The sequence below is a fragment of the Lathyrus oleraceus genome, chromosome 5, assembly GCF_024323335.1.
Source record: "Lathyrus oleraceus cultivar Zhongwan6 chromosome 5, CAAS_Psat_ZW6_1.0, whole genome shotgun sequence".
NCBI lineage: Eukaryota > Viridiplantae > Streptophyta > Magnoliopsida > Fabales > Fabaceae > Lathyrus > Lathyrus oleraceus.
The window spans coordinates 35,283,580-35,355,668 of record NC_066583.1 but is presented as its reverse complement, the minus strand read 5'-3'; the positions used below and the strand labels follow the sequence as shown (position 1 = coordinate 35,355,668).

At 38.0% G+C, this 72,089-nt stretch overlaps 2 protein-coding genes across 2 annotated transcripts; one reads left to right on the top strand and one right to left on the bottom strand.

Moving 5' to 3' along the window:
- Positions 1-29,011: 29,011 nt before the first annotated feature.
- LOC127088119 (uncharacterized) lies at positions 29,012-35,067 on the top strand. Its single transcript, XM_051029031.1, has 2 exons — positions 29,012-30,135; positions 33,252-35,067. The coding sequence occupies exon 2, from the start codon at positions 33,307-33,309 to the stop codon at positions 34,831-34,833; it is 1,527 nt and encodes a 508-aa protein (XP_050884988.1). The 5' UTR covers positions 29,012-30,135; positions 33,252-33,306; the 3' UTR covers positions 34,834-35,067.
- A 27,291-nt stretch (positions 35,068-62,358) lies between these two features.
- LOC127088116 (protein SMALL AUXIN UP-REGULATED RNA 51) lies at positions 62,359-63,080 on the bottom strand. The gene has a single exon (XM_051029030.1). It carries the CDS (start codon positions 63,013-63,015, stop codon positions 62,698-62,700), a length of 318 nt encoding a protein of 105 aa, XP_050884987.1. The 5' UTR covers positions 63,016-63,080; the 3' UTR covers positions 62,359-62,697.
- Positions 63,081-72,089: the final 9,009 nt, after the last annotated feature.

The following is a 72,089-nucleotide window of genomic DNA, read 5'->3' as shown; positions in this document are numbered from 1 at the left end:
ACCTAGTTGTTGGTCTTCCAAAGATTAAGTTCATCAAGGATAAGTTATGTGACACATGTCAAAAGGGAAAGCAAACCAAGGCAACTTTCAAATCCAAGAATGTTGTATCTTCGTCGAGGCCACTTCAACTCTTGCACATGGATCTCTTCGGTCCATCAAGAACGAAAAGCTTTGGAGGTAATGTTTACGCTTTAGTGATTGTTGACGATTTCTCTAGATATACGTGGACATTGTTTCTTGTGCAGAAAAGCGATGCTTTCAAGGCTTTCAAAAAGTATGCGAAACAAATTCAAAATGAGAAGTCCCTCACAATAACCTCCATAAGAAGTGACCACGGTGGAGAATTTCAAAACACATTCTTTGAAGAATTTTGCGAAGAGCACGGAATTTCCCACAACTTCTCCGCACCACGAACACCACAACAAAACGGTGTCGTAGAAAGAAAGAATAGATCTTTGGTGGAACTCGCAAGAATAATGCTCAGTGACTCCAACCTTCCTAAATATTTTTGGGCAGACGCAGTTAGCACAACATGCTTTGTTAGCAACCGTGTCAACATTCGGCCGATTCTCAAAAAGACTTCGTATGAGCTTTTCAAAGGAAGGACGCCTAATATATCTTTCTTTCACATCTTTGGGTGCAAATGTTTTGTCCTGAACAATGGAAAGGACAACCTTGGTAAGTTCGATGAGAAATCCGACGAAGGTATCTTCCTTGGCTACTCCCTATCTAGTAAGGCATTTAGAATTTTCAATAAAAGAACTCTTACTATTGAAGAATCAATGCATGTATCTTTTGATGAAACTAATCCCTCGAAAGAGGATAACATTATTGTTGATGATGATGATGATATAATAGATATGTCACAAAAAGAACTTTCAAATGTTCAATCAATACCACAAGGAGATGGCTCACCAATCATTGAAGAACATCATGATCTACCGAAAGAATGGAAAACTCATAGAGATCACCCGATCGATAAAGTTATTGGTGATATTAGCCAAGGCGTTGCAACACGACTAAATCTCAAGGACGCTTGTCTCAACATGGCTTTTGTATCTCAAATAGAACCTATCAAAGTCGATGAAGCCTTAGGCGACGATCAATGGATAGTAGCAATGAAAGAAGAACTCAACCAATTCGAAAGAAATCAAGTTTGGAGTCTTGTACCAAGACCGGACAACAAGCACATCATAGGAGCAAGATGGGTCTTCAAGAACAAACTTGATGAGAATGGGATCATAGTTCGTAACAAACCAAGATTGGTCGCACAAGGATACAACCAACAGGAAGGAATTGATTTTGATGAGACGTTCGCTCCGGTAGCAAGGTTAGAAGCAATTCGATTATTACTTGCTTATGCTTGTTCTATGAATTTTCAATTGTTTCAAATGGATGTCAAAAGCGCTTTCCTAAATGCTTATATCAATGAAGAAGTCTACGTCAAACAACCTCCGGATTTTGAAGACTTCAAGAATCCCTCACATGTTTACAAGTTGAAGAAAGCACTATACGGCTTAAAGTAAGCACCAAGAGCGTGGTATGACCGCCTCAGCAACTTTCTATGTGAAAAGGGATTTGTAAAAGGAAAGGTTGACAAGACCTTGTTCATAAAGAAGATCAAGGGTAACACCTTATTGGCTCAAGTCTATGTCGACGACATCATCTTCGGTTCAACAAACAAAGATCTTTGCGAAGAGTTTTCAATCATGATGCAAGGAGAATTCGAGATGTCCATGATGGGAAAATTGAACTATTTTCTTGGACTACAAATCAAGCAAACAAAGGATGGCATCTTCATCAGCCAATCCAAGTATTGCAAGGAATTGTTGAAAAGATTCGATATGGATAGTTGCAAAGTGATGTCCACTCCTATGGGATCCGGAACGTACGTTGATCAAGATGAATCCGGAGTTTCAATAGATATCACAAAATATCAAGGTATGATTGGTTCATTACTATATTTGGTGGCAAGCCGTCCTGACATTATGTTTAGTGTATGTTTGTGTGCACGCTTTCAAGCAAACCCGAAGGAATCGCATCTCACCGCCGTGAAGAGGATTATGAAATATCTCAAAGGAACAACGAACGTCGGACTATGGTATCCAAAAGGTAGTATATGCTCCTTGATTGGTTATTCTGACGCTGACTATGCAGGATGTAAGACCGATAGGAAAAGCACAAGTGGTACTTGTCATATTCTCGGGAATGCACTAGTGTCGTGGGCATGCAAGAAGTAAGCATGTGTCGCACTTAGCACAGCCAAAGCGGAGTACATTGCAGTAGGCAGTTGTTGTGCACAGATTTTATGGCTTAAGCAACAACTTCTTGATTTTGGTGTAGATCTCGGCTGCATTCCTCTTCGATGCGATAACACAAGTGCCATCAACATCACAAAGAACCCGGTCATGCATTCAAGGACGAAGCACATAGATATCTGGCATCATTTCCTTCGAGATCACGTGCTTAACGAAGATGTAGATGTTACGTTCGTGGATACACATAACCAACTTGCCGACATATTCACAAAACCATTGGCTAAAGAGCAATTTTTCAAGATTCGGTGAGAACTTGGTATTCTCAATGAAGGTGACATCTAACCTTTTCTTAAAATTGCTTGTTATGTGGTATAGTTGCTTAAAATATGCTTATTTTCATTTTTTATGTTATGCAATGCTAGCACTTCTTTTTCGCCGTTTTTAGTTTTTCTTACTTTCGCATGTCCGAAAACTATCGGTTTTAAAATATTTTTTGATCGAAAGTTGCGTATTAATAAGTGCTAATACTTTGTGAAAAAATTTTGTGAAAATCTTCTCCCAATTTTTCAAAACAGAGCTGCTGTTTTTTATTATTTTTTTGAAAATTTCAGTTCGTTAACCGGTTAACGGAATAGGTTAACCGGTTAACGCCTCCAAGACACCAATTCTGCATTAGTTTTAAAAAAACAGAATTTTTAATTCCTTTTAATTTTAATTTTAAATTTTGGTATGTGTGTTTATGTTTGGTGCATGTGCTTTACTCTTCACCTACACCTCATAACTCTCTCTTCCCACATTTACTCACCATAAACCCTTGATCTCACTTCTTCAACTTTCAATCTTCTTGAGTGTCATTAAAGCCCCATTAAACCCCACTCAACCATACCCTCTTATTAACACTCAAAATCCTATTCCGAAAATCCTCTCAACACCCTAGAATCTCCATCTTCTTCCATGGCTCCTCCAAGAATGGGAAAGGCTCCTATGTCAGCATCTAGCAGTGAAGAGGAAGAGATGAAAATGGAAACAACAAAGAAGAGAAGAATGGATTTCAAAGTCAGGGTGAGACATCTTCTCAAGGGTAAGTATGTGAACCTCAAATCCTTCACACCTATTACTTTTACCTTCCCTGAACTGTTGAAATATCAAGGGTTGCATGAGTTTATCATTGATAATGGCAAAATTTATAGTGATTTGGTAAAATCTTTTCTGAACCATTTCACCTTGAATCTGAATGATGATGATCAACATATACTGTTTGCCACTGTGAGAGATTGTGAAATTGAGACAGACCTAAGTTCGCTGGCTGCCTCTCTTAGGATTCCATATTCTGGATTTTTTCTTCGGAAAGGTGTTAACCATGTTGATGGAAAATGGGCTCAATATGATAAAATGGAATATTATTACTCTATCTGTAGATTTCCAAGGGCTGCTGTTATGTCGGGACAGCGTACTTCTCGCATACTTTGTTATGCAAAGAACTTGTTTGTTGATGATCGAATGCTACATTATGTTATCTTCCATGTGTTGCTGCCAAAGGATTCAAATCTTGCACAAATCAATGACTTGGAGATGCAGGTTCTATTTGTTGTAAAGAACAAGATCAGAATTAATTGGCTTCCTACTATGATGTATCATCTCAAACAACAACTTTCCCTCAAGACTAGGCTGCCATATGGTCGTCTTATTTCAAGGATTTTGGAATTAACAGACATGGAAATCGGAAGAGAACCGTTTATTGCTATGACCACAACCGCCAATGAGATCAATGGCGTTACTATTATGAAGAATACCGGCATTATTCAATGCAATGACGGATCTTACAAATATGATGACGGGTCTTCTTCTTCAAACTTTCCTTTCCGGAGGGTGGCATTACAAATGAGTTCCTATATACCACCATGATGAGCCAACACCGTGAAACCACCCGCGCTATCAAAAGCCTTTGAAACCTTGTGTTGAGTTCTCGCAACCTTCCCGTGGAAGATGATGAAGGTGAAGCCGGTAGTGAAGCGGAAGGCGAGGAGAATGAGGACAGTTCTGAAGAAGATTAAAGCACTATGTTTTATCTGTGTTATTGTTATGTGTTGTTCTGTTTTTTAGTTCTAGATTATGATTATGCTGATTATGTTTACCGTACACTTTTCAATTAATCCAATTATATTTCTGTCATCATATGTGCTTGCATGTTTCTTTAATGATCACATCATGCGTGTATGCTTGTATGCTTTTCTTTTTTATAAGTTTCTTCCTTTTTGCTAATGCCAAAGGGGGAGAAGACTTGTTTCTCTAATGGTTTCTCTATGCAGAATTTTTTTTGGTTATGCCTCTCATTTAGGGGGAGCTTTTGAACTTAGGGGGAGAATCAATTTAGAGAAACTCCATTCTCAAGCATCTATCTCAAGGTTGGTTGTCATCATCAAAAAGGGGGATATTGTAGAAGCAAGCTTTAATCCAAAAAGAATTTTGATGAAGACAACATGTATCAATGCAAAAAGAGAAGAGCTTCAAAGAGAATTCAAGCATCAAATGATCAAGCTACATATGCATAATCAACTTTTGGCTCAAGCTTCTTTTTCAAGCCAACCTTTTGCAAGTTTGTTGATTCACTTCTAAGGTATATCTAATTCACTCTTAGATTAGTATACAAGTGTTCAACAATCATGTGTTACATTTCCATATTTAACTTAACTAATTTTTAACATGTTGAAATGAAAGTTACATTTTTCTTAAAGTATTTTTCTGCATTTCAACAGTGTTAACCGGTTAACCGGTTAACGGCCCTATTTTTGAACTTCCTTTGTTAACGTTATACGCGTTAACCGGTTAACCCATTTGGTTAACCGGTTAACACTGTTCGTTTTAGTGAAAAATGATTTTCAAAAACTTATACCTTTTCATCAATTTTTATGAAGAAAAAAATTATACCTCTTTGAAAAGGTGTTTTGTCAATATAAATTCTTGAATTTTTAAAATGAAAATTGACCTCCAAGAACTTTCATAAAAACTTAAGATAATCACTCTTTCATATTTTCAATATTTCATAAAAGTGTTCATAATCAAATTTTCATCTCATTCCATTTTTGTTGAACACTTATATATTATTCATTGAGTGAATTATTTATCTAAGGAGAAGATCAATCAAGAGAAGATTGATAGTGCTACACTTTATTCAAATCATCAAAAAGATTTATTTCTGTTTGACTTGTGATCCAGGATTGTTGGACACAAGGGTTAGTGTTGAAGAGGATTGTTCTTCATACACTTGTTTACCTATAGGTTAGATAGTAAGCATCACCATTGGTGTGAGTAGGCTGTACCATAATTCTAACTATAGTGAAATCTCTTTCGAGTCGAAAGGGGAGTGGATGTACCTTCGGATTGTGAAGGGAACCACTATAATTTCCGGTGTCTTTTTACTTTCCGCAATTTATTTTTCCGCACTTAAACCAAAAACCGGAAACAAGATCGAAGAATTTTAACCACCTAATTCACCCCCCCCCCCCCTCTTAGGCGCATTTACAACTTACAAATAGGTTTTATATAATACTTGAGTTTAGTACAAGAGAAATGCAAACAAAGACACAACTTTTCTATTGAAGTGTATCTAGTTTCTGCATCATTTGAAACCCTACTAAGATAATAAATGACTCTTTCGATGCCATCTTCATTCTCTTGTGCCAACATGCTACCTATGGTAGTGTCGGAAGCTGATATATACAGTCTCATAGGCTTCTTTCCACATGGTGGTGCCAAGATAGGAGGATTCGTCAGATAATGTTTGATCTTGTCGAATGCCTTTTGATGTTTGTCATTCCATTCGAACTTCCATTGTTTCAGGCGTAGAAGGGGAGAGAAGGCTTGAGTTCGACCACTTAAATTTGAAATGAATCTTCTTAGGAAGTTTATCTTTCCTAATAATGATTGCAATTCTTTCTTGGTTGATGGTGCTTTGGTCTCTATAATAGCCTTCGTCTTATTTTGATTGATTTCTATCCCCTTTTTATGGACCACAAAGCCCAGAAAATCTCCAGCCTGCACAAAGAATGCACACTTAAGAGGATTCATTTTTAAGCCATGCTTTCTCATTCTTTCGAATGATTGGCTGAGATGGGTTAGATGATCTTCATCTGACGTAGATTTTATCACAATGTCATCTATGTACACTTGCATAAATGTCTCTATATAATCATGGAATATAGAATTCATTGCTCGCTGGTATGTTGCCCCAGCGTTTTTTAGGCCAAAGGGCATAATTATCCACTCATAAGTGCCTATTGCCCTGGACATCGAAATGTTGTTTTAGAAACATCCTCTTCTGTAATGAAAATCTGGTTATAGCTAGAATATCCATCAAGCATGCTGAGATATTCATAGTCTGCGGCTGAATCAACCAGCATCTCTACCACAGGCATTGGATACTCATCTTTAGGAGTTGCTGCATTTAGATCACGAAAATCTATGCACACTCACAAAGAGCCATTTTTCTTGATAACAGGAACTATATTTGCAATCCAATCGACATACCTTGTGGTCCTAATGAAATTGCAATGAAGAAGTCTTTCAACTTCTTTTTTAATCTTTGAGAGGATCTCTGGGGCGAATCTCCTTGGAGTCTGCTTGATGGGCTTCTTGCCATCCTTGATAGGCAGCTTTAATTCGACCAAGTCCCTCTTCAAACCAGGCATCTCGTCGTAATCCCAAGCGAAGCAATCTTTGTTTTCTCTTAGAAATTCAATGACTCTTACTTTCAACTTGGGGTCCAGTTTAACGCTGATGTAGGTAATTCTTTTTGTACTCCCATTTTCGAGATCAATTTCTTCAAGAGGGTCTTACGCTAACATCTTTGCACTCGACGTTACTGGATCTTTTTCGAATCCCAGAGGCTCTTCGTCGTATATGGCATCTAACCTCTGTTCTGTTTGTTCCGCAGGTACTCGTTCGCCAGGAGGCTTTGGTTTAGAGTACTCCCCAGGTCCTGTATTATAGATTTCACCATATGTGGCTTTGTTAGCCATGTTTGTTATCTCGGCTTCAAGAGCCGCTTGTCTTTTGTTCTCAGCCATGTAGGCCGAAATCTTTTCGAGAAAAGAAGACTCAATCATAGTACAGGTCTTCATCCCAGCCTGTTGGCCGTATTTCAGATGATTTCCCTTCTTCTGGGTCTCCCATAATCTCTCTATCCCACTGAAAGCCATTTGGATGAAGAGTCAAGAAGTACAAGGAATTTTCATTTGGGGCGTAGCCTTCTTCCGCTGGGTAGCATGGTCCTATGTGAGCCAAGTTCCTGTCGAAGTTTCTCTTGTCTACATGGTTTACTTCTGCCATGAAGTAACTTTGGTCAGCTTCAACGTTCTCTACCACGCCATCTTCTCTCCAGATTGATATCCTCTGGTGCATGGTCGAAGGGACTGCCCCTATTCCATGTATCCATTCTCTCCCTAGTAGTAAGTTGTAATTTGCTTTTGCAGGTATTACCATAAACATTGTTGGTCTTGTGATTGATCCAACACTTAGATCCACTTGTATGACGCCTAACGTCTGTCCTATCTTACCCTCATAATTTGACAATACCATGTTGTGAGGTTTGACATCAGTGTCGAACATACCTATATTCTTCAACATGAATTGGGGCATCAAATTGACTGCTGCTCCTTCGTCCACCAAGACTTTATTCACTACCACCTGTCCAACTTTGGCCGTAATGTATAGGGGCTTGAGGTGACTCTGCATCCCTTGGTGAGGCCTTTCGAAAATAGCGTTCTGCTCTTCGACAGTGCCACTGTTCAGAACATAGTAACACACTGGTTGATGCTTCGCCATCTCTACAACATCCACTTCCTTATTATCTTCAACCTCTGTCTCCTGGTTATATTCGTACGGCAGGACTGAGACTACATTGCAATTCATATTGACAAAAGACACTTCGTCGGACTCGAAATCGTCAGTGAGCATTTCCTCCTCTCTTACTTGTTCCTTCTGAACTTTCTGACTTATGTTTTCATCTGGAAACAATTTCCTTCCTACAGGTGGTTTGGTCGAATTCGTGACATTTGGGGGAACCTTGACGCTGCTGGATTCTCCAGTCTCTTTTAGATTCATCTCTCTTTCAGCCTTCCTCATCCTCTGATGTCTTCTCCATTGGGATCTTGACATAGGATTTTTTTTCCTTTGTAGTTTTCTAGCCTGATAGCCTCCCTCTTGGATGCCTGGAATTGTTTCCTATACGCCCAAAAGGTTCTTCCTCCATCTTCAAAACTTCTCCACTTTCCTTTCTTCGGTCCCGCCTGAGTCCATTTGTCCTCAGGGACTTTTGTTGGTAGTTTAAACATGACTCTTTTCGCCCTTGGGTGAGGGATGTCTGTCCTTATAGGTGCTCCCCTCTTGTCAAAGCTATACATGTTTGGGTTACCTCCATGTCTGTCCCAACCTTGGTCATATGGGATTCTTTCGAATGCTTCAGCTAATTCTCCGTTGTACACTGCCCCACACCCGAGACACATTAAGCATTTTGTTCCATATTTGTAGCAACGCACAATGAAACCAAGAAGGCTTTCTCCTGGCGTGGGATACACCTTCTGTAATTGGCTTTCCTTCCTCCAGTTTCTCTCAGTCTTTGTTCGTTGCCATCTCTCGTAATCCTCAGCCACTCTTCGACATATCCTGATGTTGCATCTTGGGCACAACAACATGTCAGCATTCTTTTTGTGACATCTCCAGAGATATTCACGTAGGCTTTCGTTGGCTTTGGGATAGCCAAACTTCATCCCCTCTTGCTCCATCTTCAGACATTTCTCCACTTCCTCCATTTCTGGGGGGGTGGTTTCAGATCCACCATGTTGACACCTAGACTGGCGCCATCAGTGATTGAAATTTCCTCGAATTTCTTTCTTAGGCCCTCAGTAGCCTCAGTTGCTTTCCCCATGAGGCCTTCAGTGGCACTTGGTTCGACGTTAGCAACCCGTTTACCTTCGACAGAGATTCCAAAGGAAACATTGTTATTTAGGCCATCAGTAGCCTGCTTTCCATCCGGCGCATAGCCTTCAGTTTATGTTGCCTTTACAGCCTCCACTTCCCCTATGTCAATCATGTTGATTTCGACAGGTTCAACATAGTTTGTCTCAGCAATGTTGAGGGGATTAGCATCAACCTTCATCTGGTTCTTTCCTTTGTCAGCGAACTTGAGGCGGTCATCCCTGATTGCATTCTGAATAAGATCCCTAAAAAGAAAGCATTGTGAGGTTTTATGGCCTAAAAAATTGTGATATTTACAAAAGCCTATTTTCTTTCGTTGTTCTAACGGAGGAATTTTGGTATTAGGAGACACTATCATTTGGCCATCTTTTAGTAATAAATCGAAGATCTCGTCACATTTGGTAACATCATATGTGTAAGTCTTTTTTGGAAATCTATCACTCTTTTCAGTTTCGACAGGGTTCCTGCCATTCGGAGGTGTAAGTAATTTGCAGGCATAAGGTGGTGCTTCTTTTAATTTAGCCAAATCCACTTCGAATTCCTCAAGACCATAAAGGTCATCAGAGATTTCAGACTCTTCGTCTTCGAATTCGACATAAGCAACCCTCTCTTTCTTATAATTCTTATTTGCTCTGGCCTTTTCAGATTTTAAGCGTTCGACCTGTCGAACCCTGTCTGCTAATTGGGCCATGTCTCTTAGATGCTGGGTATCTAACTTTTTCCTGATGGAATAATCTAAACCTCCAGCGGCCATTTCGACCAACTCGTGGTCAGGCACTATTGTGAAACATCTAGATTTCAACAAACGGAACCTATTCAGATAATCATCTATAGGTTCGGTGAATTTTCTTTTGATGCTGGCTAATTCCTTAAGACTTATCTTAGTTTGACCCATGTAGAATTGTTCATGAAACAATCTTTCCAACTGGGGCCAAGCATCTATGGAATTTGGTGGAAAAGTTGTAAACCACGTGAAGGCGTTCTTTGTTAAAGAACTGGGGAAATATTTCATCTTTAGGTTCTCACTGTTCGCCAAATCCCCTGCCTCTATCATGTATTTGGCTATGTGTTCTATAGTGGATTCACTAGTGTCCCTTGAGAATTTGGTGAACTTAGGGACTTTACAACCCCTTGGTAATTCTGTTTGCAGGACATATTCTGATAAAGGAGAGGAATAATTTGGCCGTCGAAGTCCTGTATTCAGACCATTCTGGGCCATGATTCTCTCTATCATACTAGTTAAATCATTTTCCATCATGTTTTCCCGCCTGACCCTATGAATTACTTCGTCTGCATCCTGGTCTCTATTAACCATTATCACTCTCCTAGGTTGTTCTTCAGGGACTTCCCGTCGAATTGGCTGTTGTTCCAATCTTGCCCCCACGACTCTTTCGTCAGGGGCTTGCCTTGGTGGTCGAACCTGATCTATAGTTGGTTCTTCTCCCTGGATTATAACCTGGTTTGGCCTGCGTCGAACGGAAGACTGTGGGGCGCCTAGGAAATCTGCTATGCGTTCCATCTGCGCTGACAGTTGTTGGTATGTTTGGGCATTGTCAGTGTTAGTCCTATTCACATTCTGTATTAGGGGAGAAAAAATGGCATTCATTTCTCTGGCCAGAACTCCTACCATATCATGGTTACTGGCATCCATTTGTTGTCTAAAGGTTGCTTGGTTATTCGTTGTAAGGGTAGGTAATAGGGTGGGGACTCCTTGTGACTGGGTATTTTGACCTACATGGTTCATGCCAGATCCAGAATTTTGAATTGGCGAAATAACCGTATTATGTGGTTGAGTATATATGGAAGAATTGTTTTGCAGTCCTGCCATGGCAATAGATGGCATTCCATATGGGTATTCTCTCACAGGCCTAAAGTTCTCGAATCCTGGTGGCCTAGGGGTTGAAATTGCAGGAGTGTCTACCGCGCCTGATATAATAGGCATTGTTGTCGAATTATGCAAGGCCATGGATCCAGATGTTGGTATGGCCTGTGCACTAGGGATCTCAGTGGCTACATCAATCGAATTTGCTCTGATTGTGCCTGTTCCCTGGGGAGGGAATTGTTCCCCTTGACTGGTGGTATTAACCATCTTTTTCGCGTTTTTTCTGTTGGTTGTAGGTTGCGAGTTGTTGGCTATCCTACCACTTCTAAGGATCATACAACACTAATTTTTTAAACCAAAAGAATAACAACAATTTTGTATTGTAAAGTAAAACAAACTATTGTAATTAACAATTCTTTTGACATTGTCCCACTGGGCGTGCCAATTTGTTTACCAGTGATTTCTGATAAACAACCGCTAGTCTTCCAAATTTATATATTTTTGGTAACTTACAGGATCGACTAGATTGATCCTAGGACATGTGTCTCAAGAATTATTATTACGGTGATTTGACTCATGGTTAAGTTTGTTCCTGGTTTATGGACAACGAAAAGTGTTTTGACAATAATTCTAAATGAAACTTATGACTTTATGAACAAAGTAAATAACGGTAACTTTGTAGTAAAAGGGTTTTTTAAAGATAACGAAAATACTTGGAAAGAGTAAAGATAAGTGACTCTAAGTAAATGCTTTAAGTTTTGAGAAAGTACTGGAAATGAAGACTTGGCGAAATGTAAATGCAAAAGTAAAGATGATGATAAAAAACTGAAAATAAGGGCGATTCGACAGAATAAAAGGCAGTGAATAACTTTAATTTAAATGACTTGCATGAAATAGATAACATGAACGAAATTTATGGTGTTCTTCATACATACATTTTCAGCGTAAAACTCTTTTCTCTCGCTCTAGTACTTCGAGTATATTTTGTGAATTTCTGTATATCTGTTTGAACACCCTAGAAATCTAAAACTAAAACCCCTATTTATAGCAATTTGACCCTAACGGCCTCTACACATATGACTTCCACGTTCGCCATTCTCAAGCGTTACGTGTCTCAAATGTCTCCACGTGTTGGCCTGACGAAACAACTTTGTTTAAATTTCAAATCCTTCCCGCTTGAAACTTCGACTCTGTGAACGCCTACGTCGAAGAGAGCTTTGTGGGGATCCAAAAATCTTCTAAGTCTCAGACTTCGACAATAAGGATTTGTTCATCGAAGAAAAGACTTCAGCAAATAGCTTCGACACAACTATTTTTATTTATTCTCCAAAACGTAACACTTCCAAAGAACTTCAACTATCTGTCGAAATCTCCAACTAACAGGGACATATAATACATCTTTGATCAAGGCTTTCGTTTCATTACTCCTTTGAATAACTATGTTGTCAGTACTTTCATCTTACAACGAGCTATTATCAACAAGTTTGATCTTTCTCTTCTTCGACTCATCGAAATCTACTAACCATACTTTTCGGCCAGTCATGTGATCAGAGCAGTCTGAGTCGAGAAACTAAATCTTGAATTTGACATGGTCATCTGCAACTGCAGCCATAACCACCATATCATCTGAATCTTAACATGCAAAGTTCGCTCCTTCGTCCTTACCTTTTTTCGATCCCTTGTCTTTCCTGTACCAACAATGTTTGGCCAAATGATCCCATTTTTCACAATTATAACACTGCACGCCTTTTTTTTTCTCTTCTTTGTCTTTCTGATAGGAATTTCCATCTCCTCTTTTCGAGGATTCAGAAGCTCTATCATTGACTTTATTCTTGTGAGGACTCGACCAAGACTTCTTTCCCTGAGTCTTGTCGATTTTGCCTACAAACTTGTTGGAACCGCCATTCTTCTTCCATGACTGAATCTGTAGTGCTTGTATCGAGTCTTAAACTCCTTTCCTTTCGACAATCCTAATCTCATGCGCCTCCAATGAACCAACCAAATATTTTAGTTTTAGGATTTCAAGATTTTGTTGAATTCTTGAATAGTAACGATAACGTGATCAAAGTAAGAGGTCAACGAACGTATTACCTTCTCAACTATCATCTTAATAAATATAAGTCTATAATTCTGGTGATGGTTTCTAACCTAAAAATATCAAACAGTTGAGTTAGAATTTATAGACCTTTATTAATTATATCTAGTGATGTAGTTAGGTAGAATAAATAAATATATATTAATCTTGGACTCTACATTCTTAAAAAAAAAAATCAAACCCTCATTAGCCATCGTTGAAGTCATATGAAAAAGTTTTTCTAAATTAAATTGGTTTTCATGCCTAACTTTATGGAGCTTTCCATCTTATTAGAGAAAATAGAAAACGTAAGGGAGCATTACACAAATTTTAATATTTACGATAAGTCATTCTTCACCATTTTCTCAAAGTAGGATTTAGTTGTCTTTAAGGTTGAACGATTATCTTGAAACCGTTCTCCAACTTGATCTTATGCTTGCAAAAATTTGGATTAATCTTTGAAATCACAGGTGTTTTCGACTAGTTGCATTTTTGTCATCTCTTAAGACTATTTAAAGGTTTTTCATTTCTTAAGGTGGTTAAGGAATTGTTAATCTTTTCTAGATTCATTGAATCTTCACCAAGTAAAATATACTTAAAACATGGAAGAAGTTGATTTATGATATACCTTTCTCTTGCACTTCTTCCAAACTCAATTTTGCCTTCTTATTTAGATTAGTTTTAACTTGAGAAGCATCAAACTCTAATAAATAATCTTCGGCCTCTTTTCGAATTTCATTATTAACTTTGAAAATTAAGTTAACAATCACCTTTCAAATGGGAGAACCGGTGACTCATGTCAAGCTACTTCTTAAACCATGTCTTGGGTTACACCAACTTATAATTTTGTGATATGTCAAAAATTAAAAAGCGGAGCTTCCAAAATATTGAAAAGGGGCCGAATGTTTTGTTCAAAAAGGATGTTCTTCCTGAATTAAAGAATATAGATTTGGAGAAGTTTTCTCATTACATGGCTGGTAAACAAACTAGAGTATCTTTCAAGAGACATCCTCCCTCAAGGAAGTCAACGTTGCTTCAATTGATACACTCTGATGTTTGTGGTCCATTAAAATAAAATCATTTAATGGTGCACTTTATTTTATTACCTTTATTAATGATTTCTCCTGGAAACTATGGGTTTATTCCTTGAAGACAAAGTCCAATGTCATACCCAAATTTTGTCCGGGTATTTTAGAATTTTCCTAAATTTGGTTTTAATTTCAGTTTGCATCATATGTACAGCATAACATGCATTTCATCATTAATAACACCTAAAATATCATTCGGAATAAATTTTTGAATATACAGACAATTTGGTTAAATCATTCTTCAAGTACGTGCAAAATCAGCGGGTAAAAAGTCTCAAAATCTAGCTTGCGGACGTCAGTATTATTAATCTATGGTTCACGTAGTTTAACCTGGTGTACTCATTATATTTGTCGACAACTTTTTCAGTCGCATTTTGATCCGTCTGAGCCTTGTAACCGATGAAAATTTATTTCGAAATATTTAAAGAAACGCTGTATTTTTTTAATAAGTATATTTCGCGCTGATCTTTTTAATGCACTCAATTTAATTTTTTGAGTAAATTTATATTCGACTTCTATTTATAATCGGTCATTTTATTTCTTTGTTCAAATATTCAAATTAAGTAATTAGAGATTTTTTATTTATTTAATTTGAAATATTGAGTAGAAATTTTTGATGAGCATATTTTCTTTAATAATAAATAATAACAATTATTTTCAAGACAAAATATATTTGAGCATTGGATTCCTTTTGTAAACTGACAGTTCACACGTTACAGCTCGCACTCAAAATTCTCTCTCATGAGCTGTCTAAACACACCAATAACTCCCTTAATCATCTCTCACCACTCATTCTCTCTCTGAAGAAAACAGAAATAAAAAAAAGTTGGCTCTTTTTTCCTAGACCACATGTGACTCCTTGATCACTCTTTCTGCTGAAAAACAGAAAAGGAAAAGATAATAAAAAGACCACGCCACGATACACTCTAGAGAGAAGATCTCTTTTCTCTCAATATACTCAAAAACTCTCTCTCCTAACTAAAGAATGGAAAAGAAAACGAAAAATAGAGGGAGAGAGTATTGTTTATCTCCTTCTTTCCTTATCCACGACAACACACAACAACCCTCCTTCTAAGCGCCAACCACCTTGTACCCCTCTCCGATCTGCAATCACAACCGCTACCATTCTCCACGAAAACCACATGCTTTTGTTGTTACTCCATTTCTCTCTCTCTCTCTCTCTCTCTCTCTCTCTCTCTCTCTCTCGGATCTTCAACTCCGGTTGTCGTGAATCGCCACCCAATCGCACCAATATCTCTCATCAACAACCATTCGCCGATTTACCCACTTCGAACCTCAACAAAAATTCCCGTCGACAACTACACAAATTATAAAATGTGTTTTTTTTGGAACATTGATATTAAGTTGCAGCTTTTATTGATTCTTTGACAGGAGTTGTAGAAGGATCTTCATGTTCATGTAGCGTCGATCATTAATCCCTGCAAGCTTACAAAGCTTAGTGAACATGGTCATACAAGTGAAGTCTGTTTCGACAATGATACAATGAGTGTTGCGATGTTGTTGGTTCCATTTCATAGCAATGATTTGACACGGCAATACATATTGAATTTCTACTAAACCTCTTTCCACAACGATGGCGACGAAGTCTGCAGGAGGTACAATCTATTCGTTTTGTCACTTTTTATTCCTCATCTTTTCGTTATCATTTGTTAGCTATTTCAGAGGGTCTTACCATTGTTTTGGTTACTACTGAAACAAATATTTTATAGTCTGATTGGTTTTAATTATTTGGTTTTAAATCCAAACCATTTTAGTTTGTTTCTATGTGGATGTAGATTGAATGTCAATAAATCCAAAACCGTGAACATCTGCTTGTTGTTATTAAGTTGATTTCTTGTGTGAATTTTGAAAAAAAGGTTAATCAAGTATTCTTTTTGGTTGATTTATGTATTGATAAGATTTCAAGTGGAACAAATTGGTCCTGGTGTAAGGTCTTTCTGGTGTGGTTGCATTCTCTGGTTGTTTCTACAGTATATCACATTGCTAGAAATATTTGCAATTTTGTACTATCACAAGTTTCGTATACCTTTGATCTTTAATGCCTATTCTTTTTGTTTTTGCTGATATTTCAAAAAAAAACTCTCAAAGAGAACTAGATACTATAGGGGCGATTTCCCCTATAAGCTTTCTTTTTTTATTCTTTTAATTCCATTTCTTAATTTATTTATTTCATGTTGGTTTTTATATATACAAAAATAATAAGGTTAAGAAGTTTTGCATGAATGAGAACCAATGGCCTAAATATTTTTCTTCACTATCACCACTCCCATTTGCTTTCCCTTAAAAGAAACTCATTATCAAAGTATGCAATTCATCCTTTGTTTTTAGTTTAATTAGTTCTTTTTATTCTAATTGATTAAATTTGATAATTGAGTTTGATTGTTAATGGTTGAATTAACCAAATAATTGTGATATTTTTTTTATTATCCTAATTAGTTAATTTAATTAAATTGTACTTAATCAATTTCATTTTTATTTAATTGCTTAATCATGGTTTAATTATGCATTTGAGATCAATTTCACAATTAAGTAATAAAGATGGGTTTAAGCTTTTAACTCTTCTCCTCGATTGTTTGAATACGAGTTTTCTTACTCGGTCAGTTAGATAATCGTCGTTTCTTTACAAACCTTAAACCAAGATTAAATCAAATTATTTTCATAATAACGAAATGAAAAGGGAGATGACTTTGAGCCTTCAACTTCTCTCCTCTATTGTTTGAATATGAGTTATCTTACTCGGTTAGTCAAATAATTGTCATTTCTAATCTGCTTAAGCATAATTAAATCAAAACATTCTTACAATAAACTAAATGAAAAGAGGGATGGTTTTAAGCCTTTAACTCCTCTCCTCGATTGTTTGAATATGGATTTTCTTACTCGGTCAGTTAGACAATCGTCGTTTCTCTACAAACTTCTAAACCCGATTAAATCAAAACACTCTTATAATAAGCTAAATGAAAAGGGAGATGACTTTGAGCCTTCAACTTCTCTCCTCAGTTGTTCGAATACGAGTTCTCTTACTCGGTTAGTCGAACAACTGACATTTTTCCACAAATATATAACTTAATGAAATCATTTTCACAATGAACTATACGAAAAGGGGGCTGGTCTTGAGTCTTCAATTCCTCTCCTCAAATACTTCGATATGAGTTGTTTTACTCAGTCATTCGAGTACTTGTCGTTTATCTAAACACATCGACCATACACAAACCTATTTTCATAATCACTCAAATGAAAAAGAAGGTGGTCTAGAGTCTTCTTTTCCCTTTCCCAACTATTAGGATACGAGTTGTCTTACTCGACTATCCGAGTATTCGTCATCCTCTTAAAACACCTTAACTACTATCAAATTCTTTCATAATTAAGGATGAAAAGGGAGATGATCTAGAGCCTTTGATTCCTCTCCTCGACTATTAGGATACGAGTTATCTTACTCGACTATCCGAGTAATCGCCATCCAACAAAAATACCTTAACACATCAAATCTATCTTTTTCTCGCCCCCGTGCAATTGAAACCAATCAAACAAAACACCCAACATATTAACTCAACTTGTCACCCCCGTGTGACCAAAACTCTTTTCAGAAAGAACACTATTTAATCCTTTCTAAATGCACACAACAAACTAGTGCTTAAGCCTCCGCCGAGAGTAGACAAGCCAAATGTTTAGCCTTTAGAACGTGATCTAAATAGTTGTTCAGTAAAAGACACCAACCAGTCGTAGTTCCCCGAACTACAAATGCTCTGATTTCCTTATTGCATCATAAGGACACGTAGGCATGAGATTGCGAGATCTTGGCGAGCACACTAATAAAAAACCTCCATTTTCCCCTTCTGAGGGAAAACAAACAACATTAGCTAACATTCAAATCACAAATTAAACTAAAAGGTTCCCGTTGAGTACAACGGGCGTAAGGGGTGCTAATATCTTACCCTTGCGTAATCGACTCCCGAACCCGAATATGGTTGTGACGACCATTATTTTATTTTTGTAAAGGTTTTATCGATATTTTCCTATTCCTTCATTGGGATAAATAAAGTTCAGTGGCGACTCTGTTCGAACTAATTTTTTTCCGCGACCATTGCAAGGAATCGTATTTTTCGAGATGCGACAGATTGAGACTCTGCTAGGGATAATATGCTCCAAGCAAGAGAGAGTCAAGCCTAATTTATTTTGATTTGTGATGAATGTTAGCTTTGTTTAAACTTACCTTATTCTATTTTCTTTATCTCATTGTATAATTGTTATTTGTAATCTGCTGTTTGTTTTCATTATTGCTATTGGGGCTCTCTGATTATTGGTACTTTGTGAAATAGGATATCTACCAGAGTTTGAGAAAAACCATAAGATTAAGTTGGTGGTTGTATAGTGGAGGCCCACAAGGAGTCTTCCTTGTTAGGACGATACGAAGACCCCACCTAGAGTAGATTCTCTTGAGGTATTATTGTCCGACGAGTCTTCGTCACGACGATAGTATTTTCAAGTTGGATCAATGACTCTAGGGACCTTTTAACCCACTCTATCCGGCGGTTATGTAGTATTAACCTACGAAGTTTCGGACATGTTGGGTTAATACGAAAGCCCCAATCAGATGAGATCCCTTGGACGTATTACTATCTTACAGTAATATTTCCAACCTCGACCTATGACTCTGGGAACCTTGTTAGAACCCTGGACTCGAGAATTGTGTAGTAGAATCCCCATGGAGCCTTCCGTGTTGGGATAATACGAAGACCTCGTCTAGACGACATCTTCTTAAGGATATTATTGTCCGACGACTCTTCGTCGCGGAAATGACGTTCTCAAGAAATATCTATGACTCTAGGAACCTACCAACTGTAGAGCCTACCCATGGGGTTCCATTAACCAGAGATACCTGTTATTCTGATCCATCTAAGAACACTTTGAACCTGTGATCCTGAACATGTCACTACATTCATACACATATCATTACGTCTGTATTCATCATCATACATTTCATATCATTTTTCACACAAAATATATACAAAAAAAAACTCATCCATCCTTCGTCCATAACTTGTAGTTGATTTCCCGACGCTCATATCAGACTTGAAGTAGCTCTTAGAAGACGATGGATCCATTGGAGAAAAGTTATATCGCATTGAGAGGAGATATGGACTCGATGAAAAACCAGATAGACCAACTTGTTGAGGCTATGATAGCTTTATCAAAGAGGGAGAATAATATGCAGTAGACTGCGGTTATTGAGAATGTCATTCCGCCTCCAGTAAATGATCTTACCCAACCTCAGCTTGTGCGAACTCCAGTTGATAACTCTGTTGTACAAGAACGTCATATTGTTTGAGATACCTCTTATCATGATGCTGTTGAGTATCACAGCTTTGCATTCTCCGTGCCAGATTCCCATGGAACAAGCCTAGTGGTTAATACTGAACAACCACAAGATGATGAGATTGCTAAAAGATGTTGCGTGCTAGAGAAAAGACTCAAGGCCATAGAAGGACGAGATACGGTTGAATTGAATGCCTTAGACATGTGTTTGGTACCTGGCCTGGTTATACCCGCAAAATTCGAAGTACCAGAATTTGAGAAGTACAAAGGGTATGGTTGTCCAAACACCATTTGGTGATGTTTTGTCGAAAAATGACCTCTCATGCCCACAATGATAAGTTAATGATTCACTGTTTTCATGACAGTTTGACTGGGGCCTCATTGAGCTGGTACATGGAGTTAGAAAGGAATCACGTTCCATCGTGGTTGGACCTAGATAACGCTTTCTTGAAGCAATACAAATATAATTTGGACATAGCTCCCGATCGCATTCAGTTAAGAACCTTATCTAAAGAAAACAACGAATCCTTCAGAGGGTATGCCCAAAGATGGAGAGAGTTAGCAGCTTGCATTGAACCATCACTCTTAGACAAAGAATCGATGGAATTATTCAGGGATACCTTGCAAAGTCCTTACTTCTAAAGGATGATTAGCAATGCAGCATCAGACTTCGCTCACTTGGTATCAATTGGAGAACGCATCGAGTGTGGCCTCAAAAGTGGAAGAATCCAATGCGCCTCAAATAGCCAGGGCTTTAAGAACGAATCTATTATTAGTTCCCAAAAGGAAGAAGAGGATAAAGTTAATGCAGTCTGGGAAATCCCACAAGCTCCATATCAGAGATCATCCTCCCCTTATGGTCAGTATCCTGTAAATCAAGGATCTCCTTAGTATCAACGACAGATTCCATCTCAGCAATCATACAAACGGAATAACACTCCACATCGGCAGCATTACCATGCCCGACAAAGGCCAAGAAAGCCAGAGAGACACGTCGATCCGCTTCCAATGCCATACAGTCAAGTACTTCCATATTTGATTGAGAAATGACTGATAGCGCCAAAGGAGCTAAAACCAGTAAGTCCTCCATATCCACCAGGCTTTGACGCCAATGCTCCATGTGACTTCCATGTTGGGGCACATGGGCATTCAACTGAAGATTGTAAGGTGCTGAAGAGCAAGGTACAGACTCTGCTTGATTCCAAGATGTTCTCATTTGCGCCCCGAAGCTTGCAAATTAGTAATACTCCTTCACCTACTTGTGTTGGTCCATCAGTCCATGTTATGGAAGAAATTTCCGAGAGTAGGTCTGAAGATGATTACCATACTAGTCTCGATGAGCAGAACTACCACTACTTTGAAGAAGGCTAGCCCAGCAGTGAACCAGACACCGGAGAGCTTCCTCTGTACTAGCAACCATTTGGACATTTCTAGCATTTCATGTGTATCTTTCTTTGCATGTTAAAATAGTTATCTGCTTCCAAATATTGTTGATTTCCTTTAATGGTAATATTAATGAAATGATTATGCATGTTTTGAAAGAATCCTTTCGTATTCACTCATCTTTTCCATTTATATAACAAAAACAAAAATATTTATCTCATTCACTTATCAAATTGTTTTTTAGCAAAGATTGAGGGGAGGATGACGAAAACAAAATACCCATAATTGTTGATTGTATGCTTTCTAATAAAATCATGTTGATGATGTACAGGCATTATTTCAAATCCCCAAACACTGGAGAGATAAGGAGTTAGTCCCTAGCCAACCACTTCGAGCCTAGAAGTAGGAGTTTCTTTTGGATTTACAAACCCTTATGTTTAACCTAGGGTGGGGTAGTGTTCAATTAATCTGACTATGCATTCAAATTGCAAGAGAATACATCCCATATGGAAATCAACCACATGTTATTCCTCGCACATGTCCTGAAGTGTCGAAAAACCAGACAAAATACAAAATCTATGACGGTTGTCCTTAAATGACCAATGACTTGGCAGTCACAATTTTTTCAAAAAAAGAAAAGCCCGCTAAGTCAAACACCCAAAGTGGCGACTTAGGCAAAAATTAGGGCAATCCTGGTGGACTAAAAGCTTCAAAAAATGGTCCAGGGAAAATTTAGGGATCAAAGTATAAAATCAAAAGAGGTCTCAAAAATCCTCAAGCAAAACAAAACAAGGTTTGGTGACCACCATACCAAAGTCAAAGGGTCATCTACATCCATGAAGAGCGAAATAAGATGACTGCCATTTCAAGAGATCTTACACTGCCAAAATTTTCTTAAAAGACGAATGTGTATGTTGAATCAACTAAGCTTAGGACTGGAAAGCATCACAAAGAAAGGGTGGGCTAAAATAAACTTTGAGCTTTATATCCTTTTGTTCAAAAATCCTGAACCAAGCCACATTACAACCCTTAAAAGACCTAATTGAAGTAGGGTTTATTCTGAAAGCATACTACATCAAGGTTGCGTAATCTGACTCCTAAACATTTGCTAATCACCTGTATTGGCATCATATTCTTGCTATATCTTTCACACACTAGTTAAATCAACATTGCGTTTGGACTAATGGCTCATTCGTCACACACTATCACATCACCTCAATAAACGATTTTTCAAACTTGCATGAATGTTGCATTAAAATTACCATTGATTAAATAAACAATTTTAGCTGCAAGTAAGTACTTAACATCAAGGAACTTCAAAGAAGCAATTAGAGAAGAACTTGATCATTCGTCAATGCCGACCCAAATCAAGACTACTTCCTAACCCTTTGGATTAGGGGCATGGTATCCAATGACTATGAATTGGTCAGTCAAAAGACAAATCTCCAAGCATCGGTCGATCAAGGAGGCAAATCTTTTCAAAATATCCAGTTTATCTGGGGAAAGCCTTTCAAAATCTCAATCAGGGGAAAACTACTGAAAGACTCATACACTGGGGTAAAATTTGGTTCAAGCCATGGTATAATCGTTCCCAGGATTTCCTTTCAAAGGTTAATTCCTTCAAAGACCCTACAGGCTGGGGAAAACAAGTTGCAAAGAGCCTCAAGGCCAGAGCAAAAGCACGGTCATCATGCATTGATTACGTCGCTACACTCATTAAACCATTTGCAAGCCACCAAGGCACATCAGGCGAAGAAGTTGAGGTTCTCTCAAGAACAAACACATAATCTATCAGCAAAGGATCAAACTTGGGGCACCAAGAGCGTCCATTTTTATAACCCAATCATCACATCATCAAATACAGAGTGTAGGGAAGTCGAAACCTTTCACCAACCAAAAGTCCAATCCGTATTGGCAATTACCAAAAAAACCAAAGTCCAATCCATATTGGCAACCACTAAAAGTCCATTTTGCTGGCATCTTCGTCAACTCAAATCCAACCAACATAGTACCCAAAAAGTCTCACATTCAAAAAGGGAGATCAATCTAGAAACAACCAATAATCCTCTTGCATTACCACATGCACTGCATACAATAAACGCATAATTTCCCTGCCAAATCAGGAAGTTGTATAGCAAAAAGCTCTCTCACAAAAACGAGAAATTTCCATTAACATGCATCATATGCATACATAACATCATAAATCCTTCCCATCAACCCTTTGATGAGGACATAACCTGATCTCACTTTTCCATCATCCCTCTGATGATGACATTTTACAACAAATTCTCTTCCATCAACCCTTTGATGATGCCACTCTATAGTGAAGTTTCCTTTCCACCAACCCTTTGACGATGACAATTTCTTTTCCATCAGCCCTTTGATAATGACAATCTCTTCCATCAACCCTTTGATGATGCCACTCTATAGTGAAGTTTCTTTCCGTCAACCATTTGACGATGATACTACATACATAATTCCTTTTCCACCAACCATTTGGTGATGTCTTTCTTTACCTTTTCCATCAGCCCCCTGATGATGGCAATTCCCTTCCGTCAACCCTTTGACGATGACACTACATATTCAATTATATTTCGTCAACCCTTTGACGATGACAATTACCTTTCCGTCAACCCTTTGACGATGATAGTCTCTTTTCCATCAACCCTTTGATGATGCCACTCCCTAGTGAAGTTTCTTTCCGTCAACCCTTTGATGACGACCAATTTTCTGTTCCACCAACCCTTTGGTGATGCCATTCCATAATGAAGTTTCTTTCCGTCAACCCTTTGACGATGACAAATTTTCTTTTCCACCAACCCTTTGGGGATGATATCTCTTCATTCTTTTCGTCAACCCTTTGACGATGACAATTTCTTTTCCATCAGCCCTCTGATGATGACAATCTTTTCCGTCAACCCTTTGACGATGACATTTACATGTCCATCAACCCTTTGATATCGACACTCACTACCTTTCCATCAACTCTTTGATGATGATATTCCCCAATAATCTCATTGAAAAATAAAACCCTACCCAAAAAAATCCAAGTACTCATTTGCATTCCCACATGCATCATTTCATGCATAATTTTCCTGTCAAACAGAAAGATTTATCAAACATAATCCCATCAATCATCAACATACTTATGCATAACCTTATACAAAATCAAAAATCAGTTGTATTCCCATGTACATCCTAAATATTCCCAACAATTGCATCCCTTCATACACATCAAGGCATCATCCTATGCATAGTATTTCCACCCAAAGTGGAACATCATACAGAAATCACACCAAAATATCAGGATCCAAGGTCATTCATGTATATCTTGGACATTCCTCATTTCCAAATAAAGTTATTACCCTGCATGTGCTCGTGGAATCATTTTCCAGCAAGCCATTTTTTCAAATTTATGGTTAAATAATGATATTCCCAGTATTTTCTTTACTATCATTACTCCCCAAGCAGAGGTTACCCTAAAAAGTCTCTTATGAGCTTTCCCCCTGCAGAGCTTAGCTAGTAAATCTCCTCCAAAAGGAGTCTTTTCTAAAATATTCCCCCCAACAGACGAGCAATTGAGATACTGCTTCATTTATCTAGAGAGTCTCATTTATCTGTTTGAGATACTGCTTCATTTATCTGAAGCATCTCATTTATCTGTTTGAGATACTGCTTCATTTATCTGAGAATCTCATTTGTCTGTTTGAGATACTTCTTCATTCATTTTAAGAATCTCATTTGTTTTCAAGATGTTGCTTCGTTGATCCTCGGAGAATCTCGCGTGTTCAATTCAAGACATTGCTCTGCTAATGCTCAGAAAAGTCTTAGATACATTTGAGGTATCATTCTATTGTTGGAATATCTCAATCATGGCATCCAGGATACTGTTCTGATGATTCCCAGAGAGTCTTGATCATTTCATTTACCTTATGATAGATTTCCTTATTGCATTTTCTTTCTGTATTTCTTCCTTGCGTTTCCAAAAGACAAAACTTGGGTCTTTTCGTATTTAATCATCTTCCACCATGAATGTATGAAGATTGTTGTCATTCTTACCTTCTGGTTCAAGGTAATTAAACAGGGGCAGCTGTCATACCCCAAATTTGTCCGGGTATTTTAGAATTTTCCTAAATTTGGTTTTAATTTCAGTTTGCATCATATGTACAGCATAACATGCATTTCATCATGAATAACACCTAAAATATCATTCAGAATAAATTTTTGAATATAAAGACAATTTGGTTAAATCATTCTTCAAGTACGTGCAAAATCAGCGGGTAAAAAGTCTTGAAATCTAGCTTGTGGACGTCAATATTATTAATCTACGGTTCATGTAGTTTAACCCGGTGTACTCGTTATATTTTTCGACGACTTTTTTAGTCGCATTTTGATCCGTCTGAGCCTTGTAACCGATGAAAATTTATTTCGAAATTTAAAGAAACGCTGTATTTTTTCAATAAGTATATTTCACGCTGATCATTTTAATGCACTCAATTTAATTTTTTGAGTAAACTTATTGTAGCACCTCAAATTTGCACCTATCATTGTGCATACCATCTCATATTAAGTCATAGCATATCATGATCCATCGCATAGCATTTGCATTGTCCCCAGTTGCCTCAAGAGCAAGCAAGCAAGAATTAGGTCAAACTGATCAGGAGATCAGTCCATCAATCAAGCAAAGGTATTTCTCAAGGAATCAGAGCCCTAGGGTTTGTCCAACAAGTTCACATGCCTTGGGGGTCTTTTTGAAGTGTTCAAGTCAAGGGTGGAAGGCTCAGAGGTCAGCAGTCAATGCATAGCCAGGCAAAAACCCTAGAAAGTCAACAATCAGTCAAAGCAGTGGATGGTGGCCATTCTTGTGGAATTTGGGCACCATGATCAATAATCAAGAGTTCATACATCTTATGACATCATTTGAAGTCAAGTCCTCAAGGAATTAGGGTTTGGAATTCATCAGAAGTGCTCCAATCATCCAAAACCCTAGAAAAGTCAAACTTGGTCAACAGTTGATTTAATCAATGATTTGATGGATAGAATTGATTTGAAGGAGCTCATTCATGCTTGTATAAGCCTCATCTATCATGTCAAACCTCATCATGGAAGAAAATCAAGTCAAATCAGAAATTTTCCAGAAATAGCAAGTGGACCTGTAATTTCAACTGCCAAAAATGGAAACTTCTTGATCTTAAACTTACATCATGATACAAGCTCCAAATGAATTTTTTCCCAACATGAAAGTTGAAGATCTTGTTCTCCCATTTTCAAAAAGTCCAAGAACTCTCAAATCCCATGTGTGGTTGTCAAGATATGATCAAATCATTTTCACCAATTGTTGAACTTCAACAAGCCATATCTCTCAAACCATAAGGCCAAATTTGGTGGGGTTTTTTCCTACAAACCACATTTTTCATCCTCTTTCCAAAAATATAAATTTCATGACCTAAAACCCTACCAATCAAAATGGCATTTTTGGACTTTTTGCATTTAAAATCAAAGTTTGACCAAACTTTGACTTTTTGAATTAAGACTTTTTTCACCAATTGGCCAATTGGGAGATGTTTCATATGTCATTTGTGATTTGTTCCAAGCTTAAAAGCATGTTCATAACACCATTACACTACCATTTTGGACAAAAATTCAAAGTTGGCAAATTGTACAATTGGTCATTAAGTAAAAGCAAGGTACAGCATTTTCTGTGCAGACCACAAGCAGCAATTGGAATGTCCTTCTGCAGCCTTTCCAGCCCAAAATCGTGCAGTCAAACACACCCTCCATTTCACTTGTGCACAATTAGCAAAAGTTGCAAATTGAATCATTTAGCATAAACCAACTTACCATTTGATTAAAGGATGTTAAACAGACCATTATAAGCATTTTTCTGTCACAAATGAACCCTAGACTCAGCAGCCACCAACCAGAAAAGCTCACTCTCTCACTTTTGCATTTTTGGCCTTTGGCAATTTTTGCTCGAAATCTCCAAACAACTTGAACATTCCTTCATGTTTCCATCATCTAACCACCATTAAGAGTCATTTCTAAGCATAAGATACTAACTGGAATAGCATTTCAAGGTCTGAACTTCCATGAATCCAACAATGGTAATTTTCGGTTTTGGGGTTTCCAAGAGTTGCTGAGCTTCAAGCTACCCTCCAGCCATCATTCCAAACTAAGGGTTTCATCTGTTTGAGCTTGTAACCATCAAAGCAGCTCTGCTTCACATTTTGCTTCAAAAACAAGTAAGTTTTCCACTATCTTCATTCTCCAATCCATGCCATGTGTTAAGTAGGTCTTTGTATGCTGGTTTCTATGCAATTTGTTTCATTCAAAATGGTGCTCTCATGAGGGAGAAATCTGAGTTTTTATTTTTGCCTCCAAACCTATTTCCCATCGATTTGCTCACATGGTTATGATTTCATGAAAACCATTGCTATGTGATGTTTGTATTCAGTTTGATGAAGCTATTGATATGCGTATGGTTGATTTCTGGGCATGTTGATTCTTGTTGATTCTGCATATTATTGATGAAGGCATGCTGCTGTTTTGAAACCCTCATACTGTTTCCAGAAATCCAGCTCATATGTTTTGGTTGCTGTGTGTTATATGTTGTATAAGCATCAGGAGTATATTATCATGTGGTATCCATGTTGTTGTTTGATTTTTATTTGTTAATGAACATGAAGATAGTGCCCTGCTGTTTGAAACCCCATGAATATCCCAGGAAATCCATGTGAGACATGTTGTATGCTGTTGTTTGGGTTGCAGCATGAACATTACCAATGCCATGATTAGTTGTATATTGTTGAAATTTCGATTGATGATGATGTTGGTGAACCAAATTTCAAACCATTGCTGCTAAAACCTTACTGCTGCTGTTAAACATTACCCTGCACCAGAAAAATCCCATGTTTGTTGCTGTTTAGTTGTTCTCAAATGTTGCATGGGGATAGAATGTCATGACCATGTTTGACTTTTGATGTTGGTTTATGTTTGTTGTTCATGATGATGAAGTTGAATGATGAAGCTTGCCCTGCTGTTTTGAGCCTTATGAACATTGTCCTAAAAATCCATTCGATTGTGCTGTATGCTGTTGATTGCCTGCTGCTACACATTGCCAAATGCTATGCTGCTATGTGCTGTTGTTTGTTTTGCTTGATTTGGTGATGAACTTGGATGATGATTACTTGCTGCAGTCTAGGAAACCATGCCCATAACTTTTCCTGTTTGTGTTTGTTTTGTTGTTCATGTCATGAATAACAATGCTACCACCTTAATGTTTGCATGATGATTACATGATGATGTTGGTTGTCTGCTGTTGTTTTTTAAAACCATAGAACAGAACTCTCCCCAGACTTCTCCATGAGTATGCCTGTTCTAATGTTGGTTATTGTATGCCCAATGATGATGTTTCGTGCCATGATTGATCTTACATGCTGTTGGCTGTTTTGTTGTATGAACACTACCATTGCCATGTTAGTTGTTGGTTTGCTGGAATTTCAATTGATAATGATGTTGGTGAACCAAATGTTAATACCATGCTGTTAATACCATGCTGTTGTCTGTTTGTTTGGTCGGATGAGGTTGATGTTCATGATGCCCAGCTGCATAAACCCTTAAGAACCCTGCTGCTGTTTTGCTATCTTAATATGCCCAGATTTTCCATGGTTAATGTTTTGTTGTTGTTGGTTAATACTGCATGATGATTGATGTTGCATGGCCATGTTTGTTTCTTGATGTTGCATCGTGTTGTTTGAGGTTTGTCCATGAGCCATGAAGTTTGAAGTTGCCAAACCATGCTTAAACCCTAGGGTTTTAGAAACTCAGAAAATATGAGGTTCCATTGGCGCATGTACTGTTCTATTGGCTGGGAGCCAATCAGAACATTTCGTTTTGCCTTGCCAAAACGCAGAGTTTAGATTAGTGAGTCCAAAATTACACAATTGCCATGCTGACTTCCTTGTTTGACCATTAGTTCATGTCATTTGTCTATGCTTTGTTCAAATATTCATCCAACTTCAATAATTCATTTTTAATTCAAATTTCATCCAAAAATTATGAATTTTTTCCTCATGTTCATGAATGTGTCCTCTATTTTATTGTGAATTTTAATTAATTTTTCAGTGGCTGGATTTTAAATGGTAATTATTTTCCCAACATGTGTGCATAAATGATACCCTTTGCCATTTCAATTGTGAAATTGTCATGTTGTATCCAATGAGCCTGAAATTTTTTGTGGTGAAACTAGACACATTGACCTTCATTTTGTTATAAAGTTTGTGCATTTATCATTTGTGGATTGAGAGTTATGATTTTCTGAAGTTATGTGTTACATTTGGTGCTATACCATGATCATGTATTTTCCCAATTTTTGTTCACATGCTTCCACTTATCCAATTGACCCCAAATTTTGCATGAATCATCCATCATATGTCTAGTTTGTGTATGAATTTTCTTGGAATTTATCTTGCTGTTTTCCATTTGATTGTGAATTTTCTTCCATGCTTGGTCATTTGTTGACTTTTTGTGCTATGCATTGCCAAATCTTTTGTGAAATTCTCAAATCATATTTTATGACCATGAAATTTCATATGTGATAACTAGACATCTCAAGCTTTGCATTGGTGTTAATCTCATTCATTTCTCTTCTGTTTTCAATTTGATATGATTTTTTGAAGTTGACCCATGCTTGTTGACTTTCATTATGCTTACTTGAAATGGTGTTGACTTCATGATTTTAATTGACTGCCTTCCTCTCATTCAAATGCCATGAAATTTTACATGCATGCCATGTTAGATGTTAGGATTGAATGTGATTTATTTCATGATTTTTGAGATTGCTTGAGTTGACTTTTGAATGAAGTCATGCTGTTGACTTTTTGTATGCTTTCTTTGCCATGATTTGTATCCCTTTGTGCATAAAATGATATAAATGCATGATTTGAATGTGGGCCCAATTGTGATTGCTTTCTAATTGGTTGACTTTGACTTTGAGTTGACTTTTCCTTGCTGCCTTGACTTTTTCTTTCATCTTTGACCCTAGGCTAGCCCTAGTGGTCCTTTGGACTTACTATTGAGTTCCTGTTTCAGGTTGAGCACCATTGCCATTGAGATCGTACAAATGTGATTGGTTTTGATTACATATCATGTACACTTTAGTTGCTTTAGTTGCTTGCTTTGCTTTTTAGCAATTGCTTTGAGGTATAAACATTTCTTCTTCATGTAGTCTGGAGACCCGGTCTGTTATTTGACCGGGCAAACTGTCTGAAGTCCTCCTTAAGAGGCAATGCCTGTGTATGTTTACTTTGTCCCTGTACAGAGTCAAAGACCTCCTAAGTGAAGAGGCAATTGGTGGAAGGTAGGGATATGCAATCTATCCCCCACTATTCAGTGTGTCTTCTGTCTCGCTCACACCACTGTGTTGATGCACTTCAGATAAAAACCCAAGATCTTGTGCAATTGCACAGTTGAGTCAGTTTAAATGGGGAAAGAGTTCCATCTTTCTGAGCTCCCCCACTTTCTATTATTTGATGCTCTCCCTGATTAGGGATAGAAGCAATGAGGCACACCCCTCATCTCCTTTCATCTGCTTCACCTTAGTCCCTCAATGGCAAGGTTAAGAGCAACACTTACCCCATTCCAGTTGGCCCTAGTGCCTAACCTTTTGCTTGAGCCTCTTGTATGCATATAGAGTGTGCTTCTTGTGATTGTGATTGCCTGTTTGCTTTGCCTCTTTAGGTTTAGCTTAGACTTGCCCTTGTGCAAGGTAGGTTGTGCTTGACTTGCTTCCTGTGCAAGTCAAGTCTGTGTGGCTTAACCCTTGTGTGAGCCATGCTTAGGACTGTTCGGCCGAACTACGGCAACTCTGATTCTCATGTTCAGATGAGATACGTAGGCACGAGACGCAATGTCTTGCCGAGTTTGACTAACCACTAACGCTAACTCTTTTCTCTCACCCCTGTGTGATTGAGATCTTTCCTTTCTCTCGCCCTCGTTGCGATTGAGACCTCCCCTTTCTCTTGCCCTAGTTGCAATCGAGACCCTTGCTTCCTGTGCAAGCCTTGTCTAAGATAGGTTGGCCCTTGTGCCATTTAGCTAGAAACCTTAACTTAGGGTTGACTTTGCATGACAACATCTAGGCTCGAGTCGTAGTCTCCCTAGAGTTGTGTCTCCCTCTGTTATCTGGTTAGGCTAGATCCTTGTCCCTGCGTAGGGGAACTACATCGCCCTGATCTTCACACCAGATGAAGTATGTAGGCAGGAGATTGAGCTGATCTCTCCGGGCGCCTTTTTCTTTCTTTTTGTGTGTGTTGTCTGACCTTTGCTAGGCTCGAGTCCTCGTACTCCTTAGCATTTGCTGTCTGTCTGTTTGTGTGTGTTTGACAGTTATAGGCTCGAGTCCCCGACTCCCTATTAACTTGTTGTGTTGTTGTGTGCTTGGAAGTCGATGTAAGTCCATCGAGTGGCATTTGGGTTCCAGTGTGCGTGTGTTTGGTTCGGATGCTGACATAAGTCCAGTGATTGGCAGTCGGGCTCCACGTTTGCCTGTGTCTTGTTTGTTTGTGTGCGTGTCAGCCGAGCTACGAATGCTCTGATTCTTCTCTCGTCCGAGAAGATATGTATGCATAGGATACGATATCCTAGCGAGCATGTGTCGTTTCCCCAGTCTGAACTACTCCGACTCTGATGTCTATGCCTGATAGACTAAGTAGGCCCAGGATGCGACATCCTGCCGAGTCAGTTTCAGTCAGTCTCTTTCGTTTCTTTCAGCCAGTGTGTGTGTGTTTGAGCAGTGTTATAGCAACCATTTTCCTTCCTTTTGTGCGTGGATCCCGTAGAGTACTACGGATGCGTAGGGTGCCTAACACCTTCCCTTCGCATAACCGACTCCCGAACTCATCCTCTTTGGTCGCGAGACCATGTTCTTTCCTAGGTTTACTTCGAGCGTTTCCTTTCCCTCTTTTGGGATAAATAACGCACGGTGGCGGCTCTGTTGTTCTTTCTTTTCCCGCCGGTTTTTCGCGCGATGCGACAGCTGGCGACTCTGCTGGGGATGCAGGTAAGTTGACCTATGCTGGTCCATCTTCCCTGAGCGAGTCTCTCCTAGCGCTCTCTAGGATTAGGGTTTTGGTTGCTTTATTGCTGTTTGTATTTGTTGCATTCGTTGTATATATGTACCTTTATTGTTTGCATTGATTGTGTGCATTTATGTTTGCATTCATATTCGTTATTCATTCTGCCTGGCTGGTTGTCTGTTTTCCTTTGTGAGATGAGTTCTATACCCGAACTCGAGTGCACTCTAGGATAGGAGAATGGCATAGTCTTGTCGACTGGTGTGGAGTAGTCCTTAGCCAGTTGACTTGCGAGTCCATTCACTTGGTGGAGGCCATGTTGAACTAATAATGTCACACAAGTTATTTGTGGTTAGGCATTATTCTTTCAATCATGTGCCGCAGAAGCCAAGGACCTTAGTTTACCAAACCCATCTTGGCCTATTTTTAGGACCGTAGTGCGGAGGTCGTTCAGATGTCAGTTCTGATGCGATTGTCACGCGATGCTACACTCATGAGAGTTTCTCTTGAGAATATTCTTGGAATACGAGTATTCGTTCCTCCGATAATATTCGAAAGATGGAACGATGACTATGGGAACCTCTGATAGAACATGTCTGGCAGGTTTAAACCCTAGTACACTCCCTTTGGGTGGTTCTTAACCGAGACTCCATGCTCGTGACTCTCAACAAACCCGTGATTCGTGGTTGAGTCGTTCAAACATTGTTAATATCAATGGATCCCGGATCAGGTGTAAAACCTAAAATCCATCAAAGCGGCTGGTTGATATTAAGGATGTTTGAGCCGGTTCATGTACCGTTAATATCAATGGAACTTGGGTGTCGATAAGGTGAAAACCTAAATCCACCAAAATGGATGATTGATATTAGGGATACAATGAGCTTTCCCACGACCTTTGTTTGGCGTGCTTTGCTTGCTCCTTGAGCGTGTTTGTCGCATTCATGCATTCATGCATTCATCTGCATCCATATCATCAAAAGAAAAAAAGAAAATTTTCGAGGAACTCAAAGGAGTTTATTTGCAAAAATTTTCAAAATATGAAAAAACCGGGAAAATTTTTTCACCTGATATATCTGATGAGATATTCTCATATATGATCAAAATGCTTAAATATTTCAAAGTTTGCAAATAAAACCCTTGGGTCCCTTTGATATAAAAACAAGCATATGCATAAACACTTCATGCATCATTTGCATAACAGGTGTTCTTGTGCTGCCTTCTCACTCCGGTTCCTTTGTGAGACAGGACAGCCGATCAAAGACCACACCGGTATTCAATCAGGCTCAACCAACAGAGAGGTATGGATCAGGTTCAGGCAGAGCTAGCTGAGATGAGGGCGAACATGGCCCAGTTCATGAACATGATGCAAGGGTTTGTTCAGGGGCAAGAGGAGCTGCGTGCCTTAGCCCAGAGACAGGAAGTTGTGATTCCAACATCCAACCGTGCTTCGCCTGTTGCTGCACCCGCTCATGAGACTATCCATGTTGCTGCTCCCACTAACGACTACGCCGTCGGGGATGAACTTGAGGGTATAAGAATCAATGGACAGCCTCTTGCTGCAGAGGTCAATGTCAGAGCTACCCGGGCTCCGATTCGTCATCCAGCTCCGTTTGTCAACCAACAAGAGGACACGTTTACTCTCCTCAGTGAGGACTATGATGTTGTGAAAACCGAAGAGAGGGATAGAAAAGTGGATGCTCTTGCTGAGAAAATCCGAGCCATGGAATGCCAGAACTCCCTTGGGTTTGATGTGACCGACATGGGTCTAGTGGAAGGGTTAAAAATCCCCTACAAGTTCAAAGCACCCTCTTTCGACAAGTACAATGGTACCTCCTGTCCTCGCACCCACGTGCAGGCTTACTTCAGGAAGATCTCTGCTTACACTGACGATGAAAAGATGTGGATGTACTTTTTCCAAGATAGCCTATCTGGGGCATCTTTGGATTGGTACATGGATCTGAAGCGAGAATCAGTCAGAAGCTGGAAAGATTTGGGTGAGGCCTTCCTAAGGCAATACAAACACAACATGGACATGGCGCCGAGCCGAACTCAGTTACAGAGCTTGTATCAGAAAGATAAGGAGAGCTTCAAAGAGTATGCCCAGAGGTGGCGTGAGCTGGCCGCCAGAGTGCAACCTCCGATGCTGGAGAGAGAACTGACTGACATGTTCATTGGAACCTTGCAAGGTGTGTTCATGGATCGTTTGGGAAGTTGCCCGTTCAGTAGCTTTTCAGATGTTGTCGTCTGTGGAGAAAGAACTGAGAGCCTTATCAAAGCAGGGAGGATACAAGATCCTGGCTCTTCAAACTCTTCCAATTCTAAGAAGCTATACTCTGGGGCACCCAAAAGGGGAGAGAATGAAACAAATGCTGTGCACCGTCGGAGGAGTGCAAACAGAGGACAGTATCGGCAAGTTGCTGCTGTGACTATCCCAGCAAATCAAACTCTGCAACAACAGAGAAGACCAACTCAGCAGTATCAGACTCCACAACGTCATCCTCAGCAGCAGGCTTACCAGCCTCCCATTGATAATCAAGCTGGTACAAGTAATGAGAGGAAGAAGATCATTTTTGATCCAATCCCCATGTCCTACGCCGAACTGTATCCCACTCTGATAGAGCGGAACTTGATCACTCCTAGAGACCCGCCGCCCATACCCGTCAACCCTCGGTGGTGGTATAGGCCTGAACAGCATTGTGTGTATCACTCGGGTGCTCCTGGTCATGATGTGGACAGTTGCTTTCAGCTGAAGATGAAGGTTCAAGATCTGGTGAGGTCAGGTATTCTTATCCTGGAGGACTTAGGTCCCAGTGCTAATCGAGCTTGAAGGTAACAAGTCCCGGGCTGTCGGTGTTTGTTCTTCTGAGGTTTTCAAGAGGGTTGTTCAAAATCAGAAGCTGCCGATGCAAAAGATATTGACAGTTGTCATCCCTGGTGGGATCTATCGCAATTGGGTCACTGTGGGCGTTCCTACAGTTGTTCATAAGTCTTTGTAATAATCACTTTGTTTAAAAACCCTTCTCCCATGCCAAAAGGAGAAGTGATGGCATTGTTGGCAACATTTTGTGCAATGATATTTTCATTCAAATAAACTCATGTTAAACATTTGTTTTTCCAATTGTTTTCCTTTTTCACTTTTGCATGAAATTGGTGATCACAAAAAACCTTAAAAAACAAGAATAAAAGCAATCTTTTCATCTGCATAACGATTGTCTTGTTTGATTTTCAAAGTGCTTTTTTTTTTTTTTTTTTTTATACTCAAAATCATTATGCAGGTTGTTTCTTAAACCCATTGAACATAGTGATCGGACGTCATCTCCCAATTTTGAATTCCCTGTATTCGAAGCGGACGAAGATGATGTTGAAGGGATTCCTAACGAGATTTCCCGACTTCTTGAGCAAGAAAAGAAGATCACTCAGCTGCATCTCGAGAATCAGCAGAACAGCCAACTGGGGCATTATCAAAAAAAAAGAGAAAGAAAAAAGAAAGAGAGGGTGCAAAATCAAAAGAAAGCAAAATCAAAAGAAAAAAACACAAGAAAGATAGCACCCTCAAAGTCCCAAGTTGGCTGATGCTGAATTCGATCGAAAAGAAGAGATCAATTGCCATGTGTCATGGTCAGTCATATCAGCAGAGAGTAAAAAAGCATTCAACAAGAAGGTCAAGCCTCGTGTGTTCCGAGGGACCTTGTGCTCAAGAAAGTCTTGTCTTTCGTGCCCGATTCCAGGGGCAAGTGAACTCCAAGCTATGAAAGTCCATATGTTGTCAAGAGAGCCTTTTCAGGCAGTGTTCTAACACTTACTACAATAGATAAAGAAGTTCACTCGTCCTGTGAATTCTGATGCAGTCAAGAAATACTTCGCCTAGAACAAAAAAAAAGAAGCAAACAGCTCGCTAAGTCGAACACCCCAAAGGGCGACTTAGGCAAAAAGGAGCGTCTCGGTGGATTGAAAACCCGAAAGGGCAATCCAGGCAAAAGTTAGAGACATCGAAAAAAGGAATTTGCATCCCGCTAGATTGAACACCTCACACTGGGGCAATCTAGGCAAAAATTAGGGATTTGGCAAGTAACTGCATCTTGACAAGACTGTGCTGTACATCTGTCATCCGTCAGGGATTCTCGATTCGTCGTCGACTGAAGCTTTGAATACATCGAAAATTCAGAATGGTAGAGGAAAGGTCATTATGTTCAATGTAGCCCTCTCCAATATACATCACCGATTTCAAATTTGTACAGATCTATGGAGTCTCGCCCTTTGCAGACTACCATTCCATCACGTCAATTTGAGCTTTTATCCAATTATTTGCACTCTTATTTGTTTTCAACTCAACAAACGTTTTGCATGTTTTAATTGATAAAGTATCATTGTTTTCAAAATAAACAAATTTTTCACAAAATTGTTCTTAAACAAAGTGAACATTCACAATGATGGAAGAATACTTAGGAGACCCACAGTGCTCTCCCGGGGGTGGTATGATTACCGACAGGTAAGACAATTGTTCGTATCTCGAGCATGACTGTATCTTTGTCCTGCAGAACCTCGTATGGTCTCTCCTCAGTGAAGTTGCCCGATGCAGTGTCGTTTGAAGTTATTCACCTTCATGTTCACGGCAGTACAGATTCTTCCTCCAAATCCCTGTTAGCTCTATTATGGGGCATCCCCAGTAGAGTGCTGTTTGAGCCCTATCGTGGGGCATCCCCAACAAGTTTGTTGTTTCGGACATTATTGTGGGGCAGCTCCCCTAGCAGAGTGTTTACTGAAGACTTCAACTTTCGCCTCTCCAGCAGAGCAGTCTTCATCTCCCCCCAGCATGGGTGCTTTTCTTGGAAGATTCAGTATTTGGAGGATCGACATCCCCGTAATCCAGCATTCCCTCAGATAGATCCCTCAGTGGAGTTGTTCGCGTAAGGAGCTTTATCAATGCTTTTGTATTTCTCATCAGAGATCTGGCTGCTTCTTGGTATCTCTGATCTTCAGCACAAGTTGTTGTGGCGCATCCGCCTATATGTTGAACTCTTTTATCCGGTGGCGACTGACGATCCCTCCGGAAGCCTCTTATGGCTCTTCCTCCCCTGCAGGATGAGTGTTCCCAGTCCCCAGTGGATTTTCTTTGCTCTCTGGTGGCTTTGGTTTTCTCTCCGGACGGTTGATTCCTGGACCTGCGTGTTGAACATGTCTGTTTGTCAACATTCATCATACATTTTAGGTATAATGCATACATGCATAATCATAACATTCAGGTACTCATGTTGCAGCTGTTGCCGTGTATCTGTTGATTGCATTCTGCTATTTGGTAATACAAATCTCTCCAGTAGATTTTCCTCAAGCAAATATGGGTGTGTCCGATCTCTCCATGTAGAGCCAACCCCTTAAGCAGAAAGTGTCAATCCTTTCCTGCCATTTCCCCACTGAGATACATCCTCGTGGATGACGGTTGCTTCCGTTCCCTCCCTAACGGGATGGGTTTTCCCTATTGAGTTCTTTCCTCATTAGGATGAGTCTTGTTTCAGTCTGCCTTTTTGGATCAATCCTAAATTGGCTACCCGTTGACTGTCTCTTGTGCTTCCCTGGGGCATAAATGAATAGTCGCTTACTAACCGGCACTCATTCATTTCACCCTCAGCGGAATTTTTGGCCTCTACCTACAAACCGGTAGCTGTAAGTCCTATCTTTGTGGTTTTCTACCCACTAGCTGGTAGTTGTAAAATCCCACTTTCATCCCCTTGGTGGAGTTAACCCTTTGTGCTCATCCCGATGATGACTGGTTACTTTTCCATTGGCCTCTACCTACAAACCGGTAGCTGTAAGTCCTATCTTTGTGGTTTTCTACCCACTAGCCGGTAGTTGTAAAATCCCACTTTCATCCCCTGGCGGATATTGTTTGTTGGCCTCTACCTACAAACCGGTAGTTGTAAGTCCTATCGTCGTGGTTTTCTACCCACTAGCTGGTAGTTGTAAAATCCCACATGCCTCCCCTTGTTGAAGTTAACCCTTTGTGCTCATCCCGATGATGACTGGTTACTTTTCCGTGGTTTTCTGCCTACAAACCGGTAGATGTAATCCCCTCTTTGCAGTTATCAGTACCAAGTTTGCAGTATTGATATTCTTTCCCCTCTGGATACTTGCCTTGATCAAGCAGTATTGTCCCCATTGGGTCTTCACCTTCTTTTTGGATACTTGCTCCGAGTAAGCAACTTTATCCTCTTTGGATTGGTCATCTTTGCATACCTAGTCCTGGTACCGATGCCTTTCTTTTCGGTCGTTATCCATCTAACAACCTACAACCCGGTTATGGATAATCTTCCATGCGAGGTTATTATCTACGTTCTGACGGCTATAGTTAATATGTCTCATGCGCTCTTTGGTCAATCTTTCGATTGTTATCACCAGCAGAGTAAGATTCGTATTCCCTTTGGAATCGGATGTTCATCCTTTAACAAGTTTGCCTTTGCTCTCTTCAGGATGTTTTCGGTCGTTTATCCATCTAACAACCTACAACCCGGTTATGGATAATCTTCCATGCGAGTTTATTATCTACGTTCTGACGGCTATAGATAATATATCTCATGCACTCTTTGGTCAATCCTTCGATTGTTATCACCAGCAGAGTAAGATTCGTATTCCCCACGGAATCGGATGTTCATCCTTTAACAAGTTTGCCTTTGCTCTCTTCAGGATGTTTTCGGTCGTTTATCCATTTAACAACCTACAAACCGGTTATGGATAATCTTCCATGCGAGGTTATTATCTACGTTCTGACGGCTATAGATAATATATCTCATGCGCTCTTTGGTCAATCTTTTGATTGTTATCACCAGCAGAGTAAGATTCGTATTCCCTGTGGAATCGGATGTTCATCCTTTAACAAGTTTGCCTTTGCTCTCTTCAGGATGTTTTCGGTCGTTATCCATTTAACAACCTACAACCCGGTTATGGATAATCTTCCATGCGAGGTTTATTATCTACGTTTTGACAGCTATAGATAATATGTCTCATGCGCTCTTGGGTCGAAGTCGTCCTCCCCAGTCGAGTAAGATTCGTATCTCTTGTAGAATCGAATGTCCATCCTTTAACAAGACTGCTTTTCTAGCCCTCTTCAGGATGTTGAGTGTTTTGGAACACAAACCAATTCACGCTTTGGCACTCAGGCCAATCTTCCGGTGTTCAGACCGAAGTGGCATCCAGGCCAATTTCCGTTGTTTCAGATCGACATCAAATCTCTCGTATCCCGATGCTCAGTATTCAAACTGACTTGCGGCGCTCAAGCCATGGTTATCCCTGTGTTACCATTTATTTTGGTATCCAGGTCGACGTTTTCTGTTTCGGTGTTCAGGCCGATTTCTTTTCCGTTCCAGACGGACTGTTCTTTCAAGACTGTTTCTTTGCCGATCCTGACAGGCATTCTTGTATTATATCCAGTCGGTGCAAATTTCTACGGTTCTTTGGTATTCAATCCCTGTTTACCCTGAAAGTCTGACAGCCACTGTTATCATCCGTTCGGGTTCCCAGCTGATTGAATAGGGGCAGCTGTAGCACCTCAAATTTGCACCTATCATTGTGCATACCATCTCATATTAAGTCATAGCATATCATGATCCATCGCATAGCATTTGCATTGTCCCCAGTTGCCTCAAGAGCAAGCAAGCAAGAATTAGGTCAAACTGATCAGGAGATCAGTCCATCAATCAAGCAAAGGTATTTCTCAAGGAATCAGAGCCCTAGGGTTTGTCCAACAAGTTCACATGCCTTGGGGGTCTTTTTGAAGTGTTCAAGTCAAGGGTGGAAGGCTCAGAGGTCAGCAGTCAATGCATAGCCAGGCAAAAACCCTAGAAAGTCAACAATCAGTCAAAGCAGTGGATGGTGGCCATTCTTGTGGAATTTGGGCACCATGATCAATAATCAAGAGTTCATACATCTTATGACATCATTTGAAGTCAAGTCCTCAAGGAATTAGGGTTTGGAATTCATCAGAAGTGCTCCAATCATCCAAAACCCTAGAAAAGTCAAACTTGGTCAACAGTTGATTTAATCAATGATTTGATGGATAGAATTGATTTGAAGGAGCTCATTCATGCTTGTATAAGCCTCATCTATCATGTCAAACCTCATCATGGAAGAAAATCAAGTCAAATCAGAAATTTTCCAGAAATAGCAAGTGGACCTGTAATTTCAACTGCCAAAAATGGAAACTTCTTGATCTTAAACTTACATCATGATACAAGCTCCAAATGAATTTTTGCCCAACATGAAAGTTGAAGATCTTGTTCTCCCATTTTCAAAAAGTCCAAGAACTCTCAAATCCCATGTGTGGTTGTCAAGATATGATCAAATCATTTTCACCAATTGTTGAACTTCAACAAGCCATATCTCTCAAACCATAAGGCCAAATTTGGTGGGGTTTTTCCTACAAACCACATTTTTCATCCTCTTTCCAAAAATATAAATTTCATGACCTAAAACCCTACCAATCAAAATGGCATTTTTGGACTTTTTGCATTTAAAATCAAAGTTTGACCAAACTTTGACTTTTTGAATTAAGACTTTTTTCACCAATTGGCCAATTGGGAGATGTTTCATATGTCATTTGTGATTTGTTCCAAGCTTAAAAGCATGTTCATAACACCATTACACTACCATTTTGGACAAAAATTCAAAGTTGGCAAATTGTACAATTGGTCATTAAGTAAAAGCAAGGTACAGCATTTTCTGTGCAGACCACAAGCAGCAATTGGAATGTCCTTCTGCAGCCTTTCCAGCCCAAAATCGTGCAGTCAAACACACCCTCCATTTCACTTGTGCACAATTAGCAAAAGTTGCAAATTGAATCATTTAGCATAAACCAACTTACCATTTGATTAAAGGATGTTAAACAGACCATTATAAGCATTTTTCTGTCACAAATGAACCCTAGACTCAGCAGCCACCAACCAGAAAAGCTCACTCTCTCACTTTTGCATTTTTGGCCTTTGGCAATTTTTGCTCGAAATCTCCAAACAACTTGAACATTCCTTCATGTTTCCATCATCTAACCACCATTAAGAGTCATTTCTAAGCATAAGATACTAACTGGAATAGCATTTCAAGGTCTGAACTTCCATGAATCCAACAATGGTAATTTTCGGTTTGGGGTTTCCAAGAGTTGCTGAGCTTCAAGCTACCCTCCAGCCATCATTCCAAACTAAGGGTTTCATCTGTTTGAGCTTGTAACCATCAAAGCAGCTCTGCTTCACATTTTGCTTCAAAAACAAGTAAGTTTTCCACTATCTTCATTCTCCAATCCATGCCATGTGTTAAGTAGGTCTTTGTATGCTGGTTTCTATGCAATTTGTTTCATTCAAAATGGTGCTCTCATGAGGGAGAAATCTGAGTTTTTATTTTTGCCTCCAAACCTATTTCCCATCGATTTGCTCACATGGTTATGATTTCATGAAAACCATTGCTATGTGATGTTTGTATTCAGTTTGATGAAGCTATTGATATGCGTATGGTTGATTTCTGGGCATGTTGATTCTTGTTGATTCTGCATATTATTGATGAAGGCATGCTGCTGTTTTGAAACCCTCATACTGTTTCCAGAAATCCAGCTCATATGTTTTGGTTGCTGTGTGTTATATGTTGTATAAGCATCAGGAGTATATTATCATGTGGTATCCAGGTTGTTGTTTGATTTTTATTTGTTAATGAACATGAAGATAGTGCCCTGCTGTTTGAAACCCCATGAATATCCCAGGAAATCCATGTGAGACATGTTGTATGCTGTTGTTTGGGTTGCAGCATGAACATTACCAATGCCATGATTAGTTGTATATTGTTGAAATTTCGATTGATGATGATGTTGGTGAACCAAATTTCAAACCATTGCTGCTAAAACCTTACTGCTGCTGTTAAACATTACCCTGCACCAGAAAAATCCCATGTTTGTTGCTGTTTAGTTGTTCTCAAATGTTGCATGGGGATAGAATGTCATGACCATGTTTGACTTTTGATGTTGGTTTATGTTTGTTGTTCATGATGATGAAGTTGAATGATGAAGCTTGCCCTGCTGTTTTGAGCCTTATGAACATTGTCCTAAAAATCCATTCGATTGTGCTGTATGCTGTTGATTGCCTGCTGCTACACATTGCCAAATGCTATGCTGCTATGTGCTGTTGTTTGTTTTGCTTGATTTGGTGATGAACTTGGATGATGATTACTTGCTGCAGTCTAGGAAACCATGCCCATAACTTTTCCTGTTTGTGTTTGTTTTGTTGTTCATGTCATGAATAACAATGCTACCACCTTAATGTTTGCATGATGATTACATGATGATGTTGGTTGTCTGCTGTTGTTTTTAAAACCATAGAACAGAACTCTCCCCAGACTTCTCCATGAGTATGCCTGTTCTAATGTTGGTTATTGTATGCCCAATGATGATGTTTCGTGCCATGATTGATCTTACATGCTGTTGGCTGTTTTGTTGTATGAACACTACCATTGCCATGTTAGTTGTTGGTTTGCTGGAATTTCAATTGATAATGATGTTGGTGAACCAAATGTTAATACCATGCTGTTAATACCATGCTGTTGTCTGTTTGTTTGGTCGGATGAGGTTGATGTTCATGATGCCCAGCTGCATAAACCCTTAAGAAACCCTGCTGCTGTTTTGCTATCTTAATATGCCCAGATTTTCCATGGTTAATGTTTTGTTGTTGTTGGTTAATACTGCATGATGATTGATGTTGCATGGCCATGTTTGTTTCTTGATGTTGCATCGTGTTGTTTGAGGTTTGTCCATGAGCCATGAAGTTTGAAGTTGCCAAACCATGCTTAAACCCTAGGGTTTTAGAAACTCAGAAAATATGAGGTTCCATTGGCGCATGTACTGTTCTATTGACTGGGAGCCAATCAGAACATTTCGTTTTGCCTTGCCAAAACGCAGAGTTTAGATTAGTGAGTCCAAAATTACACAATTGCCATGCTGACTTCCTTGTTTGACCATTAGTTCATGTCATTTGTCTATGCTTTGTTCAAATATTCATCCAACTTCAATAATTCATTTTTAATTCAAATTTCATCCAAAAATTATGAAATTTTTTCCTCATGTTCATGAATGTGTCCTCTATTTTATTGTGAATTTTAATTATTTTTCAGTGGCTGGATTTTAAATGGTAATTATTTTCCCAACATGTGTGCATAAATGATACCCTTTGCCATTTCAATTGTGAAATTGTCATGTTGTATCCAATGAGCCTGAAATTTTTTGTGGTGAAACTAGACACATTGACCTTCATTTTGTTATAAAGTTTGTGCATTTATCATTTGTGGATTGAGAGTTATGATTTTCTGAAGTTATGTGTTACATTTGGTGCTATACCATGATCATGTATTTTCCCAATTTTTGTTCACATGCTTCCACTTATCCAATTGACCCCAAATTTTGCATGAATCATCCATCATATGTCTAGTTTGTGTATGAATTTTCTTGGAATTTATCTTGCTGTTTTCCATTTGATTGTGAATTTTCTTCCATGCTTGGTCATTTGTTGACTTTTTGTGCTATGCATTGCCAAATCTTTTGTGAAATTCTCAAATCATATTGTATGACCATGAAATTTCATATGTGATAACTAGACATCTCAAGCTTTGCATTGGTGTTAATCTCATTCATTTCTCTTCTGTTTTCAATTTGATATGATTTTTTGAAGTTGACCCATGCTTGTTGACTTTCATTATGCTTACTTGAAATGGTGTTGACTTCATGATTTTAATTGACTGCCTTCCTCTCATTCAAATGCCATGAAATTTTACATGCATGCCATGTTAGATGTTAGGATTGAATGTGATTTATTTCATGATTTTTGAGATTGCTTGAGTTGACTTTTGAATGAAGTCATGCTGTTGACTTTTTGTATGCTTTCTTTGCCATGATTTGTATCCCTTTGTGCATAAAATGATATAAATGCATGATTTGAATGTGGGCCCAATTGTGATTGCTTTCTAATTGGTTGACTTTGACTTTGAGTTGACTTTTCCTTGCTGCCTTGACTTTTTCTTTCATCTTTGACCCTAGGCTAGCCCTAGTGGTCCTTTGGACTTACTATTGAGTTCCTGTTTCAGGTTGAGCACCATTGCCATTGAGATCGTACAAATGTGATTGGTTTTGATTACATATCATGTACACTTTAGTTGCTTTAGTTGCTTGCTTTGCTTTTTAGCAATTGCTTTGAGGTATAAACATTTCTTCTTCATGTAGTCTGGAGACCCGGTCTGTTATTTGACCGGGCAAACTGTCTGAAGTCCTCCTTAAGAGGCAATGCCTGTGTATGTTTACTTTGTCCCTGTACAGAGTCAAAGACCTCCTAAGTGAAGAGGCAATTGGTGGAAGGTAGGGATATGCAATCTATCCCCCACTATTCAGTGTGTCTTCTGTCTCGCTCACACCACTGTGTTGATGCACTTCAGATAAAAACCCAAGATCTTGTGCAATTGCACAGTTGAGTCAGTTTAAATGGGGAAAGAGTTCAATCTTTCTGAGCTCCCCCACTTTCTATTATTTGATGCTCTCCCTGATTAGGGATAGAAGCAATGAGGCACACCCCTCATCTCCTTTCATCTGCTTCACCTTAGTCCCTCAATGGCAAGGTTAAGAGCAACACTTACCCCATTCCAGTTGGCCCTAGTGCCTAACCTTTTGCTTGAGCCTCTTGTATGCATATAGAGTGTGCTTCTTGTGATTGTGATTGCCTGTTTGCTTTGCCTCTTTAGGTTTAGCTTAGACTTGCCCTTGTGCAAGGTAGGTTGTGCTTGACTTGCTTCCTGTGCAAGTCAAGTCTGTGTGGCTTAACCCTTGTGTGAGCCATGCTTAGGACTGTTCGGCCGAACTACGGCAACTCTGATTCTCATGTTCAGATGAGATACGTAGGCACGAGACGCAATGTCTTGCCGAGTTTGACTAACCACTAACGCTAACTCTTTTCTCTCACCCCTGTGTGATTGAGATCTTTCCTTTCTCTCGCCCTCGTTGCGATTGAGACCTCCCCTTTCTCTTGCCCTAGTTGCAATCGAGACCCTTGCTTCCTGTGCAAGCCTTGTCTAAGATAGGTTGGCCCTTGTGCCATTTAGCTAGAAACCTTAACTTAGGGTTGACTTTGCATGACAACATCTAGGCTCGAGTCGTAGTCTCCCTAGAGTTGTGTCTCCCTCTGTTATCTGGTTAGGCTAGATCCTTGTCCCTGCGTAGGGGAACTACATCGCCCTGATCTTCACACCAGATGAAGTATGTAGGCAGGAGATTGAGCTGATCTCTCCGGGCGCCTTTTTCTTCTTTTTGTGTGTGTTGTCTGACCTTTGCTAGGCTCGAGTCCTCGTACTCCTTAGCATTTGTTGTCTGTCTGTTTGTGTGTGTTTGACAGTTATAGGCTCGAGTCCCCGACTCCCTATTAACTTGTTGTGTTGTTGTGTGCTTGGAAGTCGATGTAAGTCCATCGAGTGGCATTTGGGTTCCAGTGTGCGTGTGTTTGGTTCGGATGCTGACATAAGTCCAGTGATTGGCAGTCGGGCTCCACGTTTGCCTGTGTCTTGTTTGTTTGTGTGCGTGTCAGCCGAGCTACGAATGCTCTGATTCTTCTCTCGTCCGAGAAGATATGTATGCATAGGATACGATATCCTAGCGAGCATGTGTCGTTTCCCCAGTCTGAACTACTCCGACTCTGATGTCTATGCCTGATAGACTAAGTAGGCCCAGGATGCGACATCCTGCCGAGTCAGTTTCAGTCAGTCTCTTTCGTTTCTTTCAGCCAGTGTGTGTGTGTTTGAGCAGTGTTATAGCAACCATTTTCCTTCCTTTTGTGCGTGGATCCCGTAGAGTACTACGGATGCGTAGGGTGCCTAACACCTTCCCTTCGCATAACCGACTCCCGAACTCATCCTCTTTGGTCGCGAGACCATGTTCTTTCCTAGGTTTACTTCGAGCGTTTCCTTTCCCTCTTTTGGGATAAATAACGCACGGTGGCGGCTCTGTTGTTCTTTCTTTTCCCGCCGGTTTTTCGCGCGATGCGACACTTATATCCGACTTCTATTTTATAATCGGTCATTTTATTTCTTTGTTCAAATATTCAAATTAAGTAATTAGAGATTTTTTATTTATTTAATTTGAAATATTGAGTAGAATTTTTTGATGAGCATATTTTCCTTAATAATAAATAATAACAATTGTTTTCAAGACAAAATATATTTGAGCATTGGATTCCTTTTGCAAACTGACAACTCACACGTTACAGCTAGCACTCAAGATTCTCTCTCTTGGCTGTCTAAACACACCAATAACTCCCTTAATCATCTCTCACCACTCATTCTCTCCATGACGAAAACAGAAAAAACAAAAAGAAAAGAAAAGAAAAAGGTTGGCTCTTTTTTCCTAGACCACACGTGACTCCTCGATCACTCTTTCTGCTGAAAAACAGAAAAGGAAAAGATAATAAAAGAGGCCACGCCACGGTACACTATGGAGAGAAGACCTATTTTCTCTCAATATACTCAAAAACTCTATCTGCTGACTAAAGAAGGGAAAATAAAATGAAAAATAGGGGGAGGGAGTATTGTTCATCTCCTTCTTTCCTCATCCACGATAACACACAACAACCCTCCTTCTAAGCGCCAACCACCGCGGACCCCTCTCCGATCTACAATCACAACCGCTACCATTCTTTGCGAAAAACACATGCTTTCGTCGTTACTCCATTTCTCTCTCTCTTGGATCTTCAACTCCGGTCGCCGTGAATCGCCACCCAATCACACCAATATCTCTCATCAACCACCATCCGCCGATTTACCCACTTCGAACCTCAACAAAAATTCTCGTCGACAACTGCGCAAATTATAAAATGTGTTTTTTTTGGAACATCGATATTAAGTTGCAGCTTTTATTGATTCTTTGACAGGAGTTGTAGAAGGATCTTCCTGTTCATGTAGTGTTGATGATTAATCCCTGCAAGCTTACAAAGCTTGGTGAACATGGTCATACTAGTGAAGTGTGTTTCGACAATGATACAATGAGTGTTGCGGTGTTGTTGGTTCCATTTCATAGCAATGATTCGACACGGTAATACATATTGAATTTCTACTAAACCTCTTTCAACAACGATGGCGACGAAGTCTGCAGGAGGTACAATTTATTCGTTTTGTCACTTTTTTTTCCTAATCTTTTTGTTATCATTTGTTAGCTATTTCAGAGGGTGTTACCATTGTTTTGGTTAGTATTGAAACAAATATATTATAGTGTGATTGGTTTTAATTATTTGGTTTTAAATCCAAACCATTTTAGTTTGTTTCTATGTGGATGTAGATTGAATGTCAATAAATCCAAAACCGTGAATTTTGAAAAAAAAAAGGTTAAACAAGTATTATTTTTGGTTCATTTATGTATTGATAAGATTTTAAGTGGAACGAATTGGTCCTGGTGTAAGGTTTTTCTGGTGTGGTTGCATTCTTTGGTTGTTTCTACAGTATATCCCATTGCTAGAAATATTTGCAATTTTGTACTATCACAAGTTTTGTATACCTTTGATCTTTAATGCCTATTTTTTGTTTTTGATGATGTTTTAAAAAAACACTCTCAAAGAGAACTAGATACAATAGGGGCGGTTTCCCCTATAAGCTTTCTTTTTTTGTTCTTTTAATTCCATTTCTTAATTTATTTATTTCATATTGGTTTTTATATATACAAAAATAATAAGGTTAAGAAGTTTTGCATGAATGAGAACCAATGGCCTAAATATTTTTCTTCACTATCACCACTCCCATTTGCTTTCCCTTAAAAAAAACTCATTATCAAAGTATGCACTTCATCCTTTATTTTTAGTTTAATTAGTTCCTTTTATTCTAATTGATTAAATTTGATAATTGAGTTAGATTGTTAATGGTTGAATTAACCAAATAATTGTGATATTTTTTTATTATCCTAATTAGTTAATTTTATTAAATTTTACTTAATCAATTTCATTTTTATTTAATTGCTTAATCATGCATTACTAATCATGGTTTAATTATGCATTTGAGATCAATTTTGCAATTACGTAATAAAGATGGTTTTAAGTCTTTAGCTGTTCTCCTCGATTGATTGAATACAAGTTTTCTTATTCAGTCAGTTAGAAAATCGTTGTTTCTTTACAAACCTTAAACCAAGATTAAATCAAATTATTTTCATAATAACGAAATGAAAAGGGAGATGACTTTGAGCCTTCAACTTCTCTCCTCGATTGTTTGAATATGAGTTCTCTTACTCGATTAGTCAAATAACTGTCATTTCTAATCCGCTTAAGCATAATTAAATCAAAACATTCTTATAATAAACTAAATGAAAAGGGGGATAGTTTTAAGCCTTTAACTCCTCTCCTCGATTGTTTGAATACGAGTTTTCTTACTCAGTCAGTTAGAAAATCGTCGTTTCTCTACAAACTTCTAAACCCGATTAAATCAAAACACTCTTATAATAAGCTAAATGAAAAGGGAGATGATATTGAGCCTTCAACTTCTCTCCTCAGTTGTTCGAATACGAGTTCTCTTACTCGGTTAGTCGAACAACTATCATTTTTCCACAAACATATAACTTAATCAAATCATTTTCAGAATGAACTATACGATAAGGGGGATGGTCTTGAGTCTTCGATTCCTCTCCTTAAATACTTCGATATGAGTTGTTTTACTCAGTCATTCGAGTACTTGTCATTCTGATTTCCTTATTGCACCATAAGGATACGTAGGCACGAGATTGCGAGATCTTGGCAAACACACTAATAAAAAACCTCCCTTTTCCCCTTCTGAGGGAAAACAAACAACATTGGCTAACATTCAAATCACAAATTAAACTAAAAGGTTCCCATTGAATACAACGGACATAAGGGGTGCTAATATCTTCCCCTTGCGTAATCGACTCCCGAACCCGAATATGGTTACGACGACCATTATTCTATTTTTGTAAAGGTTTTATCGATATTTTCCTATTCCTTCATTGGGATAAATAAAGTTCGGTGGAGACTCTATTCGAACTAATTTTTTTCCGCGACCATCACGAAGAATCGTATTTTTCGATATGCGACCACCAAGTGTTGGAAAAGTTCAAAGAATTAAATGCTTTGGTTGAGAGGTAGACATGCGAGAAGCTGAAATGTGTTCGTTCAGACAATGGTGGAGAGTATTATGGACCATTTGATTCCTATTACAAGCAGCATGGTATTGTATATGAAAAGACTCCTCCTAAAACTCCTCAATTGAATGGTTTAGCATAGAGAATAAATCAAACACTATTTAAGGGAGTAAGGTGTATGCTCTTTAAAGCTAAGTTGCCTAATCATTATTGGGGCGAGGCACTTTACACGACAATGCATGTCTTAATCGCACTCCTACTGTTGCTTTAAACAGTGAAGTTCTAGACAAATTTTGGTTTGCAAAGAATGTCAAGTATGATAATTTGAGAGTCTTTGGTTGTAAGGATTTTATGCATATTTCAAAGGATGAAAGATCCATGTTGGATACAAAGTCAAAACAATGTATCTTCATCGGGTTATGGGCAAGATGAGGTTGGTTACATGTTATATGATCCTATAGGGAATAATCCTATTCGAAGCCACAATGTGGTGTTTATGAAAGACCAAATTATTGAAGACATTGATAAGGTAGAGAAGGCTACACCCAAGAAAGATATCAGTTTGTCTAATGTTGTTCTAATTTGGTTACCTAGTCATAATCTGGATGCTTTTTATGGTGATGATCGCAATGGTGAGCCATATGATTATATTGATGATCAACAACTTAGAGATGAGGTAAATATTCCAACTAATGATGGTGAAGGGGAGAGCAATATATCACAAGATGAGAATCTTGGTGAAGCTCCATAATCATCTCAAGTTCAACTTAGGAGGTATAACAGGCAAAGACAACATTTACAAGGTATAATTCTGATGCGTATGTGACCTTAACTAATGAGGGTGAACCTGAGTGTTTTCAAGAGGCCATGGAAAGTGATAAAAATCAAAAGTGGATGGATGCAATGCATGATGAGATGAAATCATTTCATGGTAATCACCCTTATGATTTAGTGAAGCTGCCTAAAGGCAAAAGGGCTTTGGAAAATAGATGGATTTATAGAGTTAAACATGAGAGCAACTCTAAGTCTCTAAGATATAAAGCCATATTAGTAGTGAAAGGTTTCCATCAAAGAAATGGTGTTGATTTTAATGATATTTTCTCACCTTTTGTAAATATGTCATTAATTAGAACCATTTTGAGTTTGACATGAAATACATAGGAGCATTTAAACATATTCTAGAATAGGTTAAAGAAGCAATTGGGGCAGTATTTTCCATGAAATACATGGGAGAAGCTAAACATGGCATTAGAATCATGCGTGATAGAAAAGAGAAGAAACTTTGGATATCACAAGAATACTATATCGAAAGAGTGCTGCAAAGATTCAAAATGGAAAGTTTTAAGGCGCTAGGCACTCCTCTCGCTACTCATTTCAAGTTGAGTTCTAATCAAAGTCCTTCAAATGAAGAAGAAGCGTTTGATATGAAATGCGTTTCTTATGCATCTACTATGGGTAGTTTGATGTATGTAATGGTGTGTACAAGACCAAATATAGAACATGATGTTAATACAGTCAGTAGATTTTTGTCTGGTCTAGGTAGTTAGCATTGGAATGTTGTAAAATAGGTTTTAAGGTATCTTCGCGGTACTACTTCTATGAGGCTTTATTTTGGAGGAGATAAGCCTACCATAGTGGGGTACTCTGACTCTGATATGGCTGGAGACATTGGTTCAAGAAAATCCACTTTGGGGTACATGATTAAATTTGTAAGGGGAGTTATGGCTTGACAGTCAAGATTGCAAAAATGTGTAACATTGTCTACTATAGAGGCTGAGTTCATTGCAATTACCAAAGCATGCAAAGAGTTACTATGGTTGAAGAAATATTTGCATGAACTTGGTTTTGTTCAAGACAAATATGTGTTATTTGTTGATAGTCAAAGCACTATTCATCTTGGTAAGAATGTGACTTTTCATAATAGGTCCAAACACATTGATGTGAGATATTATTGGATACGTGATGTTTTGGATGCTAAGTTGTTGGAGTTAGATAAATTTCATACATATGATAATGGTTATGATATGAGGAAGAAAGCATTAACAAGAGGGAAATTTGTTGGGAAATTTATTGTGATATCGTCGATTTGGCGATTTCCTCCACACAGTTGTGAGAGGGAGATTTATTGGGTTTGGGCTCCCTTCATATATGAAGAAAGGCCCAAATATGATTAGTCTATTTGTATCACTTATTTAATTAGAGAGGATCTATTTAGGGTAAAGAGAGATAGAGAGAAAATAAGGATTCAAAAGAGAGAAAAAAGGAGAGAAACTCATTCCTATTTTTCTGCAACCAATCTCACTAAATCAACGATCCTTGATTCGTTAACCATCGGATCAAGCTAAAATTGGGAAGGCAGGTTCAGAACACATATATCTAACTTTTGACCATTCAGAATTTCAAAACAACATTTGAGGTTAGAGTTATCTTCTTCGCATTGAAGCTACAAATTTGGGAAAATTTTCAGCTTTTTGTTTCTTATTTGTAAGCTAGTTTGCTTTGTGATTTGTGATTGTTAGCACTAGTTAGTGAATCACTTTAAGACTCTATTGTACCCTTAATTGATTACAGTTGAGTTATTTCTTTGGCATGAAAGACTCTTGGTTTTTAATCTCATATTAAGGGGTTCTCCACATTAAAAATATCAGTGTTCTTCTGTGCCTTTATTTGTTCAATTTGTCGTCTTATATTTGTTGTTGATCCTCAAGATTTTTACAAGTCTGGAGAATTTTATATCGACAGTGTATTGGTTTGTTATTGTATCTTAATTTCCCATCAAGTTCTTCCAACTCAACATCTATGATGATTCATATGTTGGGAAAAAGAGATTACCAAGAATAAAGAAAACCTCATCATCTTCCTTTATATCAAGAATTACATAATTCATCGAAAACATGAGATTGTTCATTTTTACTAACATGTCCTCTGTAACACCATATAGATATTTGATAGAACTATCCATAAATTTTAAATACATTTTGTGCGATTCACTTTTCTACCTTCAAACTTTTTCATCATGGTCAAAGACACTAAGTTAACGCTAACACCTAAATCATAAAAAGGTTTCTCAATATTTAACTTCTCAATGGTTCAAGGAATTGAAAAAAATATCTTCTTTGTCAACCATTCCTTCACAAACTTTCAAGAAGAGTGCTTTTTCCTAAGGCTTTAGAAAAGTAAATGTTGATTTATAAGTGAATGGAAATATTCATGAATTTATTGAATTGCTCTTTTTTTTCTTTCCTCTTCTTCTTCAATCATGGATAAGTTAACTTCACATATGTTGGAATCACTCAAGGCTTGTCTCCATTTATAGTGTATATTTAATGTCCAAATTTCAAAAGATTAATGACAACCGTAAATGAGATAATATAGGCTATAGTTTAGGATTCATAAACCTTATGTACATGTATATATTGGACAATTATTCAATGGAATAACGACATAGTTCTTCTACCATAGTTTTGTTATGGTACCAGAGCATTCCCAATCCTAGAAAGAACGTGTGACAAAAGTAAAACTCTCATCATGGAGAGTGAGGGTAAGAAATATGAAGATACCAAAACAGAGAAGAAGATCGATTTAGTGAAAAAGATTCCTTCACCATATGATTTGCATACAGTAGGGGTATAAGAGGATTATAAAAAACAATTAAATCGACAATCCAAATCAAAGCAAATTGAAATGAAACTGATTGTTTCTATTTTAGTTCTAAAATAAAATTGACCAATGAAAATCGATGTGGTTTGATTCAATTCTCGGTTTTAGTTTTTAGAAATCGCTAAACTGATGAACCAAACCAATGGATATAATTACACTTTAAATATTTTATTTCACCCATCATTAAGCTCAAATTTTGTATCGGTCCAACCATTTTCCATCTTTGTTTACGTTTCCTTTCTTTTAGCAAAACACACATCTAGAACCAAACTCCAATACATAGAAAATAGAAACTATAATTCACAAAAAATTGGTTTCAATAAATTGCTGCTCTCGCTTCCCTTCACAACTGTTCCTCACATTACTATTGGTCTGATATGATATATTCTCCTTCTTCGGGTTCAAGTTCTCTTCGTTAATGTTCATATTTTTTTAAACCTTTTATGTTTCTTCTTCTTTAACAAAATTCTTTCTGGTCTTGTTACAAAATAGTTTTGATGTGTGTTTGAGGTGTGAAACATGTTAATTGTTATTTTTTATTGTGTTTTAATTGTTAAGCTTTTAAATCTCCTTCCAACCTTCTAATGTCAAGTGTCAAATTTTATATTTGATAGTGAATTTATTTTATGATGCAATGGAAATCATGTCACTGTTTCGTGTGGATTAAGAGAAACTTGTAATTTGTTTGAAAAAATAGAGCATGAAATAAATTACATAAAATATATTATTTAAAAAAAGCATAAAATATACCAAAAAATACGATAATGGAGAATATACTGGTAAATATAATGCTTGAATTGTAAACCGATCAACTAAATCAAACCAAACCGAATTAAACCAGTTAGTTTGATTTGGTTCTGTTTTTGAAAAATGTTAAAAACTGAACCAAATCAAACCAAACCGATGGAGATACCAAGACCGGTCCAAAACGAATCGATTACACCTCTACACACAAGTCATAATCCATGAAACCTAAGTAGACGGGTCCAACTATAAGGGGATATTTTGATGAGTGGTCTAAGGCTATGTGTACCTCTCTCTATGCAAGATAAAAATGGGGGGTGGGGTGGAAAGGAGTATCTCACAACCAGAGAAAGATTATCCTGAAATGGAAGATTGGTGGACAATGCAATCGATGTTGGTGTCATGGATACTAAACACAGTGGAACCAAGCTTGTGTTCTACAATCTTATACCAATAAAACACAAAAGACTCGTAGGAGGACATCAAGGAGCGGTTCTCGGTCGTAAACGGACCAAGAATTCAACAGATAAAGGTGGAACTGGTGGACTGTCAGTAAAAGAAGATGACCATGATAACATACTATGTAAAGCTAAAGACTTTATGGGACGAACTAGAAAATTATCAATAAATCCCTCGCTGCACTTGTGGAGGATGCAAGTGGGATACTGGCAGCAAGATGGAGAAACATAGAGAGGAAGAGAAAGTCCATAAATTTCTAATGGGTTTAGATGATACTTTGTATGGCATAATACGCTCGAATCTTCTTGTAACCGATTCATTTCCTTCATTTAATCGAGTGTATGTTACTCTGGTGCAAGAAGATAAAATAAGAGTCATATCTTGTGCAAAGATAGAATAAGATCCATATCTAAAGGAAAGTAGGAACATGGAGAAGTTGGGTTCTCTGCACAAATATATACAAGAGGCAGAGGACTCACTGAGATAAAAGAGAAAGATTTATGTTCCAAATGTAATCGAACGGGACATGAAGCTGGAAATTGATTCGAGTTGATTGGTTATCCTGAATGGTGGGGAGAGAGGATAGGAGGTAGAGGATGGCATTAAGGAGGGGCTACACTTGGCAGAGGCCAGAATAGAGGTGTTCGAGCCAATGTAGTGCATACCAATGGAAAAACCAGTGCAGTACTACCGGGGCTAAGTACTAAGCAATGGCAAACACTAATGGGTCTTTTGAATAATCATAAAGGGAATGTGACTGACAAAGTGACAAGTAAATATAACACACGGATAATTGATACATGAGCTTTTAACCACATGACTAGGAATATGTCTCTCTTGTGTGGGGTGTAATACCCCAAAATTTACCTTCATTTTTCCTAGAAGCATGGGATTATGTTTTACACTTCATTAGCATCATATTAGGTCATACTCATCGCATACTGCATTAGTGACATGGAGATCAGGTTTTGATCAATCACTCCTTAACAGAAGGAGCCCACACAAAGAAAGATTGAGAATTGGACTTCATTTTCTAAGTATAAAAGTCTCAAGGGTATCAGGGGGGTCCAAGTATCTTATTATGGTCCTCAGTTCATCAGTGAGGGATTCAAAGCTATCAGAGTGTTCATCTGGATTTAATCAGAAATTAAGATTTTATGGCTACCTGCAACAGGCAATGTTTGGTTGGAAGTAGAGGAGTTCATCCATGTCATGATTAGAGAGGTATCTTGGCCTAGGAAGATTCACAATTATCTCAGAAAGATCCATTGGCAATCAGTGCAATCAGTTCCTGATCATTTTGCCCTAAAACTAGGGTTTGGTATAAAATCAGTTTATTTCTGATTCTTTGGGTGAAACTCTTTTCCATGGCCTTCCATATGTCCACAATGTTCATCACCATTAATCCTTCCATTTTCATATTTCTTTTTCTTATTTAAAATATTTTTTTCGTCCATAAAATTATCCAAAAATATTTTTCACTTTTCTTAACGTTTTATTTAATTTTATATAATTTTTATTTTCGTATTTTTTTTAATATTAATATTTTTTTTAATTATTTATTCTAAATGGTCCATTTTAACACACTTTTTTTTATTGATTTTATTTTTATGACTTAAAATTGTTGTTAGCATTTGATTTTTGGGATGAAGGTTGATGACTGTCTCATGGTCAACCTGACCTTTTCTTGGAATTTTATTTCATATTTTCAATTTATTTTGGATTTATTTTTGACCTAGTCTTATTAATTGACTTTTGGTTTGACTTCTGTTTTATTTTAATTAATTCACGTACCAATTTTCATTATTTTAAAAATATTTTTGAGGGATAATGATGTCCTGGCCCCACCTTGTTTAGTTTTATTTTTCATAATTTTCTTGATTAATTTACTATTTATTCTTGATTTATTTCTAACCTAGTCTTATTAATTGACTTTTGGTTTGACCTATGTTTTGTTTTAATTAATTCACGTGACAATTTTCATTATTTTTAAAATATTTTTGGGGAATGATGATGTCTTGGCCCCACATTATTTAGTTTAATTTTTCATAATTTTCTTGATTAATTTACTATTTATTCTTGATTTATTTCTAACCTAGTCTTATTAATTGACTTTTGGTTTGACCTATGTTTCCTGACCCCACCTTATTTAGTTTAATTTTTCATAATTTTCTTGATTAATTTGCTATTTATTTGTTATTTTTTAAGTTGACTTGAATTTTCAGTTGACTTCTTTATGATCGATGTTTGACTTAGGGATTGCTTATGGCAATTGAAGAGATCTTTTGATCCTCCCTTGTTCATCTCATATGCCATGTATTAGAGGCCTTTTACCTTGATTTTATTTGGACCTTACCTCATTTCCTGATTAAATTATTCAGTGGACCCTTCGTGTGTATATTTTCATCTGTTTGATTCATCTGTTATCTTTTATACTTGTTTCTCTCATTCATGCTTTCTATTGCTTGATTATTTAACATGTTCATACTCCCATGCATTGTTTAAAGGCTCCATTATTTGATTCTTTGGTTTGATTATATATTGTTTATTTATCCGATCTGATTGATAACTGTTGCCTACTTGTATGATGTATGAGGCATATATTCTTATTGTTTGTTTGCCATGAACAATCCTCATTCATAACAAATGTACCCCTCTCCCATAAAGTGTATAATATTTATTTCTTTATTTCTTTAGTCACCTGTTAATACAAGAATTAAAACGAACATCCGATAACCATTTCAAAATAAGATCAAAAGCTCGATTCAACGTCGAGTAATCATTTTCAAAACTTAACAAAACCAGCACGCATTCATCCATCCTCTTGTAAGTCGATTGCCTCAGGCATCGCCATCTACCTGTAAGTCGATTGCCTCAGGCATCGCCATCTACCCTTATCTGTAACTCCTATCCGCGCTCCATCCGTCGACTCTTGTTCCGTTTAAGTAGCACCCATTAGGTAGAACCCTTTGTATGATAACATAGGTAGAATTCCCTTATTCTTTGCATGCTAATATTAGATAAATGTTCCCCTTCGTAAATCCTAACACATAGGTCCATATTGCATGACAACTCTAGATCAGAGCTCCCCCACTTTTAGACCTTCCGTGTGTCTCCGATCTTGTGGCATGTCAGTCCGTTCTATTGCAAAGAGGTAACTGCCTAAGACTCGATTCAACGAGCTGCGACACCTACTGCTAGGACGTTGAACACACTGCCCACCCTCCTTTGACACAACTGGTGTCCTCTTTTGTAAGTCCATGTTCAGATGGAAATCCTTAACCCCTAGTTAGCCGAACTACGTTTTGCTCTGATTCTCATTCCAGATGAGATACGTAGGCATAAGACGCGACGTCTTACCGAGCACACTTCTCTTTAACCCATAGGTAGCCGAGCTACGAAGACTCTGATTCTCATACTCAGATGAGATATGTAGGCAGTGGATGCGACATCCTTGCGAGTCATTTTCTTTTAACCTTCCTTTTTAGTAAATAGTACTTTAGATATACCTACACCCTTTAGACTAGAACAACACTTATGAAAAGGGCTCCCTAGGAGTACCTAGGATGTTTTGGGTGCTTCAAACCTTCCCATTGCATAACCAACCCCCTTACCCAGATCTCTGACATTTTTACTAGTTTTTGATTCGATAAAACTTTTAGGTTTTTGTTCGCTTTCTAACCGTTCCTTTGGATAAATAGAAGTGCGGTGGCGACTCGACTTGTATGGTTTCCCTTGGATTTAGTCAATATCTCTAATGGTAACGAATACCCCGCTACACGGGGTGAGAGATATAGCAAGATGTCCAGTTGGGCTTCCAATTGGAAAACATGTGTTATCCAAGAAGGAAGAACAATACTTGATGGAGGATTGAAAATTGTAAATATGATTTATGTCCCAACATTAAGCTGCAATTTGATATCTATTTCTCAATTAATTGATGAGACAAATTGTGTTTTTAGTTTCACTGGCGACTTATGTGTTATGCAGGACCACACTTCGAAGATGTTGATTGGAGCGAGTGAACGAAGAGATTGGCTTTATTATTTTAAAAAGCATCCGAAATGAGAAGTCACACAAAGCTAATAAAATCTATCAGTTTAATTTGTGGCATCAATGCGCGGGACATCCCTCATTTAGGACTCCTTAATTAGTTTCTAACATGGACTATGAAAGTAGTTAGTTGAATAACAAAGCCTGTGATGTATAATTTAGAGCTAAACAAACTAGAAATGTTTTTTCATTAAGTACTCATAATGTTGTTAGCAGTTTTGATTTAATACATTATGATTTGTGGGGACCCTATCGAACACCCTCTTCTTGTGGTACTTCATTTTTTTTACAATAATGGATGAATTTTCTGTGCTATATGGATTTATTTGATTTTTGATAAAAGACAAGTGTCACGTACATTGATAAGTCTTTTCCTTAATAGAAAGACAATTTGATAAGCCAGTTAAGGTGATGCGTAGTGACAATGGAACTGAATTTACATGCTTGAAAAATTATTTTCATGAACATGGGATAATGTTTTAAACGTCTTGTCTAGGAAATCCACAACAAAATGGAAGAGTAGAAAGAAACCATAGTCATGTTCTTAATGTTGCATGTTGTTTATGATTTCAAGGTATTCTCCCAATTTCTTTATGTGGTGAGTGTGTTTTGACTGCTGGATTATTGGTTAACCGCACTCCCACTCACGTGTTGCATGGAAAAATAACATATGAGATGCTGCACGATCAATCCCCCTTATATGATCATTTGAAAGTTTTTGGTTGTTTGTGCTACACTCATAATTTGGGGAAAACTAGTGAAAAAATTTCTAGCCGAAGTCGAAAATGAGTCTTTGTTGGTTATCTTTATGAAAAAAAAAGGTTGGAAATTATTTGATCTAGATACATAATGATATTTTATATCTCGTGACATTGAATTTTTTTAGACAGGTTTCCCTTTCACTCATAAGCACAAGGAAGACTACGAGTCATCTATGGATTCTCTTATGATGCCTCTTATGTTGATTAAAGATGATGATGAGTCTTATAGTCATAACAACATAGAAAGAAAAGATGGTTCAGCTGATCACGTTGGTCCAGGTTCTGATGTAAGAGGATGAAAAGGATTTAGACAATCATACAAGTGGTGAACCTAGAGAACATTCGAACAAACTCACTGTTAATAATCAGACACCTAAGTCAATTGATCAAGATAATATGGAGGAATTGGGAAGAGGTCATCGCATCAAAGTGCCTTCAGTCAAGTTACACGATTATGTGACTCACAATATACAGAAGCTAAGCCAATCTCCAAGTTCACCCTCTTCACAACATATTTCAGGTGTTATTTATCCTCTAACTCATTATGTAAGTTATGACAATTTCTCTATGAAGCATCGCAGGTTCCTTGTTGCTCCTTCTCTTGAACTTGAGTCTGTCCATTTTGCTAAAGCAGTGAAAGATGCCATCTGGAGAATTGCAATGCAACGGGAACTTCAAGCTTTAGAAGACAATGGAAGATGGAATTTGCAACCTATTCCAAACGGAAAGAAACTTCTTGGTTGTAAATTGGTGTATAAAATTAAGTAAAAGTCAGACGGCACCATAGAAAGATACAAAGCAAGATTGGTCATTCTTTGGAAACATTAAAAAGAAGGGATCTACTATACTGAAACATTCACCCAGTTGTCAAAATGGTCATTGTTTGTCTTGTTCTTGATGTGGTAGCAGTAAAGCAATGTGAAATTCATCAAATGGATGTTCAAAATGCTTTCCATCATGACGACCTCCATGAAGATGTTTATATGAAGCTTCCCTCAGGTTTTCGAACTTCTCATCCGGGATTATTTTGCAAGTTACGGAAATCGTTGTATGGCTTGAAGCAAGCTCCTGGATATTGGTTTGCCAAACTATCATCTGCCTTGATTAGTTTTGGGCTCCATCAATTAGTTTCTGACAATTCAATCTTGTTAATGAAGTGCAAATAGTATTTTAGTATATGTGGACGATATGCATGACAACATAACTCATACCCACGGGTACCCACCCGACTCCGCCCTGAATTTGATGGGGAAATCTCGTTTTGACTGGATTTGGATTTGGTTTTCCCCAATTATAAAATATAGGGACGGGTTGGGTAATGGGGATTCTAGTACCCATCCTGAACCTATCCCTGAACTCGTCCCCATTTACTTTATTATGTATTTTATTATTTTACTTTTGATCATTTAGGATATTAAATATATGGTTAATGTTTTGATATTTTGATTTGTAAATATTATTTAAAATATTTGAAATGTATGCATGAAATTTTTTGAGATTTTTTTATTTTATTATTTGTAATGTAATTTGATTTTGGAAAAATAAATATTTTTATTAAAAAAAATTGATTTTATTAAATAGATAGTGGCGGGCGGGGTTATTCGAACCCAACCCGAACCTGTTTGGGACGGATTTGAGTTTTAATTCTTCATCCATGATGGGGATTGGGACGGGAAACAGAGATTATTTTGGGATTCGGGTTTGGGTTTGGGGGATGTAAAACCCGTCCCCGACCCGCCCTATTATCATGCCTAGTGGACGACTTGATCTTATGTGGGAATAACTCTGTTGCAATTCAACAATTTAAAGAATATCTTGGAAAGTGTTTTCACATGAAAGACTTGGTAATTTTAAAGTTTTTTTTTGTGTGGAAGTTGCAAGAAATCCAAGTGGGATATTCTTAGGCTAACATAAATATTCCTTATACATAATACAAGAAGCGGGATTACTTGGTGCTAAACATGCGTCGACATCTCTTGAGCATAATCATCAACTTAGTATTGCTACTGTACATTACCTTAAGGAGCATGAATGTTATCGACGTCTCGTTGGTCGTCTCTTCTACTTATGCTTCACCATACCAAATTGTCTTATTGCGTTCATACCCTGTCTTAATTCATGCAATATCTGCGTATGGAGCATTGAAACACAACTCTTCAAATTGTTAAATACCTTAAAAGAAATCACGGACAAGGCATTCTTCTTAGTAGTATAGTTGATTTGTTGCTACATGAATAACGTGACTCTGATTGGGCAAGATGTCTTTTAACTTAACGCTTAACTACTGGTTGGTTTGTGTTCTTATGCCACTCTCCCATCTCTTGGAAAACCAAGAAGCAATAAAGTATTCTCGTTCCTCTGCTAAAACGGAATACCACTCTATGGCTATTTCCACCTTTGAATTTAAATGGTTTGAAAGCTTGTTATTTGATCTAGGCATCTCACATCAAGGTCTTATGCGTCTTAATTATAATAGCTAGGTAGCCCTGCACATAACCAAAAATCCATTTTTTTTCATGAACGAACAAAGCACGTGTACAATTGGCATATATATTTACCAAGGTTTTAGGAAGACATCAGTTTGAGACTTTAATTGGCAAGATGGACATTCATAATCCGCACACACCACCATAAAGGGGAGTAATGTGATCATCAGTCATGTATACGAGCGTAATCTTTGGGATCAAGCAATCGTCATCACCAAAATACTTAGTTTTATCTTAGTTTCTTAGAATCATTTAAGTTTCTTTAGTTTTTGGTCTCACTATTGTTATACATCAAAATGAGTCAAATTATTATTTCAAACACGATATATGAGACAAAGATTTAATCCTATATAATAATTTAACTTCACCCACATCTCCTCCACAATTTTCTCCCAACAACAATCCTTAAGACTTTATCTTCGAGACACAAGAAAATGACAATCTATGTCTTATTCACCATCCCAATCTTCTCATTTTGTGTTAGGCGTGCAAGCATCAATGCATTACTTTTCAATGCTTCTACACACTTAAGATTTCTTGCATTATTTCTTCCCACAATTTAAAATCAATGCCTCTAAAAAAAACTCTTTGATATTCCATTTAGAATCCATGATGTGCACTTATAAACTTGTGGACATCACATATTATTGATTTTGATATAACTATTTAAATCAATTATTATTATTATTATTATTATTATTATTATTATTATTATTATTATTATTATTATTATTATTATTATTATTATTATTATTAACCTTTGTTCAGATTTTAAAATTCAAAACCATATTATTGAATTTAGAATCTAAAAAATATGTATAGCAATCCAAATGATTTCATGGTACATGATTCATTTTGACAGCTTGAAATTCCATATTTTAGCTTTTCTTTTGTGTGGACAAAAGTTCTAGTTTATTTAAGTTATATTCAAAACCAAACATTCCTTAATATCACTGCAATGTAAATAAAAAGGTAAAGAATTCGGCTAGCAGTCAACTGATAAAGTTAAAATGTCAATTGCATGGTTTAACTTTTAACCCCTCAAACCAAAAAAGAGAAAAAGAAGTAAAAATATTATCCTTTTAAATCAGTTCTCCATCGCAAAACAACATAGTACAACAAACCTACACTACATCTGCAGGAAAAAAATGGTGCTCAATTTCTACCAAACTAGATTTACAATCTAAATCAACCCACAAAGATTCATTCTTGGGGAAATTTCATGAGGTTGAACTCTCTCTAAAACATCAACCTCATTCATTCATACATACACTAATATTAATATATATTTAGAAATTAAAGAGAAAAAAAGAGGAGAAAATTATAAACTCGTAGAGAAGCAATGAAGCAGCTTCATCTTTAGGTGTTTTATTTTCTCTCCTCAAAAAATAAATGGAAAGTTTCTATCTGAGCATGGAAGTAAGAGACTCGAAAACATCTTGGTCGCAAGGGATGGTAAGACCCATGTCATGATCGAATCCGAACTCTTCTTCAGCTTGATGTAAGAGGTTTTGAAACTCTGGTCGAGTTAGGAAGGAGATGGGAACAATGTACCTGCTTCGGTTTTCACCAACATAGACAACAAAGTGACCTTTAGGAACATGTAAACGATGATCGTCGTAGGATTGTTGTTGTTGTTTTTTGGTTAGACTTGAACATCTTTTAAGGATTTGTTTGATGAGTTGTGTTTGAGGAAGTTTGGTTGATTTTGTTAAAGCCATTGTAGGAGAAGAAGAAAAGAAGGGTGTGTTGTGTGTTGTGTTGTGAAGGAAATAATGGGGAATGTGGTGGGTATTTATGATGATGAAATTGGGTTAGGGTGAATAGTAAGAGGTAGATAGAGAAAAGAAAAACAGAGTCATGTGGGGTTTGTAAGGACAATTCACAAAGTCTAGGACTCTTTTGATTTTACACCTCCCTTGTTGCCATTACAAACTACACCTTGGTCCCTCATTTCTCTCTCACTCTCTCACATAAATTAATTACTATAACTTTTTAAAATTTAATAGAGGAAGAGGTTTTTTTCTAACTTTTCTTTAAGTGACTTATCAATACATATTACATATAAAAATAATGGCTTTGATTTTCATATATGTACGGATGAAATGTCCTATGATTATAAAAAATATGATCAATTCAATTTAGTATACAATTAATTTAAGTTAAAGTCAAAATTTTAGTTAAGTAAACTATTTAAATAAATTATATTTTCAAAATAAATAAGGAAATTTTCGGTTGCGTTGGTGAGTTTTTTTCGATATGATGAAGTAGGGTGGACATATACGATTAACACTCCAACGTCTAAGTCAGTGAAGTATTCGAAAAATGTATAGAGTGAAAGTGAAAGCGAAAGAGATATTTGATACGGGCGTGCGTGGAACTTATATAGGGTGAGAAGTTATAATCACTCCCAAATAAATCGACGTGTTTTGCGGATCTCAATTTAATTATATCATAATGTGGGATAAAGGTCGGACGTTGGGGACACATACTACATGTTTTGATGATGTCCCACATGTTCTTCACTTATCGCATGCGCCTTCCGTGATGAGTCTTTGTCTGTGGGCCTTGAGAACGACCGTGAACAATTACTCTCACGCCTTTGTCACTACTTATTGAAGCAAAGATTGTGTGGCTCAAACTACACTTGACGATTTTGCCGGGCTTTCAAGGTGACCTCTGATTGAAGGAAGCATAAAGTTTTTCAAGAGAAGTCAGTTGCATTCAGAACATGTGCATTGAATTATCATCTCATAGCTACGACACTTCTTGAGGTGACATTGACGCATGGTCTTAGGTCAACGATGATCCTCTTTTTAGGGTACTTTAGTGCTTGAGTAGATTGAGGCGAGATCATGATTATTGGTGGTGTGCTTGTACTTTCCGATGCCATATAATGTCGATTGTGTGAATGTTGTACCAAGGGATACATAAGGAGTCCAAGATAACTTTTTTCGAGGTAACAACAAAAGTTTATTTCTCTTATGTATTTGTTTCCCCTTAGCTAGGGTTTATTAGGAAGATAATTATGAAAGATTTGAAGGAAGAAGTTGCGGCTGAGGATGGAACGGTGGCTGGTAGCCTCAATCCCAATAAGGTTGATAAGGGTTTCTCTTTTCCTAGTTTACCTCTAATGAATCCAATGATTATAGATGAATTAAATCTGGAATGCAAGACCCTGACTTACATTAGATCTCATTGTCGTGCTTTTGGTTGTAACCTCACACGTAATGAAGTAATGTGGTGATTGGAATCTTAATCTCATGCTTATACTTACGATCATTCTTTTATGTGTATTGGCATTAATCGTGCAATGGACCATCACGCTTGTTAGGAAGCGTGAAATGCAAAAGAGGACAATTTAACTTTGTGGGTGGATCATGAAATGTTGGATGTCATATTGTCTTTGCCGGTAAGGACAGTCTGGACGATGCTTTCAACGAGGTGGGTTCCCCATCAGATTGTGGAGTGTTTCCTCATAAAGGAGATAAGATGGTACGCAACAAGTTTGAGGGTTGCTTTATCCCTCTCCATGAGTGTCTTTTTTCCTTGGAAAGGTTCAGTATTCCATTTAATGACTTTGAGGTGGACGTTCTTAACCATTATGGAGTTACATCCTCGCAATTTCACATAGTGAGTTAGGTCTACCTCTTCAATGTTTAGCGTCGGTCGGTCGACTCGACACAATGTTAAGGCTTATTTTTTCTTAGGCATGGCTAGAATATGTAGGAGGTTTACTATGATAGTGTGAAGAATTTCAAAGAACGATATTACCTTGTTACTCCTCTCTATGTGGTTGCTCACATGAGTATGTGTGAGGTCCAATTAGACACGCCCTCAAAAATTTCGAATAGGTTTCCAAAAAAATTGCGTCAAAATCATTTCTAGTTCGGGGTCGGAACTTATGTCTACCTTGTCGATGATTCGTCTCAATATGAGGCTTATTTGAAGAAGAAGCCGATGGATTTCTGGGATAGCTTGGGTTTCATCGACAATGTCGTGTATTTTAGGATGACATCGAAGAAACAAAAGAGAAACGATATAAATACATGATTTTTGGTAGAGGATACCACTAGAGAGAAGAGGCTTTATATCTTTGGTGAGTTTCGTAGGATATTTTTCTTTTTTGGTTTCATTTTAAAGTCAAATCCTTAATGACATATTTGTTTCCTACTTGTAGATAAGATAAGGTGCAATAAAATAATGCTTCAGATAGAGATGACACCTAGATTTACCCCTTCGGCTTCAGAGGCGATTGATTATTCAGTTTCGGTAAGAGCCCAATCTTTGGATAGCCATGTTGACATAGTCCCAACTATCTTTCTTGTTGTAACTCAGATAGAGGCGTAGGGACCTACTAATCAAACTATAATTGATAGAACCTTACCACCGCCATTGGGTGCGACTGACGGGTGTCCTTGTAGGGGGTACCATCGAAATGTCCCTCGTAGGGAAGCCTTCCAATAAAAGACCTCGAAGATTTGAGCCCGACTTGAGAAGATCGGGTGTCAGGGAAAGCTCAACAACGACCTTGAGCTCCTTATACTCGTTTCTTTTTGCCTTTCCCAACCCTTAGAAGGTTAGGGAATTTCAATCTTTTGTTTTTGAAGAAACTATGCTTACTTTTCGAGTAAGGTTAAAGTCGCTCGTCAAGAGGAAATGGCCGAGATGTGGTATCATATGCGCAACACTTTGGTGGTCATAGTATTTGGTTCCACCAAAAGAAAATATGTCTTCTTGCCTAATCGTCTTTGGAAAGAGAAAGATATTCTCGAGGAGTGTGTTGGTGACATTATCATTGGCGAGATGAGCTTCTAGAGGAGCATGTTAGGATGAATGGCATATTGAAGGCGGTGATGAAAGAGATACAATATTTTGGTTACCCTCACTTGTTGGCTGATAGAGTGGCTCAAGAAATAAAGAAGAAGGACACCACCCTAGCATCTGTCTGGATAATGTTATCTAATGTTGAGGTCACCCTTGCAGATACGACTAAAGCATTAGATTCTTCATGCAAGATAGTAAAGGAATTGGAGGCGAATGAAGTTTAGAAAAGTTGGAATAAAGCTCAAGATGACCTTCGGGAAATGCGACTCAAAAATCTTGACTTATGCAAAGAGTACGTGAAGTCGAAGAAACATGGTTATTTTGTTCTACAACAGGGTTCCATTGAAAATGCTTAGAGGAAGGTAATATTTTTCTATCCTAGGATTCAAATATCAAGAAACAAATTCATCTTGAGAAATAAATAGTGGATGGGAGACCGATGAACATTGGATTTCTCGTGGAGATTCAAGGGAATTAGATGTCGTTTCCCACCGACGACTTCATTCACTACGCCAAATAAGGGAAAAGAGGGCGCTTATTTTGGCCTATAACAGCGCTTTTAAGCGCCCTCTAATCTGGCGCTGGCATAGGTAAAGACAGCGCTTTGTTTTCCTGGAGAAAGCGCTGTCTAAAGGGCCACATTATAGTTCGCTTTATGAAAAAAGCGCCCTCTGGAGTGGTCCATAAAGGGACACCTTAGAGGGCGCTTTCTGGGAAAAGCGCCCTCTAAAGTTGTCAATGTAAAGTGTTTAGAGGGCGCTTTCTGGAGAAAGCGCCCTCTAAAGTTGTCAATGTAAAGTGTTCAGAGGGCGCTTATTTTTTTAAAATAACTAACACTTTAGAGGGCGCTTTCTGGGAAAAGCGCCCTCTAAAGTTGTCAATGTAAAGTGTTTAGAGGGCGCTTTCTGGAGAAAGCGCCCTCTAAAGTTGTCAATGTAAAGTGTTCAGAGGGCGCTTATTTTTTTAAAATAACTAACACTTTAGAGGGCGCTTTCTGCAGGAAGCGCCCTCTAAAGTTGTCAATGTAAAGTGTTTAGAGGGCGCTTTCTGGACAAAGCGCCCTCTAAAGTTCTCAATGTAAAGTGTTTAGAGGGCGCTTCCTACAGAAAGCGCCCTCTAAAGTGTTAGTTATTTTAAAAAAAATTGTTTTGAAAACAGTGGATATTTAATTGGTAACCTGTTCGCATGCTGCAAAAGTGTAAAATTCATATTGATTTCATCCTTTAATCCAATGTTATACACCATTAATCCATTGATATATACAACATGAATCCATTTATATACAACATTAATCCTCCATATATACAACATTAATATATGATTCTTTGATCAACAATATACAACAACATATTCATGATTTAGTAAAAGTACAACAACAATATACAACATATATACAACAACAACATACAACAACAACATTCCATACATATATGTACAACAATATACAACCTAGCTATATGATTCTTTGATCAACAATGAATTGACACAATTCATCCTTCATTTCATCCAAATGAGCTCTTGAGTAAGATTTGTATTCCTCAAAGTACTACAATTAAGAGAATAAAACATATTCATGATTTAGTAACAAATTAGATTAGTTATCCGATAATATTAAAATAAACCCTAAGTTATTATTCCATACCATTTTTGGGATGTCTATACGATTCAATGCAATGATATCTCTCATAAATCTCAATACAAAAAATCCGCAATCGACCGAATTATTTTGCTGAGGACACTACACAGAAAAACAAACAATATATATATAGTTAATTTCTTACAAACACTATTATAAGCAAAAAAACAAACACTATTATAAGCAAAAAAACAAACACTATTATAAGCAAAAATAAGATACTTAATATATACCTGAACTCTGACCCAGGTAATGTCCTTCCTAATGCGGTAATTCCTTTTCAATCTAAATTTTAGTATTGCTCTAACAAAATAAAAACGTATATTGAGATCAATTTGACAGACATAATTAAATATAGAAATACACACGAATATTTAGGGGAATTTCACTTACGTGTCAACCGTCTTCTTCAAACCCGAATATTTACTCCAATCACCCGATAACTGTAACACCCCAATTAAAATAAGCTAATTATTTAATTTAAATTAATATTTTATTTATTAATTTAATTGAATAATTGGAAGTTTGGATTAATATTATTATTTTTGGGAATAATAATTATTGGGATTATTATTATTGGATTATTATTTTATAATTGGAATAAAAGTGGAAATCAGTAAAAAGGTCCCATTTGGTAAAAAGGTTTATTGTTTTCACGTGAAAAAGGAAAAGAGGCAGAAAGGGCAAAAAGCCAGAGAACGAAGGTTGAAGGAAGGAGAAGCTTGGAGCTCGGAAGCTGCCGGATTAACTCAGGTAAGGGGGGTTTATCATCAATTAACGGGTATTATGGGATGATATGTACTGGGTAGTAATAGACCATTTGTCTTACCTCTGATTGGATGATATATGCTGAATTGTGAAACTTTTGAGATGAACGAAAATTTGATTATAATTGACGAAATTCGTAGGAATTTGAGATGGAAAGGTTAGCAAATTGTGAAAATCGAAAGTGTATGATTAGTGATAGATGATAGGAATGAATTGTGTGTAAAATTTGGACTGTAGAAGGTGGAATTGGGTAGACCTCGTAGCAGAGAAAGCCATTGCAGATCTGAGAATTCTGATCTCTGGTCATACGCGTATGGCACTAGGCAATACGCGTATGAGGTGTTGGTACGCGTATGGGGAGAAGCCTTACGCGTATGGGAGAGAAAGATGACATTTTGAACGTGAATTGGTCTCTGGTGGTACGCGTAATGGGATATTGTTACGCGTAGCATACGCGTATGAGACAGGTGATACGCGTATGAGTTGGGCGAGGAAATGCGCAATACGCGTATGAGAGTGGGCAATACGCGTATGGAGTTGGCCAGGTTTGGGCAATACGCGTATGGCATGGGCAGTACGCGTATGGGCAGAGTTGGGATTTTCCTGAACTGTTGTTGTGCAGTTTTTGGTTGTTTAGGCTGAGTGATGTACTTAGCTGAGATATGATGTTGTAGGGATCAATTCCCGTTGTTTTGAGTGGTATAGGTATTAGTAGAGTGTGCTAATACTGTGTTTGATTATGTGGCATGATATGATATGCTTTTGTGATTAATTATGTTGATAATGTGTGATGGTATACATGATGATGTGAATGTATACATGTGTGAATAGACTGTATTATGGCTTAGAGTGTGAGCATGTGTCTATTCTTGATTATTGTTGTTGTTGCATTGCTAGGTGATTAGCATGCATGTTGTGGCCCATTTGGGGTGGTAGCTAATTCCCATGGTGAGGAATTAGTGAGTAAATCATTTTGATTGTTGTTGTTGATGTTTGCATGCTAGGTGATTAGCGTGCATTTCATGGCCCATTTGGGGTGGTAGCTAATTCCCATGGTGAGGAATTAGTGAGTGAGTCACTATGTCTCAAATGAGTGGGACTAGTGAGCTTGGTAGCCGTGCCTGGATTTGGACGGTGAGGTTGAACTATATGTTCACAAATAGTCGGTACCGCATGCATAGAGTCTCATTGCATAATGAATGTATGGCATATGATATGAATGGATGTATTCCAGTATCATATGTGTGTGTTGTGTTGTGTTGTTAATGATTGAATATGATGGAGATTTGTACTGTTGAGTATGATGTTTGAATGGACATTACTGTTGCTGAATGCGTAGTCTAATTAGGGTGAATTAATGTGTTAATTACTTGGCATTACATGTTGTCCTATAATGCTTATTATATTGATTGAGGAACTCACCCTTACGCCTATTTTTCAGGTAACGAGAAATGAGTTGAGTAGAAGCTTATGCTTGGAGTCTAGAGTAGTTTCTTATGGGTCATGCTCTGATAGATGTAACATCGGGAGGGAATGTTTTAATTAATTTGATATTGGTTGTTGGATGATTTACATGTATAGTGTTACATGTTTTACATTGATGTTGAATTTGATTCCGCTGCGAATTATGCAAAAGACCTTATTTTGATTTAAATAAATGAGCATGACAGGACATTTGATGAATGTAGTGAAATGATTGTGTGACACCCTTCGGGGCATAATTACTCTGATGAATATATGTGTATTTTAATTATAATAATTTGGGGTATTTAGAAGGGTGTTACATTAGTGGTATCAGAGCATAGTCGGTCGAGTCGAGTCGTAGTTTTTCTGTTTCCCCGGTACAGTATAGGTGTTGTGTAACCCTATCAGTACTTATTTGTTTTAGTTGTTTGGGTTTCAGAATAGAGATGGCTGGAAGAGGTAGAGATGATGCTGCAATTGCTGAGGCTCTGGGTATGCTAGCTGGAGTACTTGGAGGAAATCCGAATGTTATGGGAATGGGAGCGGCTCGTCAGTTGAGTGAGTTCCAGAAGAACAATCCTCCAATGTTCAAAGGAGCATACGATCCAGATGGTGCTCAGAAGTGGTTGAAGGAGATTGAGAGAATCTTCCGAGTGACTGAGTGTGCTGATAACCAGAAGGTCAGGTTCGGTACACATATGCTGTCAGAGGAAGCTGATGATTGGTGGGTTGCTACCCGCACTGAGTTGGAAACTGCTGGAGATGCTGAGATTTCTTGGGCTGTGTTCAGAGAGAGATTTCTGAGGAAGTATTTTCCCGAGGATGTCAGAGGAAAGAAGGAGATAGAGTTCTTGGAATTGAAGCAGGGTAACAGGTCCGTTACGGAGTATGCTGCTAAGTTCACAGAACTGTCGAAGTATTATACTCCCTATGCTGAGGCTGCTGGGGAATTTTCCAAATGTGTGAAGTTTGAGAACGGGTTGCGTCCCGAGATCAAGCAGGCTATTGGATATCAAAGGATTAGAGTGTTTTCTGATTTGGTTGACTGTTGCAGGATTTTTGAACAGGATTCCAAGGCCAGAGCTGAGAGCTATCAGCAGAGGGTTGATAGGAAAGGTAAGAATCAGATTGATCGTGGAAAACCGTATGCAGCTGGCAAAGGTTTTCAGAGACAGAGTGGGATGAAGAGGCCTAGTGGGGGAGACTCTAGTGCTCCTGCTAAGTGTTACAGATGTGGTCAGGCTGGACATCGTATCCATGAGTGTACCAGTAATGAGAAGAAATGTTTCAAGTGTGGAAAAGGTGGTCATTTAGCTGCAGATTGCCGGTTGAAGACTGTGACTTGTTTCAACTGTGGAGAGTTGGGTCATATCAGTCCACATTGTCCTAAGCCGAAGAAAGAGAATCAGTCAGGAGGCAAGGTTTTTGCTTTATCAGGTTCTGAGACTTTTGCAGATGATCGTTTGATCCGAGGTACGTGTTATATTAATGGCTTTCCTCTTATAGCTATTATTGACACAGGTGCGACTCATTCTTTTATATCTTTGGATTGTGCTGTGAAACTTAAGTTAGAGATATCTGAGATGCTTGGTAGTATGGTGATTGATACTCCTGCGAAGGGTTCAGTGACTACTACTTCTGTTTGTCTGAGTTGCCCTTTGAGTATTTTTGGTAGGGATTTTGGGATAGACCTTGTGTGTCTTCCATTAGTGCAGATTGACGTTATTCTGGGCATGAACTGGTTGGTGTTCAACCGAGTTTCCATCAACTGTTTTGATAAGACTGTGATATTTCCTGAGATTGAAGAAGGAAAGAGTTTGTTTCTATCAGCCAGGCAGGTGAATGAGGAAGTGGCAGATGGGGCAGAGTTGTTTATGCTGTTAGCGACTTTGGAAGCTAAAGATAAACTGGTGATTGGCAATCTCGCTGTGGTGTGTGATTTTCCTGATGTGTTTCCGGAAGAAGTGAATGAATTGCCGCCAGAGCGTGAAGTTGAGTTTTCGATTGATTTGGTACCTGGTACTAGACCGATATCGATGGCTCCGTATCGTATGTCTGCTGTTGAGCTAGCTGAATTGAAGAGTCAGTTGGAAGATTTGT

Coding starts and splice junctions, on each gene's coding strand:
- LOC127088119 (XM_051029031.1), top strand. CDS start 33,307: ATGGATCAGGTTCAGGCAGAGCTAGCTGAGATGAGGGCGAACATGGCC.
- LOC127088116 (XM_051029030.1), bottom strand. CDS start 63,015: ATGGCTTTAACAAAATCAACCAAACTTCCTCAAACACAACTCATCAAA.